Raw genomic sequence first — 69,501 nt, forward strand, 5'->3', positions numbered from 1 at the left:
CTTCTCTGAGCCTCAGTTTCTCCATTTGCGCAGTGAGTTTGCCTTTTGTGAAGTCCGTGTGACTGCGGTTTGGGAGAGGGAGGTCGATGCGCTTGACGAGGGGGTGGGGAGTAGTCACAGAGGGGAGCGGGGTGGAGACTGTCCTACCGTTCTGAGACCTGTCACCGTGGCCACTCTCTGCCCTACCTTGCTGCATTTCTTCACTGACCCCCCTCCTCTCCAGGCCCGCCCTGCTAAGCAGGAGAGGAAACCAGGCAGAGGGCTTATGGAGGAAAGCAGCAGAAGGACCCTAAATCACCCCCCATCTTGCTCTAGCTGCCAGCCAGTGACCTTCTCTCCCTCACCACCGTCAGCTGGAGTGGAGGAAGGAGGCGCGGCCCCGTACTGGGGGCTTCCACTTATTGGGACGCCCAGTCCCTGTCCCTTTGCTGTGGGATCCATAGGCACAACCCCTGCCCTCGGGTCCTTTTGAAATGAGAGGTGTCCCCGATCTCAGACAGCTCTTGCCCAACGTCTACAGATATCAAGACATGAAGGCTGATGTTGCCCCAACATCAGGAGGGACTTGGCACCCGCCCCGGCTCCCGGGGGGGCTCAGAGAGGGTGAGTCAGGGGTCTGAGACCACCCTGCGAGTGAGCCCCTAAGGCTGTGGAGCGTAGGATAAGCCCACTCTCGGGGGGCACCAGGAAAGGGGCAAGAAACCCAACAGGTTGAATTTCCGAAAAACGCACCAGGATCACGCGTATTTTCTCCAGCCATCCTAAGTGTGGTTTTAAATGGAAAACACAGCCCATCAGGGCAGAAGCATGTTTAGATGAAGCGAGCCCTCTCCTTCCCCCACCCGGCTGGAAGCTTTATTTCTGCTGAGGCAAACATGTGATAATATTTATTTCACAGGCCTGGGAGGCCTGACTGTCACCCCTCCCCTCCACCCAGCTGGGGGCATGGAGATTTAGGTTTCCCCGGTCCGTGGTTTCTTCTCCAGGAGCTTGAGGGTGGTAGAAAGTTGCTGGGGGCGGGGGGGGGGGGGGGGGGCGAGGGGTGTAACCAATGGAATATCCTAGAAATGGCAGAGTGTGACTTCATGTAACTTCCTCCTTATTCTCTCCTAGATCACTTAGTTGGGGGGGTGGGGGGCAGGACATTCGCTGCCATGTTGGGAGAACACTCAAGCAGCCCAAAGGAGAGGCCCAGGGGTCGAGCGGCTGAGGCCTCCAGCCAACAGCCGGCGTCAGGTGAGCGAGCCATCTTGGAAGCGGGTCCTTCAGTGCCAGTCACGCCTTGGGATGACTGCCGCTACCAGAGGACATCTGACTGGGACCTTTCAAGAGACCTTGAGCCAGAACTACCCAGCTAAACGTCTCCCAACTTCCTGACCCGCAGAAACGATGCGAAATAATACGTGGCTGGACTTGTTTTAGGCCTCTAAGTTGTGGGGTACTTTGTGACGCAGCAATAGATAACTAACGTAGCCTAACAGTCCCTTTTCCTTCTGGTTTGGGCCGCCCCAGCAGCTGCCTTCCTCATCTGTGAGGCTTGGGTGCCCCTCTCCCAGTCTTGCCACTGGGAGGCGTGGATCTCCCAGCGTTAGAACCGGCCTTCTTTTGGCTTTTGTCCCCTGTTAGTGTTTCCCGAACTTGCGTGAGCTTAACAGTCAGCTGGGACCCTTGTTATTTAAAAAAAAATTTTTTTTAACGTTTATTTATTATTGAGAGACAGAGAGAGACAGAGCGTGAGCAGGGGAGGGCAGAGAGAGAGGGAGACAGAATCCGAAGCAGGCTCCAGGCTCTGAGCCATCAGCACAGAGCCTGACGTGGGGCTCGAACCCGCGAACCGCGAGATCGTGACCCGAGCCGAAGTCGGACCCTAATCGACTGAGCCACCCAGGCGCCTCTGGGACCCTTGTTAAAAACATTTTGTCCCCCTAGCGGATCTGGGTCACCCCCAGAGAGTCCTCAGGACCCAGCAACTCTGGAAAACTCTAAGCTGTGTAGAAGCTTCTTATACAGCCCATAGCAGTGGTTCAATAAGTATCTTCTCAAAAGTTGTTTCTACTGTTCGCATGTTCTCCATCGTGAACACACGTGCCGGGGGGACACGCTACGTGTTAATCTGCTTACTTCTCACTCCTCTGAGGTGGGGGGGGGGGTGGGGGGTGCCAGAGAGCTGGGAACCCGGCTCCTTCCCTCTCTGAAGCCGACCCTAACCACTCTCCTGGGTGAAGCCCAAAGTGTCTGGTGTCCCTCAGGAGCCAGGGACTCCTCACTGGGCTTACTCAGTTCAGACGCAGTCGGTTAATCTGACCCCTAGCAGCAGATGAACTCGGGGTCAATCGCTTGACTTCTCCGAGCTTCCGGTTCCCCTTTCGTATACTGGACATCTTGCCCCCCTGCCCCCCCTGCTTGGGGTGAAGGTTTGATGAGATTGTGACTTTGGAGAGCACCCTGCAGATTATAAAGTGCTGTGTAAACGCGAAGGGATGGTAAGTATGAGCTTTTCCAACACCTCCTCTGCCCACCCCACCCTGCGCATGTTATCACAGCCTTTGCTACCGTCCAGGGGTTACATTGGTCCCCCCCACCCCCACCCCCACCCCCAAATCTGTGCTTGTGTTGCTCTGTTGCCTGGAAGGTTCTGGAAGGCTCTTCCCCCTTTCTCTCTGCCCGGCTTGCTCCTAGTCACCCTTCGCAGCCCAGCTCAAGTGTTTCCGCCTCCATGAAGCCCTCTGCTCCTCTCCCTGGTGGGATTGATGCCTTCCATCCACGGCGTTCGTGGGTGCCTTTACTGTCCTTGTCACCGTGCGTATGTCTGCTTGTATGTCTGCCTCCCCCAGTGGACCATCTCATTCACCTTGGTATATATGCATGCAGCAGGTGCTCAATAAATGCACGTTAGCTTTGCATTCCCTGCTCTCTGTTCCAGTCCTACTTAATAGCAGTTTGCTGCCCTTCCTAGCTCTCCACAGACACTTCCTCTTCCAGATGAGTCTTTAGCATTCACTCCCTGCCTCCCCCGCCCTCCAAAATCTTGATCAATTACCTGCCCTCTGCAAAAAGAACCAAAATGAGGCATGACTGTGGTCTGGCGCTGAGCCTCTCTCCTAGGGCCTGGGACAGACAAGAAAGGCATGGGGAGGGGTGCGGGTGGCTAAGAGGCTCCAGCACCCCACCCCCCACTCATGGGGAATCGGCTTTGGCTCCACTGCTGTGGGGGTGGGGTCAGGGTTTGGTTTTCTGGCATTTCATTTATGCCTTGGAAGTTGGTTTGGGCTGTCAGGGGATCTGGGGAGGGGAGCCAAGCTGGTGGCAGGGGGTGGCTCCATGAGCGGTCTCTGCCATCTCATTGGCTTCTTCCCTGCACTGAAGGCAAGATCAAACATCAAACGCAGCCGGCTGGTGCCTGGGCTAATGGAGGGAGCTGGGCAAGCATCTTCCAGATGTGTGCAGCTGTTTTCTCCCACTCCCCGTCCGGGTCTGGGATTGGAGACCCATGTCAGCTGCTCCGTGGGTCCCAGGGCCCCGGGTTTTGGGCTGAGGGGGCTGGCCTCCTCCTCTCCCACCCACGACCACAGTTTTTCACTGACGGAGTCTCTCTCACCTTCCTCCGCTCCTCTCCTTCTTTCTAAGGAGTCTTTTCATGCCCTACCCACCCGGAAGTCCTTTTTGCTGTATAGCCTACATCTTTCCTGATCTCAGGGACTATCTTCTGGGACTGGACAAAGGTGGCGGGGGGGGGGGGGGGAACTCTCTCAAGCAGAGAGGAAGGAAAGAGAGACGCTCCGGATGATTCGACAGGGGCAAATGTGAAATGTGGGGAGATAATGAAATATGTGAAGCCCAAGTTAATTTGAAAATGGGAGCACTCCACTCCCAGGCACTCAAGCAGTCAGGGAGGATATCAGCCTCTTAGCCGCCCGAGTCCCTCTTCCCAAATGCTATAAGCTTCTAATAAGGATGTAATACAATTGAATCTATTACGAACTGAATTGTTTACAGAAATTTACCCAGCTGCAGACATGGTCAGGGAAGACTGGCCCAGTGGGAAGGCAGGAGGGCTGGAGAAACAGATGAGGAGCAGGGAAAGGAACGACGGACGATGGAGAGATGGGATGGGAAGGGAAGGGGTAGAGAAGAACAGAGGAGAGGGATGCAAGGAGGAGAAGGAAGGAGGGACGGTGTCTGGGGGCGGAGTGAGGCAGTCCTCATCACTCCGGGCGGCCCCGGTGCCATGTTGGTGAGAGAGAGCTGTGTGCAAGATGGGCCAATGAGCCTCAGAGGGACAGGCTGCAGTGACACCTCGCACAGGTCCAGGTAGTGGCCGGGGGGTGGGGGGTGGGGGGGACACCATGGGCGGGGCTTGCGGCAGGGCAGAGTTTCCGGCATTCGTGCAGAGACACGGATGCCTGTGGTTCGACTGTGTGGAATGCTTCTGCAGGAAGGCTCATGGGACTGAGCGGGGCAGTGGGCTGGCTTTTCTGGATCTAGGACTCCCCAGGCCCCTCTGCTCTACAACCTGTTGTACCTTTCCTTGGCTGCCTGCTGCCTCAACGCTCGTAAACACCGGAGAGATAAGCACTCGCTTATTCATTCAAAACGAATGCAAGCAAGAAGCAGGTGTCGGGCGCTGCCCTAGGTACTGGAGATTCACCAGCATGGCGCCCATCGTCAAAGAGCTCACGGTTTAAGAGGCAGAGGTAGGGACAGATGTAGACATAGCCCAGGACATTAGGACGGTAGGAAGAACCACAGAGCCCCGTATGTAATAGGTGGCCACGGAATGTGAGCCTACCTCCAGGAGCAGAGGGGAGGAGGGGACTCACTGTCTGTGGAAGCTGGCCATAGCACAGAGGGGCAGCATTTGGAAGATCTCAGGTGACTCTGAGCCCCTTGAAGGCAGGGGGCTGTGCCTCAGTCCCCCCCCCCCCCTTGGATTCTACCACCCAGCTCCTGGCACAGAGCAGGAGCGCAGTGACAAATTAATGATGCGCTAGTCAGGAGCTCTTGGGTTGTAAATGACAGAAAGTCATCGCAAACTTTTTAAGGGAAACAAAAAAAGGAGAGAGAATATTGTTCAACATCATGGAAATTTCCCGGAGGAGGCAAAGTCCGGCAAAGCCAGGCACAGGTGCTACCTGTTGTCACTGAGCACCTCTTGCCTCTGTCTTCTTCTTGCGTGAGCTTCTCTCGGACCATCTCAGTCAGGCTTTTGTTCTTAGTCAGGGTCTCCCCAAGGGATGGTAAGAAGGCTTATAATAGTCTAGGTCAGCATCCCCAGCGCAAAGAAAGCACTTCTTTGCCCGTAGTCCCAGAGGAAGCCCAGGACTGACTGTCACCGGGTGGATTCGGTGATATGCTCATCCTTGAGCCAATCGCATGACAGGGGCGTTGTATACACTAATTTACCAGGTTTGGGTCATAGGACCCCTCCCAGAGTGGCCAGGGGGGTAAAAGCAGAACAAAAGTAACCCTCTCCCTACAAGAGAGTTGGGGAGAGGAGGTTTCCCATAAGCTAAAAAGAGCAAAGTGGTGCTAGGCAACAGGTGTCCGTGACGAATGAATACATGAATGACTGGATAAATGAATTGGGCCTTGAAGGGTGAATAGGAGTTCACCAAGCAGTGAGAAGAGAGAGGGTCACCTTATATGTGTGTGTATACGCACAGAGCCTGCTTTAACATTCTCTTTTATTTTTGTTCCTGGCTGCCCATCCATGTCTGTTCCCATCTGTGTGTTTGGAACATTCTGGAAGCCCCAGAGGGCAGGCATGATGTCCGCCACACTCCATCTGGGCACTGCCCAGGCCTGTCTGTTGAGACACTTAATCAGGGCTGTTTAGGCTCTGTGGCCACCCTCCCCTGCAAGCAGGGTGCTCTCCTCCTCCTCCAGCAGATATGGGCTAGGCCAGGCCACCACCCAGTCCTGGACGAGCAGGTGGGAACAGTGAGGAGCCAGAGACACAAGACGGGGAATGACGGGGAACCCCCTGCCCACAATCTCTCCTGTTCATCTGGGGGGTCTCTCCCTGTCCCTGACGGCATCGGAAAGTCCTTAAACAGCCATCTGTGAGTTGTAAACACGAGAATCTGACATGAAAGGATTCTTAAAAAAGGAAAAAAACACACAATACAATTGCTCCCTTCTGGCCCTTGGGCGCGTGGCATGTTGGGTCGCGTGAGTCGCAGTTCTGCTTTTTCCCACTTACTCCTCTCCCTGGGCCGCCCCTTGCTTGCCAATCACGGCGTTTGACAGTCGCTTGCAGTTCATAGAGGGGCGTGTCTTTGACCTCCCCGCCCCTCTGCTAGCTGGTGTTTAGGCGGTCAGTACATCTGCTCCTTCATTCATTCCTTTGTGTGTGCATTCGTTCATCGGCGGTGATCGCATACTTGTCACCCAGGCCAGGAGGACACCAGATGGGTAACAGACACAATCACCGCCGTCCCCAAGGGGCTCAGCGCCCAGATGGAGGGAGAAGGCAATCCCCAACCCCCCCTCCGCGGCACATTGTGCTGGTGGCCGGGAGGGAAGCAGGGTGCCTGGGGTCCACGCGGGGGTCACTCAGGCTGGAATAAAAGGGAGGGCTTCCCAGAAGAGGTGATTTCCTGTGCTGACGAGTAGGAGAGAGGGAGATAGTTCCGGAGGGGGACATGGTGGGGTGAGGAGGCTGGAGAAACTGGGTCATCACCAGGGGTGATGAACTGAACGTCATTGGCGTCAGGTTTTGTCTTTGGCTGAGTTCTTTCCCCTCCCCCGCTGCCCCGTGTGGGTTCATTTGTTAGCTTGACCATTCGTGCCGCTTACGTATTCCTGCCTGCCTCCCTCAGTGCCAGGCACAGGGCCTAGGCTGCAGCAACCCCTTCACCCTGCCCGGGACTCTGGGGTGTATCCTGCAAGAGGGGGAGGGAAGGACAGGGGGCCCAAGCAGAAGGAAGGGGTGAGAAGGGAGTTTTTTTTTTTTTTTTTCAACGTTTATTTATTTGTGGGACAGAGAGAGACAGAGCATGAACGGGGGAGGGGCAGAGAGAGAGGGAGACACAGAATCGGAAACAGGCTCCAGGCTCTGAGCCATCAGCCCAGAGCCCGACGACGCGGGGCTCGAACTCACGGACCGCGAGATCGTGACCTGGCTGACGTCGGACGCTTAACCGACTCCGCCCCCCAGGCGCCCCGGGAGTTTTTTTTTTTTTTTTAAGTTTATTTATTTATTTTGAGAGAGACAGAGAATGCACACGAGTGGGGGAGGGGCAGAGAGAGAGAGAGAGGGACGGAGAGTCCCAAGCAGGCTCTGCGAGAGCAGTGTGCAGCTGGCCCCGGGGCTCGAACCCACGAACCGTGAGATCATGGCCTGAGCTGAAACCGAAAGTCAGACGCTCAACCGACTGAGCCATCCAGGCACCCCAGGGTTATTTTTGAAATTGATTTCTTATTATTTTATTTTAATGTTTTTAAGTTTGTTTATTTACTTTGAGAGCGAGCGAGCAGGGGAGGGGCAGAGAGGGAGCGCAAGCGGGCCCTGCCCTGTCAGCGCGGAGCCCCATGTGGGGCTCGAACCCACCTACATGAGAACGTAACCCGAGCCAAAACCAAGAGTGAGACGCTTAACAGACCGAGCCACCCAGGCGCACCCCCCCCCCCCCCCCCCACTCCTCCAGAGTTATTTTTTATTTAGGAAGAAAGGCACATTCTGCTCCTTGAGGGTCCGGAGCTGGGCTGAGATTGAAGGTCACATCGTAACCCCCTCCCCACAGTGCTTCGGTGACTCTGTGCTCCCAATGCCTGTCCACTAGAGGAGAGGTCTCCAGAGAAGACTGGGGTGGTATGGGGCACCTGGGTGGCTCAGTTGGTTGAGCGTCCGACTTCGGCTCAGGTCATGATCTCGCCGTCTGTGAGTTCGAGCCCCGCGTCGGGCTCTGCGCCGACCGCTCAGAGCCTGGAGCCTGCTTCGGATTCTGTGTGTGTGTCTCTCTCTGCCCCTCCCCTGCTCATGCTCGCTCTCTCTCTCTCTCTCTCTGTCATAAATAAACATTAAAAAAAAAAAAAGACTGGGGTGGTAGAGGGACCTCAAAAGGCAGAGGCAGGAGAGAAAAGCCGCCGGGAAATTACACGTTTCCGAAGCCTCCGGGGCTGCAGTAATGAGAACCAGAGAAGGGTCTAATGGAGATCAGATTGCCCGGGGGCTGGCTCCCACCAGCCCCCTCCCCAGCCTGCGGAAAGGAGAGGCCCGGGGACAGGATGTAGGTGGGAAAGGGGCCACTCTCCCCACCTGGTCCCTCCCTTAATCTCAGCTGGAGTGGAGGGGGTCGAAGCTGGAGGAGTAGGACCAGGTGGGGAGAGCAGCCGCATCCGACGGGGGAGGCCACGGCGGTGGGGAAAGAGGCCGGCCAAAGGCAACCCCCCTAGGGCCTGGGGTTCCGTGGTTTCCCCAGGCCACTCGGTCAACCACCTGCCCCACACGTGGAGCCCTCTGGCCGGGAAGGACCAGGGCAGGGCACTTGGAGGGAGAAGAAAGCCCGGGCTGCCCCCCCCCCCCCCCAGAGGCATTCCCAGTCTGAGGGAAGAGACACAGTCCAGCAAAGCCCCTGGCCTCGGGGGCCGGCCACAGCCCTGCTCTCTAGACCCCAGTCTGGTGGCTGGGCCAAAGCTCCACTGGGGGGGGGGGGGGGGGGGGAAGGGGGAGAAGACTATGCGTCCACGGCGGGGGGGAGGGGGCGCTCACAACCAGGGGTGAGGCAAGGAAGGGGACATCAGCCCTACTGCAGGACCCCTCTCTCCTCGTACCATTAGGAGTAATGACATAGCCTAATGAGGGTAGTAACAGCAGCCATCTCGAGGTGAGCACTCCTTTCTCGCCAGGCCCCTGGGTGAGAGTTCCGTGCATATTAAATTTTTTTTAACGTTTATTTATTTATTTTTTCAACGTTTATTTATTTATTTATTTTGGGGGGACAGAGCGAGACAGAGCATGAACGGGGGAGGGGCAGAGAGAGAGAGAGAGAGGGAGACACAGAATCGGAAACAGGCTCCAGGCTCTGAGCCATCAGCCCAGAGCCCGACGCGGGGCTCGAACTCCCGGACCGCGAGATCGTGACCTGGCTGAAGTCGGACGCTTCACCGACTGCGCCACCCAGGCGCCCCTTAACGTTTATTTATTTTTGAGAGAGAGAGGGACAGAGCACGAGCAGGGGAGAGGCGGGGGGGGAGGGGCAGAGAGAGAGGGGGAGACACAGAATCGGAAGCAGGTTCCAGGCTCCTTCCGAGCTATCAGCGCAGAGCCCGACGCGGGGCTTGAACTCACGAACCATGAGATCATGACCTGAGCCGAAGCCCGGCGCCCAACCGACGGAGCCACCCAGGTGCCCTGAGTTTCATGCATATTTACTCTCGTTCAATCTTCACAACCACCTTGCGGGGAGGAAAGGGCTGACCTTAAGGCCATTTTGTGGGGAGGGAAGCCGGAGCTCAAGAGGAGCGAAATCCATTGCTCCCAGCCCTGGCCTCCCAGGCCTCAGCCCCCCTCTGCTTCCACCTCTGGCCCTCTCTCTGTCTGTCTGTCTCTCAGTCCTGCTTTTTACTCCTTCCTCTTGTCTCTTCACTGACTTAGTGCCTCTTTCCCCTTCCCTGAGTCCCTCCTCCTCTGACTCAGTTCTGTCCCCTACCCCCCCCTTCCCGCCCCCCCCCACCCTGTCCAGCGGGGCATTTGGTCCTGGAAGGTCATGCGCAGCCTGCCCCTTCCCCTACAGCAGGGAGCCAGGCTGCTGGGGGCTGCTGGGGGACCTGGGTGGGGCACACAGACCACAAAGGTCACCGACACCCAGGGAGAAGAGGCGCAGAGGATCTTGACAGGAGGCAGCTGGACACGAGGCTGGAGCAGGTCGGTGGGTCTCCGGCGAGGGTCTCTTGCAAAGTGGGGATGAAAATGCCTCTCCCCCCACCCCGCCCCGCCCCCACCTTCTCCTCCCTGACACTTTCCCTAGACTTGCATTTTCTCTCTTTCTCTCTCTCTCTCCCCCCTTCCCCACCCCTCCTCCTCTATCGATCAGTCTCCCCGGCCCTAGCCAACACGGAGGCCTTGGATGGTGCTCACGGTCTTGCTTTAAATTTATTGCCCAGTAAAGGAGGCAGCAGGTTGGAAGCCTCCATCACCCGGCCCCCACCGTCTGCGTCTCCTCATCCCAACAAAAGCCAATCGAGACGCGAACGTCGTCCATCAAATGCACCAATATGGGGTTATTTATAGGCTACCCCCTTCCAAGAAAGCAGAGTGTTTTTCCTCCTCTCTTTTCTCTTTGAGCTTTCGCGTCTCAGGAGCGAGGGGACGGTTGGGTTCGTTATTTGAAAAGGCTGCACAATGAGATTCCCATGCCTCGGATTCTAGGGTAGGGGGGCCTAGAAGTGTCTTGATTGGAAATGAATTAATTAGAAGCGAGGCTCTTCAAGTCTCTGAGTTGGGTTATTTATAGTGTTCGGTTAATTTTGATAATTAACACCGGGGAGGAAAAACGACTTCCGGGCAAAGCGGGGCCCGCCAACAGAGACACACTTCCCTCCCCGTCTGCTCCCCTCCCCACGCTGCTCCATTTGGGCTCTGTCTAAATAGGCTACTCCCCGCCGTGGAGTCCCTGGGTTTTCTAAAAGTAGAAGGAAGGAGACAAAGCCCAAAGCTGGGGGGCTGCTTGGGTGAATAGCTCTCTCTGAGAAGTGGGGGACTCAGGCTGTTGGGGAGCCAGGCGTCCTGTCCACCTGGCATCAGGCCAGCACCGCCCCCCCATCCTCTCCCGGCCACGTGTCCTTCCTGGAGGAGCAGGTGCCAGGCTGAGGGTCTGGGTGGCATTCGGCAGGGTAGCCCGTGGAACTGAGAGGGCGGGGAGGGCTGCGCCCAAGAGCTGGGCAAAGACGCCCATTCTACCAAAACGGGCAGGGAGGGAGAAGCCGGGGGACAAGGGCGAAACAGAGACAGCCATTCTCCAGCCGCCTGGTTTGGAAGGAGAGAAAGGGTGGATTAGGAAGATTTTTGGAGAAGCAGGAGGTTTGGACTATGATCCTGCCAACTGCCCCTGCCCCCCCCGCCAGGAGCAGGATGGGCATTTCAACAAGGAAGGGTGGTCTATCACTAACAATGGAAATGGGACTTCTGAGTGCCCCCCACCGGTGTGGCCAGCTCCATCTGGGCCCATTTGCTCCCCCATCCCTCGCACAACCCCCACGCTGATCACTCCCTGTCACCCCCCTATACCTCCTGTTCAGAATGTCCTCCCCTCCCTGCCCTGGGAAGGTCCTTTCCTTGGGCATGGTTCATCGTGCATGGGACCTCCCCGGGGTACCTTCGTCGAGTTGGTGGTTCTCACTGCGCCTGCTCCCCTGACCTCATCAGGTGCCATCCTCAGTGGTGGCAGGGGGCTGGAGCCAAAAGACGGGGTGGGGGGGGGCGACTCTGAAGCGCCCAGCTGGGACCCTCTCACCAGAGCTGAACAGAGGGTTGGGTTCCGGGCTGCCCCCAGACACCCAGGGGGTTCACCAGGAAGAGAGCGCTTTTCTTCCCCGGGATGAGGACCAAGGGCTGTCCCCTGAGTGGAGGGCAGGTGGGACCACCCAGCACAGGTACCGGAAGCGGTGGGAGGCCTTCCTCCCCGGGCCTGGCGGCTACTTCGGCAGCCTGGCCTCTTTAGCGCAGAGGCGGTCTGGAACACGAGAGGAACTTCAATGCAACCGTCCTCTCGGAGGGGAGCTCTGCTCCAGGGCTTGCCAGGGGCTGGGGCCAGACCGGAAATGGGATCGGTGACCGATTGCTGTGGGCTCCTGTTGTTCCCGAAGCCTGTGCCAGCTCCCCCCCCACCCCCACCCGCCTTCCTCCTCCCCTGCGGATGTTCTCAGGTGTCTCTACCAAATCCCTTCCTCTGCCACTCCTTCCCTTCTCTCCAGCTCCTGATCCCTGATAGGAGGGAGGGAGAGAGAGAGAAGGGTTGAGTTCTTCTGCTGGCTTCTCCCTGCTCTCTATCTCCCCATCTTCTTAACAAAATGCACCATGTCCTGGTCTGGCTCCCCTTCCCGAAGCCTTCCCAGCCTTCCCACCACTGTAGGCTCCCCTCCCACGCGCGTGCACCCCGTTGTTCTTTTCCGTATGCTGGGCCCCTGCTGCGTTTGCCTCTGGGTTGTTGGGAAGCTACTAACCCATCTCTCTCTCTCTTTATTTTTTTATTAAAAAAAAATTTTTTTTTCATGTTTATTTCTTTTTGAGAGAGACAGAGACAGAATGCGAGTGGGGTAGGGGCAGAGAGAGAGGGAGACACAGAAGCAGCAGCAGGCTCCAGGCTCTGAGCAAGCAGTCAGCATGAAGCCTGATGTGGGGCTCGAACCCACGAACTGTGAGATCATGACCTGAGCCGAAGTCGGACGCTCAACTGACTGAGCCACCCAGGTGCCCCTAACCCATTTCTTATTTTCTATCCTGTGTTCTCTGGGTCAGACTCCACCCCTTCTTGAAAGCATGTTCCCACCCCAGACCAGGGCGGGGGCAATCGTGAGGGTTTGTGGGAATGGAGTCCCTTCTGCTTCCCAGCCCATCCCCACCCTAGATATGAGGAGCTCAGCCCCCCTGCTTGTTCACCCACCTGCCTGTGTCCCTGCTCTGTTCCTGGGCCTAGGGGACTCCAGGCCCCCTCTCTCCTCTGCTGGCAGGGCCTGTGGGCGCGTGGTGGCTGTGCAGACCAGGCCCCTGACCCCAGGCCACCGCAGGCCAACCTTCAGACATCTCTTGAGTGTTTTTCCCTCACTTTTTCAGCCCAGGGGCCTTCGGGGAGCTGCTGTTCTGTCTCCAGCTTCCTCTGAACAGAGAGCCCATTTTTAATTAAAGTGGAAAAAGAGCTGAAAATCTGTTCGCATTTAATCATCTTGACGACCTTTTTGCTTAAGAGTTTCCAGCTGAGGGGGGACGTTGGGGGGTGGGCAAAGGCATTCCTGGAGACTGGGCCTGGGTCAGAAAGGAGGCGGGAGAGCCTCTTACACGGATGAATAATGGAACAGGAGCGGAGGTGGCTGAGGCTCTGAGTGCCGACTCAGCACTTTCCTCCGCCTGCTGGCTCCTCCAGGAGATCCCCCTCCTCGTCCCCCCTGCACCTCCCGCACCTGCCTCCCCTCCTCCGGGCACCGTGGGCTGGACAAGGCTGGGGCTGGACAGGAACCTGGCTTCAGACTCCCTAGAGAGGGGGAGCAGGGGTGGTCTGGGAAGGACCACTTTCCTCTCATGGCAGGTGGGGAAACAGGTCTGGAGAGGCCCTGGGAGTGGTCTCAGGTCACGGAAGTAGGGGCAAGCGGAGGGGACAACCCTCACCTCCTGCCTCCTTCAGCTGAAACTGCCGAAACGGGTTCGTAATCCCCTTCTTTGCAACGGACCCACTGAGCGGCTTGGAATACATCGTGCGCTTCTCGGGGCCTCGGTTTCCCCAATTGTAGACGGCCTGGGGGGGGGGGGCGGTGGTGGCTTCCACTCTTGAGATCCGAATCCTGGCCTAGAGTGTGGAACTAAGAGCGCTCTTGTGCTCCTGCTCCAGGTGTGAATCACTGTTTGACTGGGAGCCCCTTAGACTGGGAGATCCCTAAGGCCATGAGCTGCCCCTGCCCGCCGCACCCCTGTCCAGCCCAGCATAGGAGCGGAAAGTGGCGTTGAAGTTCCTCTCCATGTTCCAGACCCACCTCTCCGCCCCCTTGGGCCAGCAGATTGCAGCCTAGAGACCACGTCTCTCTCTCTCTTTAGAGCAGGGGGACTTCCAGGGCGAGGGCTCGGTCTCCTGCCTCAGCAGGAGCTGTCCCCAGGGCAGGGTGGTCTCTTCTCTTTCCTCTGAGGGAGGGGGCGCTCATGGCCAGTGGATATGATAGGACCCAGAGAGGAGGCGGGTGTAGGGAGAGCTGGCTGCCCGGGGCCCTCTGTTCTTACACATTCAGCCTTGTCTCAGGGGCCCCCCCAGCCTTGGAAGGGTGGGACAGGGAAGGGATACTCCTGCTTCAGCTCCTCCCCCTTCCTGGGCCCTCTTGGGGGTCTTCCTTTGACTGAGAGACTTGCCAGACTGTGCATTCCTCCCCTTTACCCTCCCCTGCTAGGAACCAACCCAGACAATTGCACTTGACCCTACTTCCCAGACGCGCCAGGGAGAAGATAAGCTCGAGCCTGGGATAGCTCCTCCCCCCAGTGATTCCCGTGGGAATTGTGCGGAGCCCAAGGCCCTGTCACAGGTCTGGCTCTTATCTGCAGCAGGAAGGCCCCGGAGCCTGGGTCTCCAGTGCTGACATGTCATCTCACCCCTCATCCGGTCCCCGGCCTGCAGGCCAGAAGCCACCAGCAGCAGCAGCAAATAGAACGAGAGTAATTGACATCTCACAAGCCCCCTTGACTTTCGGAGCACCCTCACTCAACACCGCTTTGACTCCTTGCAGCAGCTGTGGGAGACTGGGATCTCACACCCATTTTTACAGATGAGGAAACTGAGGCTGAGGGGAGGGGATGTGGGAGGGGACTGGGCCCAGGGCACCCGCAAATAATGGTAGACTGGTACCTGGGTCTTCTGATGCCCCATCCTCTTACCTTCCCACCTGCTGGCTTTGCCCGGCTCCAGCCATGGTGTAAGCCTGCTTAGTTTTTCATTAAAATGTCTTGACTGTCTTTGGATGCAGGATAAAAAGTGAGACGAACGACTGAGTCCTTCAGAACTGCGGGACAGCGCTGCGATCCTTGAGGGCTGGCAAGGAGGAACTTTCTGGAGGATAGCCACCCACAGGGGAGTGGGTGCTGCAGAGACGATGGCAGAGGCTCGAACAAAAGGCCAGGGAGGCTTGGGCCCTGGAGTTAGCAAAAAAGACCGCCTCCCTGGGGCTTGGGGTACCTGAATCTCTCCCCCGTGCCCTTACCACAAGGCCTGGAACACTCCACCAAGCACTCGGGTAGAGCCTTGCCCTCTCGGGGCACCCCTTCTCCCAGTCCCAAAGTCTGCGGGAAGTAAGTCCCTACTGCGGATGATGTCTGATGAATGGATCGGATCTGTGATTCCTCGATGAGAGATATGGATGCGAAACAGGGCACAGGAGAGAGGGTGGTTTCTGAAGGAAAAGACTCCAGATGGGAAGGTAGAAGCCTTGACCAATTTCGCTGTTATGTCAAAGGAAGAGAGAAGACCATTCTGAAGGAAGCGGAACCCAGGCAAGGGCTTGGGGTGGGGGGTAGGGGGCGGCTGATGAATGTGGGTCAGGCGGCGCCCTTGCGGGGGGGGGGACGAGTGGAGGCCTCTGAGGCTGGGGCAGGAGGTGAGGGAGGGCGCTGTGAACTGGCCCGCTTTGACACTCCGGTTAACCCAACTGGACGCGGAAACTGGCTAATTTCTCCCACCCCCTCGCATTTACTGACGCTGCTCCAGAATCAAACTGCACTGACCCAAACCAGTCCCAGGGCCCCCACCCTCCCCCTTTGTGGGTCAGGGTCCCCCTTGCAGCCCAGAGGGAGTCAGCTCAGAGGTGATCACTGCATCACGCTTCAAAGCCACCACTGAGCCAGCTCCTGATGGGGGGCAGCGGGTTTCACTTACCTTGCCTGGCCGCCTGCCCAGGGCAGATGGGCTGCAGCTGGGGGGTGGGGGGGGAGGCCCCGCACCTCCTCTCCCCTCCCCTCCCCCGCAGAAATTGTTGTCTTCTTGCCCATCTCCCTTCATCCCTGCTCTGGCTGGATTTTGGAACCGGGGGTGGTGATGGTGGGGGCGTGGGTAGGGGAGGCGATTCCCCCAAAGCAGGAAAAGTGAGCGCTCACTGAGAGAGCTTGAAAATCACGCCTTGGAGCAAATGACAAAGATCGTCCCTGGGCTTACCTCCATTCCTCCCACCTGGGCCCCCAAGCCCAGATTCCATGAACGGGTGTCAGGAGGGGGCCCCTGAGTGGTAGCATGGAAGGACAGAGGACAGTCTCTCTGACATGGCAGGTTCTAGCCCCCCAACTCAGGGTGAGGGCTGGAGGGGCAGGGATGGAGGGAAAGAGTGACAGGGAGAAGTGTGGCTGTGGGGGCCTTGTGTATTACACTGGCCACTTACCCACCGCTTCCTGCCTGGGGTGGGGGCAGGGGTGGTTCCTTGGGCCAGTGGCTTACCCTCTTCGAGCCTCAATCTCTTATCTGTAGAATGTCAATCCCAGCACCTCCTTCAGGGGGACCCAGTGAGGATTCGAGGAGGTAATGTGTGGATCTCCCTGCCCACAGGACGTCTCCACAGATGCGAGTTCTCATGGTCTGGCTGGGGCTTCAGGCTGGTTCCCCAGGGACTGCTGGGGATGGGCACAGGGAGCTGTGAGTGGTGTCTTTCAGGGGGCCTGAGGTGAGGGGTCCCCGCGGGACGGGAGGACAGGGGGTGTGTATTAGGTGCTTGCCTCCCGGTGGTGGGGGCCGGGTGACGGAGGGGTGGCCAGGTGCATGCGGGGGGGCCCACACATGTTGACTTCTGAAGATGCCGCTTGACCCCCGATGCTACTCCCAGCTCCACGTAGGAGTGCACTGATATCCTCACCTTCTCGCCTCAAGGTCACTATCAGGTCCGGGAAACCTCGGAGAGTGTGTGGTGGGCGTGGGGGCGCAGAAGCAGGAAGGCGGTTGGCCCAGCAGTCATGGCGATGATGGTGACGGTGGTGGCGACTGTCCCACTGTCACGGTAGTGATGGGGGTGATTGTGGGTGTGGCCGCGGTGGCCGCGATGGCTGTGCTGGTTCTGGTAGTGGGGCTGGTGTCACGGGGATGGTGGTCATAGTACGGGGATGGTTTTGGCACAGGAGGCCGTGATGGTGACAGTTGCGGTGACGGTCATGGTCCCAGCGAAGGGACGTCCTGATCACAGCCACGCTATCTACAGGATGGTCGAGTCAAGGTGCCACCTCATAGACTAGTACTTCACATCAAATACCTAGAACCTGGAAGCCTCCACGAGGGCAGCTGCTATTCACCGCTGCGTCCCCAGGGCCTCCAACAAGCGTGTGGCACGTAGTAGGTGCTCAATAAATATGTGCCGAGTGAGTGAAATGAGATCAAGTCTTTCCTTGTGGTGGACACTGTATTACCTCATTTATTCTTCACCAAGCCCATTTCAGACTTTTTAAAGTGTTTATTCATTTTGAGAGAGAGAGAACCTGAGCAGGGCAGGAGCAGAGAGAGATGGAGAGAGAGCATCCCCAGCGGGCTCTGTGCCTTCAGCTCAGAGCCCCATGCAGGGCTCGATCTCATGAGCCACACACACGATCATGACCTGAGGCGAAATCAAGAGTCAGATGCTTAACTGACTGAGCCACCCCAGCCCCCTCACCCACGGAGCTTTTTATTTTTTTATTTGTATTAAAAAAAAAATTTTTTTTTCAACGTTTATTTATTTTTGGGACAGAGAGAGACAGAGCATGAACGGGGGAGGGGCAGAGAGAAAGGGAGACACAGAATCGGAAACAGGCTCCAGGCTCTGAGCCATCAGCCCAGAGCCTGACGCGGGGCTCGAACTCACGGACCGCAAGATCGTGACCTGGCTGAAGTCAGATGCTTAACCGACTGCGCCACCCAGGCGCCCCCCAAAAAAATTTTTTTTAACGTTTGTTTATTTTTGAGAGAGAGAGAGCGAGTGGGGGAGGGGCAGAGAGAGAGGGAGACACAGAATCCGAAGCGGGCTCCAGGCTCTGAGCTGTCAACACAGAGCCCAAGGCGGGGCTCGAACTCAGGTACCGCGAGATCATGACCTGAGCCCGAGTCCGATGCTCAACCGCTCAACCGACTGAACCACCCAGGCGCCCCCCACGGAGCTTTTAAAAAAATTCCCACTTGAGGGGTGCCTGGGTGGCTCAGTCGGTTAAGCATCCGACTCTTGAGCTCAGCTCAGTTCTTGATCTCAGGGTCCTGAGTTCAAGTCCCGCATTGGGTTCCGCACTGGCATGAAGCCTACTTACAAAAAAAAAAAAAAAAAAAAAAAAAAATCCCACTTGATAGGTGAGGAAACTGAGGCCGAGAGAGATGACATAACCCACCTAAGACACCCGGGAGTGCGTGGTGGGGATGGGGTAGGGTGCGTAGGCGCGTACAGCCAGGCCTACCTGACTCTCAGTTCAGTGCTCTTCCATCTACATACTTTGCGGCCCCTCCCCCCGCGAGTTCTCAGCACTGCATTGTGGTCTTGCGCTCAGGCTTAATCATAGAAATGCCGCTAATAATAGTAACAATTGCCGTGTGTAATTGTTGGAGTAAGGCTTAAATGATCAAGACCATGGAAATTATTAATAACCCAGGGCCCAGCCATGGTAGTGTGGGTCATATTAAATCGTGTTGAGATGGATAACCTTAGCAATAGTAGTAACCGGGATCATAAATTAATAACAGGAGTATTTAAATTAATGCCACATTGTCGATACCCTTGGTAGTAAGCAGCTCGATGCCCCTTCCTGCATCCAGGCCCCTTCCTGCCTTCCGTGAACTTGGAAAGGAGAGGCAGGGCTGTGAAAAGCTGTCAGAGGAGGAGACAGTTTGGAGGTGGTCCCTGTTGGGGAGGAGGGATTCCTCAGGGATCTCTGGAGATGGGCTAACCGCCTGGCCTCTCCTGCCCAGCCATGGAGGTGGTGGCTTATCCACACTCATGCTCAAGGACCTAGGGATGCCCACCTGTTCTTTCTGAGGCTGTCCCCTGGACTTTGTTGGATACACGGGAAAGATGCTCCCAGGGCAGATGCCCCCCCTCAGCCCCCCGATGAAGAAATTAGCTTCAGCTGATCTAGGGAGTCACCTACCAACTGCTTAGATACTCTCTTCCCAAGTGTACTTGATCTTCCCCCCTCTTCCTGTCATGTGGGAGGGCAGTACTATTTTTTTTTTTCCTGAGTCAAAACTGAGGTGGACACATGGCCAAGATCAGGGTGTGGGGATGGGCTTTGTAGATTTGCTCCTTACAGGCTCTCTGTTCGGTGGCCTCCTTGTCTGGGAATCAGGAATGTGTGGGGACAAGCAAGGAGTAGGAATTGAGGTGGGGTGCTTCCCCTCAAAAGACTGGTGGCACCCTCCCTGGGTTGCTGGGGGGGGGGGTGGAGGCTGCGATTGGGACCTGCTATGGTTTGTAGGGCACGGTGAGTGTGGTCCTGGGGTTGCTTACATAGTCCGTGGTATGTAGGTGTGAGCGTATCCAACCCCCTTTCCTCGTAAACCCTTCCTGAACCAGGCATTCAGATAAGAAACCGAAGTCCCCGCCGGCAGGCAGCTCATAAGCTAATGGACACACTCACAGTCTAGTGAGGATACACGTGTGCTTGCGTATGGGTGTGCATGTGTGTTCATGAATGTGTGAGCACCCGGCTGGAAGACTGCACCTGCGAGGGCTGGTGGGGTGACTTGCACGGAAGTGTGAGTGTGCAGGTGAGTATGTGTGTTTGCACGTTATGACCACAAGCGCAATGAGTGTGCACCGCGCACGAGTGTGTAGGTGCACATGCGTGTGTAGAATGCACAGGTTTACACGAGTGCCGGAGGGTGGTATGGACACGTGCGTAAGCACGTGTATACGTGAGCTTGAGGGTGTGTGTATTCCTGTGATCTTGTGTGCACACCTGATACCCCCCCCAACCCATCTTTTGTGAATTCAGAAACATCAGGATGGACTCCACCTTGAATGCCCCTGCTGCACGCTGTTGGGCTCAGACCACCTTGCTACCCCTCCCCTCCCCTTCCCCTACGCCTTTGCCCCGGGAAGGGGCAGAGGTAGGGATCGGGTGTGGACCAGGCGGTGAGGGGCCGGGCGGGCCTTCCTGCTGAGAACGGCTGGGAAGGGAGCAGAGCCCCGGGGAAAGAAGCCGAAGCTGGAGGCAGAGGAAGACGGGTTAGAGAGTGAACCCGGCGGGGTCTGCAGCCCAGAGGAATGGGAGCCGCGGTGGGGACGCCCCGGTCCCTGAGCCCACAGCATCCGGGAGCGACACGCTGTAGCGCGGACCGGGCACTGGGTACCGGGGCGGAGTCGGGAGAGGTTCTGAGGGCCCGGGCGCGGAAAAGCGGCCGCGGGGCGCGCGGGCGCGCAGCTCCCCGCAAGCCCTCCCTTCCCCTCCTCTCCCCTCCCGGAGGCGGCGGGGCGGGCGGGCGCGGTTCCGGGGGTGGGCGGGCTGGGCGGGGAGGAGGCGGGGCCGCCGCACTGGCTTCTCCCGGCCCCTCCCGCCCGCAGCCAGAGCGAGCGGAGCCGCGGCCAGCTCTGGGGGGCGGGCGCTGGAGCGCAGCGCCGCGCAGCCCTATCCGTCCGCGGAGCGGACTCAACTGGAAGCCGAGCGCTGCCGCGGGAGGCGGGCGATGGGGGCAGGTGCCGCGGGCTGCGCCATGGACGGGCCGCGCCCGCTGCTGCTGCTGTTGCCGCTGCTCCTGGGGGTGAGTGCTAGCCGGAGGGGAGCCCGCGCCCTCTCCCCGGACGGGAACCCCAATGGGCTCAGGTTCCGCCAAGGGAAAACAGAACAGAGCGAGGGGGTCCCAGATGCTGGGGGTGGATGGCGGGCGGGGAGTTCCGATGCCAGGATCCACGGAGGAGCGTCTAGGGTTCTCAGAGCGCAGAGGCGACCCTGAGACCGGGGATAGAGATGCGCGAGACAGGGGCGCGGGGATGCGGGTCCTCGGGTACCGCGGAGGGTGTGTACGGCAGAGCCGAGAGGGGTTCTCTCGGATGCCTGGGTTCTTCTGAAGAGGACGCTTGGATGCTGGGATCTCGAGGCGACTTTCCCCCTGAGCATCTTGATCTCTGGAGGGTCGTGGGACGGAAAGAAGAGGAATGGGACGGGGATTGGAGATATGAGGGACAAGCGGGGCTGGGGCGGGGAACCGGAGACGAGGAGGTAGAACAATGGGGGAGGAGGTTGGAGGGACTGGAGGCAGAGGGGACCGGGCATCGGACAATGAGGGCCAGGCAGACAATGGGGGGGAGGGGCGTGGGAGGGAGAGCTTCGGGGAGAGGGGGTCGGTTGCAGAGAGAGAAGTGGGTTAGAGAGGGCAGAAAAAGGACGACGGCGAGAGAGATAGATGCAAGCAAATTGAAAGAGGACGGAGAAGGGAGAGCGGACCCTGAAGTGGTCGGGGCCCCGCCTTCTCGCCGAGGGACAGTGGGACCAGCAGACAGCGGAGGGACGGACGTTTCCCGCGCCTGTCGCGTGCTCTTTCTCGCGGCCTCGCCCAGTCTGGGAAATGAGGCTGGGGATCCGAGGCTGGGAAGGGAGCGCCCACTTGGCCGGGGCGAACCCGTTCCCTGGTTCCCCCGCGACCCGCGGGCTCCTCCGACGCGCTAATGTTCGCGGTTTGAAGCAGCGCCTAGGACCGACAGGGATGGAGCAGACACCGCGCGACCCGGTCTGGCCACAGCCAAGTCTCAGGGCGCAGAGCGCTGGGACTCGCAAAGCGGGGAAGGTCCCGGCGGCGCGCAGCCCCGGGTCGCGCTGGCCGGCAGGGGGCGCTGAGATGCGACGGCTGTGCCACCCGTAGCTTCGGGCGCGCCTAGGGCTGCGCGCCGCGCCCGCATTCCGACCCCGTCAAGTTAAGCAACCCGAGCGCCGCGCCCGCGGTTCGCTGGGCTCCAGCGCCCAAGCGGGTCTGGATACCGCCCGCGCCCCGCCCAGCTTTCGGTGGAAGACGCTGGGCACCGAACCAGACGGAGGCGCTCAGGTGCCTCGGATCCTGCCTCCGCCTAGGACTGCGGGTCCTCTTGAGCATCTAAGTCCGTCCGGTAGTCCCAAGATACTCAGGAGATGTGACCTGTGCGGGCCCCTGAACGGCACCGAAGAGGTGTCATCACTCTCCCTGCCATTTTCATCTCTCATCTGAGCATTGCATCCCCAACCCCCATCTTACAGGAAGGGAGACTGAGAGGCTCTGGGAGTGTAAACGACTTGGCCAAGATCTCACAAGCAAGTTAACTCCCCAGTGCTTGCTAGGCCGTCCCTCACCTGATTCCCAGCTCGGTACTCCCCATACCTCGGAAGGAGGCAGCGCGGCGTCCCAGCTCGTTTCTCCGCGGGGGCGGGCTTGAGGCCATGCCCAGAGTGGGCGGGCGGTGGAATGTGGGGGCCAGGGTGGGCAGAGACCCTCTCCGGGCACTGGCCCCATCCCCGAAGCTCAGCCCCTTGGAGATGTCAGCACCTGTGGCTTCGCCGGAGATCTGGGCATGGTTGCTGACTAACGCGGCGGGTTAGAGAGGCATCTTGACTCGGGGGGTGGGACTGGGGTGGCCAGGAGTGCAGAGCTCGGAGGGGCGAGGGCGTGGGCTCCAGACCAAGGCTGGAGAGAGTCCTCCCCCCCCCACCACCCCAGTAGAGAAGGGGCGAGGAAGGTGGGGAGCTGGGCGCGGAGCGCCTGGGAGCTCGGGAAGGTGGACCCCGCGCAGAACGCGGCCCCCAAGCGCCTGCGGCTCTGGCCTCCGCCTCGCCGCGGGGCTGCTGTCTATGCGCTCGCTCTGCGCGCCGCGGCGGTCCGAGGTTCTTCCTGGGCCGCGGCGAGAGAGTGCTGAAACCAGAGCGCGTCCCGGCGGCTCGGCTGGCCGGCCGCGCCGGTAATGGAGGCACTTTGTCATTCAGACGTCTGTAACCGGAGCCGCCGGGCTGGCTAATGCGCCTAATAGGGATGCAACGAGCGCAGCAAATGAGAGGACAGGGCGGCGGGGGAGGCGGCTCGGGGATGGAAGGGGTCCCCGCTCCCCTGTACCCGCCGGGGTCCATTCACACGCCTAGATTCCGCCCTGGGGGTGGGGGGTGGGGGGTGGGGTGGGGAGGTGGGAATAATAAAATCGGGCGAGTGCCTACTGTGTGCCACGCACTGCCCTGGGTAATTTCTACTGTGTCATTTAATCCTTATAAAATCCCCGCAGAGTAAATGTAGTTATTCACCTCATCCCGTTGAGGGAGTTGAACCTCCCAGACTTTCAGGCATGAAACCAGGCTCCCCCAGTTCGGAAGGGGTGGCGCCCCTGTTGGAACCCGGGATGCTTGGCTTCCAGTTTATTCTGTCCTCCGTGTGCCATCACCACTCCCCGCCCCCGCCCCCCGCCCCCGCCAGCCTTCTAGATCACGGAGGGACACGAGGTCCTTGACCATCACTAGCCCTCAATGTTAGATCTATGTCCTATGTCCTTGGCGCCACAAATTTGGAACTGAGCCCCTGCCCCCCACCCATGGTCTCCCCCCCCCCGCCCCCTCCCATAGCCTCCATGCAGCATCATCCTCAGTAATTAGCTCTTGTCTCCTACCCTAAATTCAACCTCTCTCTAAAGGAGTGGCGCGCATGTGGCAGTGTCTCTCCTGGGTTTGCATCGACCTCAAAAGACCCTCCACGTATTTGAAAACTCTCCAGCCCCCTGGCGGTGGTTAATGGCTCCATTCACCTAAGGACCCCTTTGCGGAGACTGTTGTGAATGGTTAGGGCTCATCCCACTGAAGCAGTCATACAGTTTCAAATTCTTTCACCTATTTAGTGTGTTTTCTAGTTTGTCCAATTAAAAAAAAACAACGTTTTAAAAAGCCCGTTCATCTGAGGATGGGTCCACTTTAGTTTTTTGAAAGCCTTGAGATGGTGACAAGATTGCAAAACATTCTCAAAAAATGGGATGAAATCACTCCATTAAGTTGGAAGTGAATGAGTGTAATAGATGTACATTTCAGGCCGATGTACATTTCAGGCCGATGTGGCTATCATTTTGGTAAATTGATCATTTTGGAGCAAGAAGCCTGAATCCTGGTCATCCCTCCTTGCTTCCCGATATTGCCCCACTGTGGACCGAGCAAAGGTGTGACACAGGCCATGAGTCAAGCCGCTTGGCAGAACGGCCTCTGTGAGCCTCAGTTTCCCCATCTGTCAGAGAGGAGATGAAGGCAGTCCCTCAAGTCTTTCCCCTCCAGCATCTTGGCTTCTGATGTCACTGTTTGGAGTGGTATTTTCTCTCCCTCGAGGGACTGTGACTTCCCCCAGGGGTCAGTGACCATGTCGCATTGGAAACTCTTAGTTCAGCGCTCAGTAAATAGTTGTTAACTAGCGAATAGTTGTTAATTAATCAGTTATCTGTAAGGAGAACAACTCCCATCCTCCTTTGGTCCCTGTGCCCTCTTCAGACTCTTCCTGGTGGGTAAGCCTATCTTCGTGCCGATCCCGCCCCCTCCTCTTAGATAGTTTCCTCTCTCTGGGGCTGACTACAGCTCTCCCCTCCCACTTGGGCTCAGCAGCTCAGCCTCAGACAAGACACTTCTCTGACGCCCAACATCTATTGAACGCCTACTACACACCGGACGGACTCGCATAAATTATTTCCTGTAATTTTCATGGCGACCCTGAGCCGTAAATATTACGAAGCCAGACTTTTAGGTGGGAAAATGGAGGGCTCAGAGAGACTGCGGCTTGTTCCCAGAGTAGCATACTGTTAAGTAGCAGATCTGGGGTGTTTTGAAATAGGACACATAAAACAAGCACAGGAAACGCCTGGGTACTAATTATGTGGCCTGGTGTCCAAATGCAAGACTTGGGAGAAGAGAGAGGATCGCAGGGAGGGCAGGCCTCGAGGAAGAGGGGGCTTGTACGGGATGCCCAACTGCCATCGACAGACCCCCTCAGCGGGCCCAGCTCTCTGCTGACCTCAACCAACTGGAACCCAGCCAAAAGCCACAAAAGCAGCAGGAAAGACCTTGGGGGGGGTGGGGAAGAGGGATCTTGAAGTGTATAAACACCTTCTTCGCTTAATGCCTACAGCAATGTTATGAGACAGGTATTGTCACCATCACCTAAAGATGAAGAAACTGAGGCCCAGAGACACTTCAGCCTGGCCCAGGTCACCCAGCTCTAAGTGATGAGCCAGGATTCAGAGCAATGGACACCTCTGAGGAGGAAGGCAGTGTAGCTTGCCCCTTTTCCCCGGAGAATGGCCCCCTCCTGGTTCAGATCCTACCTACACTCACGTTTTATCCCTCCCGACCCAGGCTAGTTACATGCTTTCTACAGATTCAATTAGGTCTCATAAGTTAGGGCGGTGGGGGAGGGGCTGCTCAGGTCACACTCTGGTAGCAGCGAAATTGACAACTGATATCTTGACAGGAAGGAGGGAGGCAGAAACACTTTAAAAAAAAAAAAAAGGGCTGACAGAAGAACTCAGACACAAGAGTGTGATAGTTTGGGGTAAAGACACAAGGGCTTCACTGCACAACAGCCCAGAATAATCACTGGGGTTCAGCACTGAGTCCCTGAGTCCTGGGGAAACTGGGCAGGCACGTTCTGGAGTCAGAAGGGCGCAACCATGATGCTTTACAACGAAAAGCATTAGAGCGGCAAATCCTCTAGTTCATATTGTATTTTCATGTTCTTAAATTCCATAAACATAAATGTTTTGAGTCCCTACTATGTACCAGGTGCAGGGGCAACCACAGCGCTGCCCCCGGGTAGCTGACGCTCCAGTAGGGGACTCTGAGGACAAGAGCAGTGACCAGGGAGAACTGTAACAGGGCACCTCCACCTGATCTGAGAGGGGTGGGGGCCACAGGACCACTTCCTTGAAGAAGTGACATTTAAGCGGAGCCCTCGAGGATGAAAAGAAATCCAAACAGACCTTTCTGGAATCTCACTCTCCTCCTGGGGGAGAGCCTGCATCTGGGACACCACCCACTCCCACCCCTCATGGCTTCCGGTCTGCAGAGATGTTCCCAGGTCGGTGTTCCCACCACCTGGGAGGGGATGGTGGCAATACCCAAGGCCCCCCTCCTGTGCTGCCTGCACCCTCCGTGCTGGTCACTTGAGGACCACGAGCCCCCTCCTAGGCTGATCCCACCTGTCCATCCCCCTCCATCCACCAAACCCTAGGGAGACCTCAGAGTATTTTATTTATTTATGTTTGAGAGAGTGCGAGTGGGGTGGGGCCGAGAGAAGGGGAGACAGAGAATTCAGGCACTGTCAGCACCGAGCCCGATGAAGGACTCGAACTCACGCACCGGGAGATCATGACCTGAGCGGAAATCAAGAGTTGGCCGCTCAGCCGCCCGAGCCACCCAGGCACCCCTAGACCTCAGAATATTTTAAAGGGCTGGAGGGAAAGGGAGTATTCTTGGCTCTGATCTGGCCAGTGTGGAAGCAGAGGGATATCCAAAATGACCTTTAACACTCCCCTCTGGTCCCATGACCCCAGAGCCCATACTTCCTCTTGGCATCAAAGGAGGGCTGCATGGTCTGAAGCCAGGGAAACAGGCTTTGGGGTTTTATTAGACATGAAGAATTTTTTTTTTTTTTTTTTTTTTGGTAAGGAATAGAAACATAAAGCAAGCGGCCAGCACTCCCCCCTCCCCCCACCCCAGGGAATCTGGTGCTAAATCGTTCCATCCATGAGCAAAGAGCAAAGATGCCTCCGTGGCAGGAATCTGACTCCCCTTTCCCCCGGTTCCAGCACCGTTCCCACTGGCTGCATGGGGGGCAGGGAGAGGGGAGGGCTGGTGGCTGGAAATCAAACCCTGGTGGAGTAGGGTGGCCGGATGGTGAGAGCAGCCCCGTTTTCATCATTGATAACAGGCGTCCCTTTCTCCCTTCTTGGCTCCAGACTCTTGCTAATTGGCCCGTTCTCTGCTCTGGCCCTGAGCGGTCTCTGTTGCCATGCACGAGGAGAGGCAGACTCAGAGAGGGAAGACAGAGATGGTCAGAACTCCAGTGCAGAGTCAGGATTCGAACCCAAGACCCTACCCCCTCTGCCTTCTGTTCTTGGGTACAGACACCTCCCATCTAATATTCAGGATGTGGAAAGGTAGAATTAAGGCCCTGGAGCAGGGCCCTGCTAGCCTTTGTTAGAAAAGGGCTCCCCTCTGGGTAGATGGGGTGCAGGTGCACAGCTTTAGCAAGTGGCATGTGGGCTAGATTTTAGCTTCCAGTTGCCCCGTTGGCTGGGAGCCCTGTGCCAGCTGCAACCTGTACCTGCCCAAAGGCCCGCTGCTGGGTCTCAGGCCGCCTTCCCCAGGTGGCGCATCCTTGGGATTCCAGAAGCTGCCCTAACCCCAAGATGAACTCTGCACAAAGTCAGCCTCCAGGGCTCTGACCTCACACCCCCAGCAGCCGGCAGGGGCGCACTGTCCCCCCACCGCCTTGCTTCCCCGTCAGCTTTGATGTGCCTGATGCCTCCGTGGTGAGCTCATCCCCAGCCCAGGTGGTTCCAATAGAAGGCTCTAGGAGGGGGGTGTTGGATCCCCCGGAAGACCCCCTCTCTCCCTTCTCTTGCCAGTCTGACCTTCTGATCTCCCCCCACCCAGGTGTCCCTTGGAGGTGCCAAGGAGGCATGTCCCACGGGCCTGTTCACCCACAGCGGCGAGTGCTGTAAAGCCTGCAACCTGGGAGAGGGTGTAGCCCAGCCTTGCGGAGCCAACCAGACCGTGTGTGAGCCCTGCCTGGACAGTGAGTACAGGGTGGGGGTGGGGGGAGGGGTGGAAGGGCACATCGGCCGGGAGGAACGGAGGAACATGCCCGCTAGAAGCCTTATGCGCGTTCTGCCTCCAGGCAGGGTCTCCGGCCCACCTCCGTGTGGACACCGGCATGGGTCTGACCCCATAGAGGAAGCCAGGGGGGGAGCGGAGAAGGGATGAGGGGAAGTATGTGGAGGACCTGATGAGGGATCCCCAGGGGGTGCCCCTTCCCAGCCCCCAGGCAGAGAGGCCTGGTAGAAGAATGTGGCCAGGTGGGAGGAGTAGCTGATGCTAAGACCAGCTAAAAATATCATCCGCACTGCAAAATCAATGGCTGCCACTTACCCTCACCGGGTTTGGGGGGGAGTGGGGGAGGATCACATCCTGGCTGCCCTGGAAACTGACCTTGGGGGATCCTGGGAAGGTGTGGCTACCCTTCCCCCCCCCCCCCCCCCCCCCCAGGCCAACTGTTCTCCAGCTCTGACCAAGGAAGCAGAGCTTTCCAGAGGGGGCGGGAATGGGGGCTGAATCAATGTCAGGATGTCCTCCTCGCTGTGGGCTGGTGTCAGAGGGGAGAGGGCTGCTGTGGCCTGTCCTACCTGGGACTTCCTTGGGGAGAGGGGAGAACCCCATTTTCCAGGGCTGCTGCATAGGGGATGCAGAAGGATGGCAGGTCTGGGGTCTGAATTCTGGGTGCCTTTGACCCAGGAGTCTCTGTCCCTGCGGGATGCCCCCGGCCTCAGTGGCTGCCTTCAGGCCATGGGCTCAGTGCTCTCTCCCTGCCCAGAAACCTTTCCTCTCTGCCTAGATTCACATCCTGCCTTCTACCTGGCACTCACTGCCCGCCTGGAGGGCCGGTGGGAACCATCCTAGATTAGGCTTTTAAAAAAAAGTGTATTTATTTTGAGAGAGAGAGCGAGCGAGCGAGCAGAGGAAGGCAGAGAGAGGGAGAGAGAGTCCCAACAGGCTCTGCACTGTCAGCGCGGAGTCCAACAACGGGGCTCGATCTCACGAACTGTGAGACCATGACCTGAGCCGAAATCCAGAGTTGGCTTAACCAACTGAGCCACCGAGGTGCCCTCAGGTTATTCTTTAATCATGATGGAAACAAGAGTACAGGAACCGGGAACCCTGAACCCACCCGCCTAGTCTGACCTCTGGATGCCTCTCCACCACCACCATGCAGGTGCGCACACACACACACACACACACACACACACACACACGCAGGTGCACACACACACACGCACACGCGCGCACGCACGCACACAGCCGATCGGCAACACCAACTCCTTGGTGTCCCCAAATACAGTTTTCCTCTCTCTGTGCCTGTGGATGCTGTAATTCTATCCTGCAGCAGAGAGATGCCTGGACCTCAGGTGGAGAGGCTACACACGCTGTAATGCCTTTTGCCACCTTGCCTTCTGGCCACTGGCCCTGGCCTAACGGGGTTTCCATCCCAGGGTGGGGGTGGGGGCTGGCCAACCATTGGTTACCTGGAACCTCCCGAGTTTGCCTCTCTCGTTTCCTAGACCCCTGCCTAGTGCCTCTCCTCCCTGGACCCTAAGTCTCCCAGGATGGGACCCTACCCCCTTCTGTCAGAGCAGGAGGTAGGGGAGAGGAGCCTGGGAGAGAGGGAGGCTCTGGCATCTGCAGGGAAGGGGAGACAGGAGCAGAGCCCAGCCAGGAGGTGGTGGCAGGAGGAGTCCCTCCCTCACGTCTGCTTCCTCTGTTCCCCTCCCCCCCTCCCCCACCGCTCCAGCTGTGTTAACAGGCCGCCTTTATAAGCTCACTTTATGGGATGGAGACCCCAGCGGACTTTCCCTCTGTCCTCAAAACGTTTCCACAAGGAAACCCATTAAGCTCCCGCCTTCATTCTCTGCCAAAAAAGGCCACATTTTCCCCACCCCTTAAAACCCCCTCCCAGGAGTTTTCTACTACTCGGTTTCTGTATTTTCCCATGGGCAGGGCCCCCCTTCCCCTCCCCCCTCCAGTGTGATTGAAACCCACGCCCCCTGCCACATGCCAACCAGACAGGATCCTCCTGTTTGCATAAACTGGACATCCTGCTTGACTGTGTATGTTTGGAAGTCCCTTCTGCTGACTATATCCTTGCTACTGAAGTTCACGGGGCTTACCACTGCCCACCCCCGGGGGCCCAACCTTTGTAGGGTCCCTGCTGTGTGGCTAGTGCTTTATGGTAGAATTTCATGTATTCCTCACCACAACCCTGTGAGCGGAGATATTATTCTCCATTTGACAGAGAAAGAAAAAAGCTCAGAGAGGTTAAGTAAAACACCCGGAGTCACACAGCTAATAAGTGACAGACGCACGTTTTGGGTCCAGGTCTGCCTGATCCCGGGGAAGGGAAACACAGGAGTTCCTCTGCCAGAACAGACTTGACACTGGTCTCCTTTCAGGCTTGTCTTGTCTTCTGTGTTGTCTTCCCCCCTCAGTTTCTCTCCCTTTCATTCGGCTCCGCTTTTCTTTCTTTGCTTCTGCCAAAGATCGTGACCCTGTGCTCCATCTGGACTCTGGATTCCTTTAGACAAGGTTAAGCTCAGAATTGCAGGCCTCGATTCCCCCCCCCCCCCCCCCCCAGTGGGGAAACCCTAGTCTACTTCCGCCTCCACATTCTGAACACCCCCTCCTTCTCTGGTTCGCGGTTCCTAAATTCTGCTCTTTCTGCCCTTGAAGCCAGGATGAATCCTCTTGGATTCGGACTGGCACAGAGTTCTGCACCTGGGCGAGCAGGGGTGAAGGATCTGTGCCTTTCCCCGCCCCTTGCACACGGAGGAGAGGACCCTGGCATCCCCTGGCGTCCCTCCCCTTATTAGATCAGAGCTCGCACCCATTGCGAGAGGACTCTACGGGCAAGTCCTTCTTGCTGTCTAGCGTCAATCCTTCCTATTGTTGCCTTGTCAGGGAGACCATCCCCACCCTCAAGAGCCCAGCCCTTAAGCAGCGTGGGGTAGCGCCACGGGTGGACATTCTGCGGTCTCACCCTAGTCAGGCCACTCCTGGGCCCCCACCTGCGCGCAGAGAAATGGAAGGGCAGCGGGGGCGGGAGGCTCCCTAAGCGAAGGCCCGCCCGTGCCTGGGTTGGGTTCGCAGTCCAGCTCTGGCCCGCGGGGAGGGCTGGATGGGAACCACGCTCAGATTATTCCTTAATCATGCTGGGAACAAGGGTACTGGGCCGGGAACTCTCTAAGAGAATTTAACAAGAAATTTACCGGCTCCAGGCGGTTACCCCGCCTAGCCTCGGGGGTCCGTGCTTCCGGCCCTGGGGCACTGGGCTGGGGGGGTGGGGAGGGGCCCTTCCCAGGAGGCCTGGGACCCCCGAGGAGGAGGGTGGGGCTCAGGGAGGGGCCCCTGCGGGAGGATACGGGAGGGAGGGAGCGCCTCCAGCCCCCACGTCCCGGATGCCCGGAGGGCAGGTGCCGAACTTCCGTGCCCACCCCCAACCCGCCCCCACCCTGCCCTTCCATCTGCCCTCAGGCGTGACCTTCTCGGACGTGGTGAGCGCCACGGAGCCGTGCAAGCCGTGCACCGAGTGCGTGGGCCTGCAGAGCATGTCGGCGCCGTGCGTGGAGGCCGACGACGCCGTGTGTCGCTGCGCCTACGGCTACTACCAGGACGAGACGACGGGCCGCTGCGAGGCGTGCCGCGTGTGCGAGGCGGGCTCCGGCCTGGTGTTCTCGTGCCAGGACCGGCAGAACACCGTGTGCGAGGAGTGTCCCGACGGCACGTACTCGGACGAGGCCAACCACGTGGACCCGTGCCTGCCCTGCACGGTGTGCGAGGACACCGAGCGCCAGCTGCGCGAGTGCACGCGCTGGGCCGACGCCGAGTGCGAGGGTGAGCGCGCCGCGGGCAAGGGCGCCCCCTGGGGGTCGAGACGGGCCGGGCCTGCTCGGTGACCTTGAGCCCGCCGCCACCCTCCCTGAAACCCCCAGGCCCAAAGGACCCCCTCCCACTATTTCCTTCCTTGGGCTGAGTGCTTAGAAAGCCCTCGTCTGGCCCCCAGGCCGCAGCTACTACCCTGGAACTCAGTTCCCGCGGCTTATTCATCTGTGGGACCGGATGGGCAACAGACAAGCAACTCAAAGGTGGCCTGTGGGTCAGAGCCCAGTGCGGGACATGTTTGGTCCTTGAGCAGCCTCTCTGGCCTGGACGAGGGGCTTGAGGACCCTCAGGAGTTGGGGCCCTTTGGCTCTGAGGCCTGGTCTCAGTCCAGAGTGGTTTATAGCCTTGGGGGATGGAATCTTCGCTGTCGCTCTTGGAGTGACGGTAGGGAGGTCACCCTTGTCTCTGGACCTCAGTTTCCTCATTGGTCATACAGCTTCCAGGGATGCTGTGGGTTAGGGAAGGTGGCTGGCCCGCTTTAACTTGCGGTGTCTGGGGGAGGGGTCAACAGTCATTGTTACCGTTAGCCGAGGAGGACATTGGACTCAGGGGACACTAAGGAGGTGGTGGGGGCAGAGGAAGCAGCTCTGGGGCTCAGGAGCCCAGGGACAAGACAGAGCGCTCCTGGAGGGCTGTGGGTCTCCAGGGTGGCTGGGAACTGGGTGCACCCACCTTAGTCAGGCATGGCGCCCCGTGGAGATGAGACAGTTCCCGGGATGGGAGGAGGAAGCGCTGTGGCAGCCAGGACAGACCCATTTTGGTTTCTGGTTGGTGACATCCATCTCCTGGGAGAGGTTGTCAGTGCCTTTCCTTTCCGTCCATTGCCCTGTGGCTGGGTACCTCGTTAGCTACTTGCCTTTGGCTGCTCTCCCCTGAACAGCCTCCTTTGGGGAACCCCAGGTCTCACGGGGGAGAGACAGCCTTTGCCCCATTCCGATGGGACAGATAGGGTCCCAGGATTTAGTTCCCAGGAAGCCCCCCCCCATTCTGGGGGAGGCAGCACAGCCCCTGCCTTCAGTCAGCCCCCAGTCATTGGGGGGGGGGATAGATTCCCCTGCTCGTGGGGAGCACGCCTGCCTTCCACATCCTGTCCTCCCTGGCTCGGGGAGCACACGGTGGGGAGGGTGGTTAAACATGGGCTGAGGTCAGGTATGTGTGTGAAGCTTCACGCACTGGGGTTGGGAGGGGGTGTTGGGGGGGGGAGGAGTGGGGCACAGAACAGAGCGATTCCGGTGGCGATTGCCCTCGGCCAGGAGACAGGCAAGTGGCGTCAGGCACAGGGCAGAGCAGGGAGGGGGTTCCAGCAGCGGGCAGCAGGCAGGCAGGCAGCACGATTCAGGGGCAAGTCTGGACCAGCCGGTGGGGGGACTTAGTCAGGGGTGCGGTGACAGCAAAGAGAGGTGGTGGCTGTGGGAGGGGTAGGCTCTCCCTTCCCAGGCGTTCACGCATTCCTCCCAGATACCACCCTACTTTCCCAGCCAGCCTGAAGGAAGAGGGTGCCCCTGAGGGCTGTGTTTATCCCTGCCCCTCTTCCCTTCTCTGAGTTTCTGAAGGGTTAAGTGTCAGCTTGGAACAGAAGGAACATTTCAGGAAATGGAATCGGATTGTGGTTTGGTCACCCCCCCCTCCCCCCCAGTGCATTGTACTTTCTTGCATATACATTTCAGGTGTCAACATGGTGACTCACTCAGCCTTGGGGCAGAAGGACACCCCCCCCTTCACCCCCTTGTTCCAGTGAAATTTGGATTTAGGAGTAACCTGCTCCCTCTTTCCACCCCCAAGTCTGACAGCTCCCATTCCGGAAATGGCTGTCAGGGCTTGCCAGGGGCTTAGCGGGTTGGAATGCTGGTGGACATGGCCACATCTGGATTTCATCCTGCTGTCCTCCCCCCACCCCCGCTAGAGGGGATCAGAGAGATGAGGAGAAAGTGCCCTGGACAGCCCCGTCTTAGCCCGGTCTGTCCCCTTCATGCCACTATCAACCGGTCCCATTTGAGATTTCTCGAATCTCTGTGATGGCCTGATTCACCAACACCCCCCACCCCCCACACACACCCCCCGCCAAAACCTTCAGCCTCTGGAGTGGGGTGGGTCCTAGCCAAGTTGTATCTCAGCCTCAGGGCTCAGGCTGCCCCGCCAGTTTGCCCAGTCTCCTCGAAGGGCAAGAGAAGACCCTCCCCAGTCCCAACACCCTGTCTGGGGCTGCCGAAGGACAGGGCCGTGTCTCTTCCACTTCCCGCCCTCCCCCCTCCCCGGACCGAGCTAGGGGAGGGGGACGATGGGGCAACAGATGGCAACCCCCTCCCTAATGCCAGCCAGATGGATTCCAGATTCACATCTGGGGGCCTTACCCCTCAGAAGGTGCTGAAAATGGGGGCCTTTGAACCGTCCACATCTTGAGCCAAGGAGGCCCAAGGGACCAGTGGGCAGCCTCAGCTCCGACTTGGGTGGGCAAACTGGGGGCTGGGGGGGGGGGCAGAGCCAGGGAGCGAAGTGCCTCTCCTTCACCCCGCTGGCATGTTCTGTCTGGTTTCCCTCCGTGCCCCAGGCGTAGGAAGCGAGGACGGATAGGGTAGGCAACTCTGCCCAGACAGGTACCCCCCGGGCGGTCTGGAGCCCACAGCCCCCGGTCCTGGCCCTGGCTGGGTGGCAGAATGGAAAATCCCACCCACTAGTGCCCGGAGGTGCCAAGTCCCCTGTCAGGGAGGCTGGCAGTGCCCTGCTGGCATGTTCGGGCCAGGTGGGGGGCAAGGCGCCCCCCGCCCCCCGGCAGCGGGCAGTATCTTCTTTGTAGGTTTTTTCTCCACCAACAGTCTGCTTCTGCCCAGGGAAGGGGTGGGCTACCCAACACCATCTTCTCTGGGTGGCGAGATCAGAAGGTTTGGTTTGGGGGCCGCACAGGGCAGGAAACGGAGGCTAGCCACTGGGCGGTTTAAGGACTGGCCGGAGGGGAACAAACCAGCTGGGCACCCCCTCCCCTGCCCAAGCTGAAAGCTAGGACATCAGAGACCGGGAGGGAGGCTGAGTGCCAGCTCCTGGGGAGGTGGTTTGCAGGGAGGTATCTCTCTATCCAGGCCTGGGTATCTTCATCCTTCCCAAGGACCGGGATGACTGGGGCACTGGGACCAACTGGGACCGGAGACGTTCCAACATTTCCCCAGCGGGCTTCCCGCTAGAAGCTTCCTGGCGCTCACTCTCTCTTCTTTGTGTGTTTACCTCCCTGCCAGGCTTTTGGGTACCCAGGGCAGGCAAAATAGATTCCTAGGACCGCGGCTACAGCTCAGATGGACGGGCGCCTAGAGATTATCTCTCTTAATATCCCCCTTCTAGAGATGGGGGAATTGAGGTCCTGAGCGGTGTGTGCAGAGTCCCATAGTAAGTCAGTGACAGAGCTGAAGGGGACCCCGGTCTGTCTTCTCCACCGTCATGACTCATACGCACGATGTCAGCTCTCACCCCTGTGTGCAGCTGGGCACCCTAGCACTTGGAGCCCGGCCAGGGCTGGGGAAGAAGTGGAGGGGAGGGGTGTGGGTGGGGGGACGGGCCCTCACTCCTGTAGTTCCTTCTCCCAGAGATCCCTGGCCGTTGGATTACTCGGTCTACACCTTCGGAGGGCTCGGACAGCACCGTCCCCAGCACGGAGGAGCCAGAGGTACCTCCAGAGCAAGACCTCATAGCCAGCACGGTGGCAGATGTGGTGACCACAGTGATGGGCAGCTCTCAGCCCGTAGTGACCCGAGGCACCGCCGACAACCTCATCCCTGTCTATTGTTCCATCCTGGCCGCTGTGGTTGTGGGCCTGGTGGCCTACATTGCCTTCAAGAGGTGAGAGAGGGGATGGGGGAAAAGAGCCGGGTCTTTGCTCTCAAGTAGGGCTTAACTGTGACCTTGACCTCAAAATTCATCCCCTTTTTTTTTTTAATTTTTAAAAAAATTTTTTTTAATGTCTATTTATTTTTGAGAGAGACAGACAGAATGCGAATGGGTTGGGACAGAGAGAGAGGGAGACGAATCTGAAACAGGCTCCAGGCTCTGAGCTGTCAGCACAGAGCCCGACGTGGGGCTCGAACTCACGAGCTGCGAGATCATGACCTGAGCTGAAGTCGGACGCTCAACCGACTAAGCTACCCAGGCGCCCCTTCATCCCCTTTTTATTTTTTTTTTATTTTATTGTATTTTTTTTTAATGTTTTATTTATTTTTGAGACAGAGCGAGACAGAGCATGAAGGGGGGAGGGTCAGAGAGAGGGAGACACAGAATCGGAAACAGGCTCCAGGCTCCGAGCCATCAGCCCAGAGCCCGACGCGGGGCTCGAACTCACGGACTGTGAGATCGTGACCTGAGCTGAAGTCGGACGCTCAACCGACTGAGCCACCCAGGCGCCCCCATCCCCTTTTTAAACTCAACCCCAAACCATGGTCATCGTCACCAGCAGCTGCCCCATGCCAGGGTGTGGCAGGTCAGCAGGACGCAGGCAGGGGACGGTCTCTGACCTGTTCTGCCACCGGCCCCACCCCCCCTCCCATGCCGCTCCCCTCCCTGACTCCCCAGGCCCCCGCTGCACACAGAGTTTTCTTCACCAGCCACCTGTGCCTCATCCCTCAAACCCCATTTACCCACAGTCACCTGTGTGTGCCTGTGTCTCTTCCTTCCCGTGGCACACCTGGGAAGTTGTGGCACCCACACCCAGAAATTCAGGATGTGCAAGCACTTCTGGAAAGTGCTTGAAAGGTTTAAGTGCATTTTCCATTCGTGGAAAAAAAAAAAATCATCCAAGGAATACATGCTTGTTTGGGTAAATGCAATACAAGGCCAAGGTCTTGTAAAGGAAAAAAGTAAAAGCTTTCTTTTATCTCCTCAAGTCCCACCTCTCTCCTCATTGGAATCTGTTTGGAATGGATCCTTTCCAACCGTTTTGTGTGCCTTTGTAAACACACGTATGGGAAACTTTTTATAGTTATGTGTAAACACGCAGAGGGTTTTTTGGGGTTTTTTTTTTTGTTTTTTTTAGGGATCAGCGGGATCACACTATACATGCACCACAACTTACGTTTTCACTTAATCTCCCTTGGGAGAGCTTTTCGCGGGACATAGGGATTATCTGATTGCTGGTAACCACTCATTCGGCGTATGCGTGGATCATAATTTAGTGGAACAGTCTTCTATTGATCCACCATCCATTCCATGAACGTTCTTTAAATTTTTTTTAACGTTTATTTATTTTTGAGAGAGAGAGAGAGAGAGACAGACAGAGCGCAAGTGGGGGAGGGGCAGAGAGAGAGGGAGACACAGAATCCGAAGCAGGCTCCAGGCTCCGAGCTGCCAGCCCAGAGCCTGAGGCAGGGCTCGAAGCCATGAACTGCGAGCCCATGACCTGAGCTGAAGTCGGACGCTCGACCGACTGAGCCGCCCAGGTGCCCCTCCATGAACGTGCGTTGGACGTTGGCGCTTTCAGTGCGAGGCCGGTGGGGGCAGGGAGGTGGGGGGGGGTGAACATGGAGAGAAAGGAGAACCTTAGGTACCATGGTGGGGGGGTTGTAGCTGGGTACCTACCGTGGCCCCGGCCCCACGCATCAGAGCACAGATCCCTTAGCCGCCCGGCCAGTGTGGCCCCTCACCCGCTGACACTGGGCCCGTCCTCTGGCTCCAGGTGGAACAGCTGCAAACAGGACAAGCAAGGCGCCAACAGCCGGCCCGTGAACCAGACGCCCCCGCCCGAGGGAGAAAAGCTCCACAGTGACAGTGGCATCTCTGTGGACAGCCAGAGCCTGCATGACCAGCAGTCCCACACGCAGACGGCCGCCGGCCAGGGTGAGCGGTGAGGCTGGGCGGGGTGAGGCCGGGAGGAAGGTTAGACCGCAGGAAGGACCGCCCGAGGGGCTGGTTCCCAGGGAGCAGGGCCTCTGCGGAGGACAGGACACGCGGGTAAGAGAGGTCTTTCCAGTGGAGAGATGTGGGAGATGGGAGCTTTGACAGACTGGAGCATCCAGACTCATCAAGCTAATTGTCCCTCCTAGGGCTAATTACTCCCCAAAGTGGCTGCAATTAGCCTCCTGCTCCAGACTTCTGGGGAACACGTAGTTAATTATGGACCCTAATTAGTGGCCCAGAGCCCAGCTCCAAGATATTTGCTGCAGTTGAGTCTGGGGCTAAGCCCTGTCCCGGCTCATCGTCGAGGGGCAGGGACGGGGTTACACGGTGGGGTTGGTGCCGAAGCTGTGGGGCGACAGGGGAGGTGAGTCCGCACCCCTGGGCCCCTCCGCAGCCCTGCCCCACCCCCCTCCATCCAGGACCTCATCTTGGACTCCTCTGCCTCTAGGCCCTTGGGGCTTCCCTACATTGGGAGGAGAAATGCCTCAGCCCTTCTTGGGTCTTACTCCAGGTCCCCCATGCCCACTGGGGAAAAGGGGGTCTGGAGGGTAGCCCCTGACTCCCCCCCTACCCCCACCCCCACCCCGGGTTCTTGGCAGCCCTCAAGGGGGACGGAGGTCTCTACAGCAGCCTGCCATCAGCCAAGCGGGAGGAGGTAGAGAAACTGCTCAACGGCTCTGCGGGGGACACGTGGAGGCACCTGGCGGGCGAGCTGGGTTACCAGCCTGAGCACATAGACTCCTTCACCCGCGAGGCCTGCCCAGCCCGGGCCCTGCTCGCCAGCTGGGCCGCCCAGGACAGCGCGACGCTCGACGCCCTCCTGGCCGCCCTGCGCCGCATCCAGCGGGCCGACATCGTCGAGAGCCTGTGCAGCGAGTCCACGGCCACGTCCCCGGTGTGAGCCGACCCGGAGCCCCCCCGCCCTGCCCCCACATTCCGACGACTGATGCTCCAGCCAACCCCTACGGGCCAGCGTCAGAGCTGAGCTCCTCTGGGCAGGGCCTCGGAGCCCGGACCCCTCCGCCACAGCCCTGTCCTTGCTCCCGTGGGGCCCCCCTCGCTTCTGCTCACTCTCTCCAGTGCCAGAAGTGCCCCTGCCGCCTCTCCCGCCCTGCCCCTGCTCGTCACCTCTCAAACCTTCTGCTCCCTTCTTCTCCTGGCACTTCTATAGGTGGGCCAGTCCCCCCCCCCCCCCGCTGCCCCGCCGCCCCCGACCTCGACCTCAGCAGGTGTCGGGCCTGGGGGGCTGACACCAAGGACGGTGTTGGGGGTGATGACAAAGCCCCAGAGACTCAAAGGGAGAGACTGAGGAACCAGAGCCATGGGCTCTACACTGTGAACTTGGGGAATGAGGGACCATCATTGTGGCCTACATCCTCCCTCAGCCCCCTCACTCCCCTCTCTGGCCCAAGACGAAGATGGTCAGAGGCTTGTTAGAGCTGGAAGGGGGGTTTTGAAATCTGGTCCGCCCCCACCCCTTGTTTTTTATACAGGACAGTCGGGCCCAGAGAGGGAGTGGCTTGTCCAAAGCGCCCCAGCAATGGAGAGGCCAAATGTGGGCTGCCCCCCCCCTCTCTGAATTAGGGGGTGTGGCCCTCAGGTTTACGTGAGCCTGAGAGCCGGGGGCAGGCGACCCTCTGGGAAATGTCTCAAAGCCAAATGCAGCCTGCCCTCCACCATCTCCAGGCCCGTCCAACCCCCGTGGAGATGGGATGCTGTGCCCAAGGCCTGGCCCGTTGATCCGTCTCGATCAGTGATGGATTTGACCGAGCGTGCTTTGGGGTTTGTGCTTCCCTTTGCTGATCCCCCGCTCAGGCACGTCCGTGTGGCACCCGTGGTGCGGCCCAGCCTGCCGGGTGCCCTCCATGCGGGCACAGACCAAAGCCAACGGAGGCAGTGTCTTCTAGAGCCGGCCCCGGGGGCCAGGGACTAAGGACCCCCCCACCTGCAACAAACAGATACAGAGACACAGAGAGGATGAGAAATCCCGCTTTTCTCCACAAGTTCTTTCCCTTGGGCCGGGGCCGGCTCCTGCCCAGGGCAGCTGCCAGAGAAGCACGGGGAGGGGGGAATTGGGAGTCAGCTTGCTCTGTTCCCTCGCCCCTGGTCTGGCGGGCCAAAGACAGCTGAGGCCCGAGCTGGAGCTGGCGTCTGCCTTCCGAGGGCCTGCACGCGGAGGAATGCACCCCCATCCTCCCCTTTCCTGCAAGTGTGGGTTTGGCTGGGCTCCGAAGGTTGCAGTGGAGAAGAGTGGACCCGGGTGGGAATGCAGCAAGAAGGAACAGAGGCCGCCTGCGGCCCCGCACAGGGCCTCTCCCGAGTTCAAAGGACCCCGCAAAGGACTGTTCCCTAGCTTGGTGCCAGAAAGGGGCCACGAGGTCTCTTGAGGTCCCTCCTGGCCTGTTCCGTTTTGCTTGATGTTGGAATAAGTGTGGCGCCCCCTCTATTTAGCATGAACGAGCCCCCACCACCCATCCCCGAGCCCCAGGCAGGCTGTGCGCTGACAGGCACCCCTGTGCCGCCCAGGGTTCTCCCGACTCCGTGTAAGGGACTGGGGGCATTGTAAGTAGATGGCATTTCTCCGACCTCAACCTGATGGGAGGAGGAAACTCACCTGCTGGCCCCTCACCTGTGCACCTGGAGAGCGGGACAGAATCTGAGTGTATTTATTTTCCTCCCCAGCAGCTGGGGAGGGGGTTGGGGTACCGCAAGTATGTTTTAGCATGTGTTTGGTTCTGGGGCCCCTCCTGCCTTGCCTCCCTTTGGGCTGAGATGAAACCCTTTCGCCCTTCTCCGCGCCCCCCCCTCCCCCCCCCCCCGCCAACCTCCGCCACCAGCTGGGGGCTGTGAGCTCCAGACTCCCTGTCCTGTCCCCCTTGCATCCTGTGTAATCATTTCTTGGGCCTTCCTAAACCTACACATAAAACATAAATGATGAGCATTAAATAGCAAAGAAAGAAAAACCGCGCCAAGAGATTTTTCTGGAAACGCACGTGATCTGAGCCAGTGGGGGCTGCATGTGCGGCGGGGACCTGGGTATCCTTTCTCATCGCGTGAGCTCCTGTCCTATGGTTCCCGCCACCCCCTCCCCCGAAACGGGGACTTTTCGCAGAAATCAGGCAAATTCACATGGGTAGCCACGGAGTAAATTTAAGTGGGACAGGGAAGGAGTGGGGGCCCTTTGCCCCCAGATTTGGGAGAGGAAAAGTGAAAACAGCCACGCAGGAAGCTCGACCGCTGTGAACTTGACCAGATGTCAGAAGTGAAAGTGACCACAAGGGAGCCAGAGGCTTGCGGGGGGGGGGGAGCGGGCGAGGTCACCACCCCGCAGCTCCCAGCCACCCACGTGGCCTGGGAGACACACACTCACACCCACACACATGCACATACACAGGGTCTGGCTCCAGATGGCCTGGCAGGAGCCGGGGCTGTTTGGCCTGCAGTTAGGCAGACCCCTCCCTTGGCGGCTCTCCGGGGCAGGTCCTAACCTCGGCTCCTGGCAGCCTGGCTCCGAGCTGTGCCTGGCCCAGGAGCTGCAGGGCCTGCGCTCCTTGCCGAGGCTGGCCCGGGAGCAGGTCAGAGCTGCTTGGCCTCTGCTGGTCACTTGGCCAGGTCTTCCGGCGGGGCTGGCTTGTGGTTGCTGGGGAGGGCCACGGGAGGCTTGCTGTTCCCAGAAAGGACAGCAAACAAGCCTTCCTGGTCTCGAGATCCTGGCTGGGGCAGCCGAGTAGAGGGGTGGAGGTGGGGGGAGGCCGTCTTCCATTCCCACCCCCAGCCTGTGAGGGCCGTGGGGAGGGCATGTGGAAAGGGGTGGCTCTGAGTAGGTAAGAGGATTGGTCCCGGTGCTTGGATAACCCCCAGGGTGATGGGGGAGACCGTCTCTGTCTCAAGGGAGCCTCTTCTCGTCTGCTGGAGAGAACACAATCCAAGACTTTGGGTGCCTCTAATCTGATGAGGGAGGCACAATTCCTGTCCTAACAGAGCCCCATTCTGACGGCGGCGGGGCGGGGGGGGGGGGGGGAGGGTGGGAAATGCCTCTAATTTGGTGGGGGGAGAGCCAGATGCTGCCCACGGGAACAAGGGAGAAGGCAGAGAGGCCTTGCGTGATGTGCAGAGCCGTGAGTGGGGGCGCCCCAGCCCAGACCCACCCCTACCAGGGGTTAGGGAAGACTTGCCAGAAAAGGGACATTGAAGCGACCTTGCGTGGAGTCAACAAGCTGGGGGCGGAGAGTATTCCTGGCAGAGGGACGCAGCTCAGCCAAGGCCCAGAGCACATAGGATTGGGGAGTGGGGAGGAAGCTGGCCTAGGCTCCCCGGGTATAGGAGCAGGGAGCCTTACAGACATCATACCAGACATTTGCACCCTCTCCCTCAGCAATTGTGGAGAAACCCTCTCTGCCCTCCACCTAACCTCCATCCCTCCTTCTCTAATCCCCCCCCAGGCCGCAAGGGTAAAAACGCTTCATCAGCTTCCCATCTTTAATGTCGCCCTCAGAGGGCTGTGTGAGGCCTCTGCCGACTCCCCCAGATTCACTGCCTTCTGTGTTCTCCCAAACCAGCCTTTTTACAATTCTTCAAGCTTCAATGTTCCCTTTAGCCACAGGGCCTTTGCACATGCTGTCCTTTCTGTCTGGAACCCTTTCTCCTTTCCTAAGTTACTTCGCAGTCCAGCGCTTCCCCGGGGAAGCTCTCACGTACTCTGGACACAAATCAGGTTTCTTGATTCCACGTCCAGAGGACATCGTCTTCCATTCCTTTTCTTCAGAACTCTTTGCGATCGGGCACCATCTGAGTGATTTTTTGATTATTGTAAATGCCAGGAATCCAGAGACAGGGTCTGGTTTTGCTCACCTTCTAATCTTCAGCACCTCGCCTGGCATATAGCTGGCACCCAATAAAAATGTGTTGGATAAATGAATGAATGAAATGTGCTCTAAAACAGCCCTGTCCAATAGAAATATTGGGACATACGGGATTTTTAAAAATTTTCTAGTAGCCACATTACAAGAGTGAAAAGCACCGGGTGAAATGAACTTTAGCCCAATATAACCAAAGCATTATTTCACCATATAATCAATATTTTTAAATTATTAATGAAACAGGATACTTTTTTTTTCCCCCTTACTTGGTTTTCAAAATTCGGTGTGTATTTTCTTCTTACAGCATACCTCAGTTTGGACTAGCCCCGTTACAAGTGCTCGTAGCTGTATGTGGCTAGTGGTTATTACGCTGGGCAGCTCAGCTTTAGAGAGCCATACCCCCCAGAGTAGGGATGCGTTTGGAACCCCCAGTGGGCTCAGGGGACAGATAGATGCTTCTTCTTGTGTCATCAGTATCCTCAGGCCTGAAGCCTAGGGCTCCCCCCTCCCACCCCCGCTGCCCATCCCCATGGCCTCTCTGTTCTCTGCTCAGGCTGGGAAACCTCCCTTTATCTCTTTCATTCTCTGGGCTGGAGGATGAGACCCCTCATCTTTGCCCACCCATCGGGGCCCCTTGTCTTCCCCCAGTGCCTCCTTCCTCTCTTTTCCACGAAGCTGAGATCAGATTAGAACCATGTGAAAGGCCTCTTCATCCAGTGGGGAGGGGTGTGGTGGGGCCACAGAGCCCATAGCCCAGTGCTCCAGGGGGCTGGGCCAGAGCTGGGGTCAGGAGAAGACATTTCCCATGATGCTCCAGGCTGGCGGCGGGGGGGGGGGGGGGGGTTCTGCTGACCATATGCCTGGGGGAGGCGGCTCCTCTGATAATGCAAAGCAGATTCCCCTCCAGCTTGGTGGCAGCTGGTGGGCAGAAGGCCAGGGGACAAGACTGAGCCCCCCGGGCTTCTGGGGCATAGAAGAACAGAGGCAAGAGGGGGACCTGCCCCCTCTTTTCTGACTTCCCCCAACACCCCTGCCCTCCTGCCGACCCTCCCAGCTACACCAGGCTCCCTGCAGCAATCTGCCTGCCCGGCCCTGCCCCAGCCTCCAGAGCCCTCTCCAGCCCCAGCAAAGCCCCCTAGTTGTCAGCACATGCCCAGGCCAGTCTCTGGGGCAGCACCTTCATCATATAGGCACCCGGTTGTCCCCCTGGGGGAGACGCTGAGAAGCTCTCTGCGTCCCTGCGGGCAGGGGGAGTCCTCCCAGGCCCCACTGAAAGTTAGGGCTTTGCACAGGACTCCCCATTTCCACACCCCATTTCTATCTGCTCCAGTCCCCCAACCGTGTTAGAGGATGCCAGGAACGTTCTCCTAGGGCTCTTTCATGGAAGAATACTCAGGACCAGTCCAACCCTCACCCCCCCCAGCCCTCCCAGGGCACTGCGTGCGTCCAGCCCTCTTTCCACAGCATCCGGGCACATCCCAATCCCTGTGCTTCCTTCCCGGCAATCCCTGCTCCCGGCTGCTTCCAGCAACATTCCCAAAGGGCTCCTGGGAAAGGTAGAATCGGGTCTCCTCCCTGCTCTGGTGCTCTCTTTGGAAAAGTCTGGGAATACTCCCACCCCCCCTCCCATATTCTAGTGACTCATAGAAGCCGGTCGTCCTTCTGCCTGACGCCCCCCTGAGAAGTCCGCAACGTTCTCTGGCCTGGGCTTGGGGCTCAGTGTCCACATTCCAGGGGCCCAGCCCTACCCCGAGGCCTAAGGCTTCCATCAACAGTCCAGATGGTTCTCATTCCACTCCTACGGACCTTGGGATGGCAGCAGTCCTCACCGGATGTGCGGGCCAGGGGCACGGAGCAGCCACGCTTCCATTGGTCAACCTCGGAGCCGAGGGAGGTCACACGATGACCTCCTGGAAGGTGGTGCTGACGGCCGGGAAGCCAGCCACCTGGGATCTCCCCTCTCCTCACCCCGGGTACCAGTTCAGATTCTCTGTGTTGCAAGAGGGCGAAAACCCCGCCCCGGGTGGTTTAAGGGAATGCACGGTCCATCCGAAGTCAAAGGTCCTGGGGTAGGGCCGGCTCTAGGCACAGCTTGACTCAGAGGCTCCAATGGCATCCCAGGGCCTAGCTTCTCTGTCTCTATCTCTTGCCTTCACTTCCTTCCCCAGACGATTCCCTGGTGGTGAGGCGATGGCTGCACAGCTTCAGGTCCGTGGCAATGAGAACATGCCTCCGTTCTAGAAGCTCTGTGAAAGTCTCCAGGCATCCTTGGTTCTAACTGGCCTATCCCTGTGGCCGTGGAATGGCCACCACTGACGGGCTACGGTGGAGGTCACACGCCCCACCCCCGAGGCAAGAGGGTCGCCCCACTTGAAGCATGGGGACCGAGAGTGAGGGACATTGAGGTACAGTTACCCAAAGGGGGCCCGAAAGGACAAACGTAGCCCCCATCCTAGACCAACATTTGAGTTCCTTCCTCCTCACCAGGCAACCCGAGCGAGACCGCACCCCCAGACCCAAGTGGTTCTTTCTAGTAAGAATCGCCGTGAAACACCACGGGCGTCAAGATTCGAGGGCCACCAAGAGGCACTGGGGTTCTGAAGATGGAGGGAGTCCTCGTGGCTGCAGGAACCCGAGGAGGATCCCCTGCAGAGACCCGAGCCTTGAACCATGGTCCGGATTCGGATCGTGGGGGATGGGGGAGAAAAGGTGAGAAGAATGTTCCAGGCAGAGGAACCGGGTGGAACAAAGACAAAAGAATGAAGGACAGGGAGGAGTCCCCTTTGACCGGCATGAATAACAGTGGCAATAAGGTGAAAATCGGCCCGGGTCTAGAGGGGACCCCAATGCCGGGCTGGGGAATTTGGACTGACCGGGGAGCTACCGGAGTTATCTAAGCAGGAGAGTGTTCTGGAAGGACAGGCAGGAAGCCCAGCTGGGAGGCTGGTGCTTCAGGCAAGAAAACCAGCAGTGGGGAGGAAGAGAGGGAAGCAACTCAGGAAATATTAAGGAGGGGGGAATGAGCCGGCTCTGGCACCGGATCAGATGGGAAACGGCACAGTGGAGAGGAGTCTACACGACTCCCGGTCTCCGGCTGTGACCGCCAAGGGCATGATGGTGCTGTTCGTAGAGTCGGGAGCCCTGGAGGAGGAGCGGGCTTTCACTCACTGTTAAGTGTGCAGGAGGAACAGGTGATCCCCGATGCCAGAACTGCGGGGACGCCTGGGAGGGAGGGGGCTGGGATGAGCCTCTGGGCTGGAGGAGGGGGTGCAGGAGACAGATGGCAGTGGCCCAAGGAAAAGGTGGCAGGTGAGACAAGGGAGCTCGCGTATAAGTCTCCTAGAAGCTTTGCTGGGAGATGGGGTTTGCCTGGAGGAAGGAGGGGATCTCCATGGTCAAGGAGGGCTGACCTTGAGCCATCCCTCTCCTCTTGGACTCCCTCTTGGGCCCGGCTCCATCAGCCCAGCCCCTCTGTGTGATATTCCACACCCTCGACAGTCCAGGCCAGCGAAGGGGACTGCGCTGTGGTCCTCGGGGCCCTCCCCGTCTCGTCCCCCACCCGCGCCAGGATCACGTCAGATTCATGCAGAAGCCACCTGGACAGCTCTGGGCACCAAGTCCCGCCTCTTCCTGGGGCCACACACGGGCTGAGCACGTGCCCACAGAGTGCCACACGCCTATCAGGCTGAGACCTGCCTCACGCCTCTCCAAGGAGGCTGCCAGAAACCCCGGGGCAAGACAACCCCCCGAACAGTGACTCAGGCGAGGGGGGGGCCTGGGGCGGGAAGGCTGCCTCCAGGCCAGATTGTGGCACCCCCACCCCCACCCTGCCCACAATACCAGGTGCAGGCTGCTCAAGGGACGAGGGGGGCAGGGAGGGTGCCAGGGGTGGGGGCTTAGCTCCCAATCTGGGAGCATGCTTCCCTTAACAGCAGGCAAGCCGGCACGGCAGACTGGCATGGAAGCCGTTTCAGACAGACCCGCACTTGGAGCAGGTGCCCCGATGCCCGGCAACCCTCCGTCAGCAGAGTCTCCGTCGAGGAAGGGCTGGGGCAAGGGGCAGGGCTGGGGAGGCAGGGAGCCGGGAGCGGGGACTGGAATTCAGACAAAAGGATGGAGGGTGAAAATAAGACGACCCCATTCAAATACTGCCGAAGTCTCGTTCCCCTTCTAGAATCCCCTGCCCCCCTCCCGCAGAGTGGCAGGGACAGCTGGAACCCACCAGGGGAAGAAGAAAGGGGATCCCAGTTCAGAGCCCGGTGTCTTAACCTCGATGCCGCCACCGCCACCCCCTCCCCTCTGCTCCCAGCCCCCCACCCAGGCGGCAGGAGGCTGGCGCCACGGGGAGCCTGGCACAGAGCCACATAGGCCAGGCCTGGTGGAGGGGGCAAGAAGACCACCGTGGCCAGCCTGCAACCCTGTGCCCGGACCCCTCTGCGCGTCCTCAGCTGCCCACCACTCTGCCCGTCCGGGACCTCAATCTGGGGTTCAGCTGAGTCTGCCGTTTCAAGACATCCCGGTCCTCCGTCTTCCCTGGGCTCTTGCTGGATCCCCCTGGGCAGCCCCACAGGGACCGTCCCTGGACCCCTAAAATGAAGGCTCCACGGCCCTGCCAGAACACTCCTCCCACCCTTCCTGCTGGGTGTTTCGCCTCCATCCCCCAAGGGACGCAAGTAGAAAGAGCGTAAGGTTTAGAGTCACGCCGTGCTCGGTTCAAACCCCAGCCTTGCTGCTTCCTAGCTCTGGGGTCTCAGGCCAGGTGACGCGTGTCCTGGCGAGCCTTTGTTTCTCAGCTGTAAAGTGGGAAGTGACAAAGCTCCCCGGAAGGTGTGCTGTGAAACGTAAAGTTAACATATGGGAGGCTAGAGCTGGCACACCCCGGGGTCACGGTGGATATCTGAGTCGTCGTCACTGATCCCATAGGAACCCCGCCCTGCCTTTCCAGCCTCTCCCCCTGCAGCCAGACGATGTGGCTTGCGTTTCCTGAGGACAGGCCAGACTCCCCATTTGAGGTCTTTCCGGCTGCACCTGCAGCCTGTGGGGCCCCGTCTGTAGCCTCGTCCCTTTTCCAGCTCCTCCAGGAAGCCCTCCCAGATCGGCCTCTCACGTGGCATAGAAAGGGCTCTACTCCGCTTGGCGGGGGGGGGGGGGGGGGGGGTCCTCACTTCACATCTTTTATTAGATTTTTATCTTGATAGCTTTGAAGAACTCTTCTATGAGATTATAAGCTGATTCCTCTCTGCAACCCTTTCCCATCCTTACCATGTTCCCCTTTCTCCAGCACCTGGGCGACCACTAGGTTCTCAAAAGCCCGTGGGAGGCTGATCGCCTCCCTTTTCCCTGGAAGGAGCCCAGCCCATCTCCCTCCGGTCTGCTCGTACCCACTTCCACATGGAGACTTCACACCACCCAGCGAGGACACTGCCACTCCAGGGAAAATCCGAATGGCACTTGGGGTGGGGGGGGGGAGGGGAGAGGAACGGATTAACGCAGGCCAGCCCTGTGATTTAATCCAGCTTGACACGGTTTGGCAAAAGCCATTCACCGTCGTCCCTCTGGCTCCAGCCAGGCCGGCAGCTCTCGCCTTCCCCCGTTCTTGGCTGACGATGTGGAGAAGGAGAAGCCACCCACAGACACCAGCCTGCAAGACAGACATAGCCTGGCCCTCCGGACGGGAGCTGGAAGGAAGGCTGTGGGTGGGGGGTGGGGGGTGGGGGAAGGAAAGTCAGGGGGACGATGGCTGAGTTTGGCCGCAGCTGACACGGGACCGGAGACTAATGCATCAGACACCTGTCTGCTTTCTGGGCTGCTGTCCTCCATCTAACCCCCCACACAACCCCTCTTAGACTTCTGGTAAAGTCCCTTCTGCCTTTCACGCGAACCGTAAGCTCAGGAACAAGGGTCTGGCTCTTACTGATTAGTCCCCCACACCTAGCGTGTGCCTGATGGACAACCATTAGCACAACCGCCCCACTGTACAGATGAGGAAACTGAGGCTCCAGGAGGTCGAGCGACTGTCGCAAGGTCACACCATGGAGATACAGCAGAGGTGGGAACCCGTTTCGAGACCTCGTGACTCTTGTCACAATCCCCTTGGGGCAGGGATCTCCAGGGCAAGATGTTTCTACCCACAGATCCCCGAAGCTCAACGCGTTCTGGAGGATTCTGGGGGCAGAAGCCGGCTCCTTCTGCATGCGCCTGCCCTCGCCAGCATGCACCCCAGGGCTCAACTGACCTCCTAGCTTAGAAGGCCCCGAGCGAGGTCACTCACCACCGACCGGGGGAGCCTGTCTCTTGGTTTCACAGCAAACCTCAACCTCTCCCCATTCGCTTGCTGCCCTGGTTCTGTGGAGAGGACCCAGATGCCCGGGGAAGGCTGCCCAGGGGTCTGGGCCCGAGGTTCCAGTCTGTCCCACACTCTGAGCCATCCCAGTGCAAACAGCACAGCAAAGCTCTGCACGCTCCCTCCTGCCTTAGACCCAACCTCAGCGTCTTCTGTCCTTTAGAGAAGATTTTCCAGCCGTGTAGAGCAACCGCTAAGAAGCCCCCAGACTGATGGGAAAGGCATGATTCTGGTCTCTGGTCACCTCCCCTTCTGATGGCAGAAGCAGGCCCCACATGGAGGACAGCACGGAGACAAAGAGCGCTGGGCATCCTCCCAGGGGTGGCGGGGGAGGCGGGGGGAGGCCGAGGGGAGGCCACGCGGATGGACCGGTCAGCGGCAAAGAAGGGCTGCGTTGGGGGGGAGCGTTTTTGGCCAGGGGAGAGCCCTGGGGGAGAAGGGGAAGCTTGCGTGGGTGGGGGACGGAGGCTGCCTGCCAGGACCAGCAGAGGGAGCTGAGGTGGGGGGGGGGGGGGCGGACCCTGGCCCTGGGGGCCCCAGATCCTGGACTGGGCCCCCGCTGAGAAACCTAAGCCTGGGGGCCCTCCCCCTTCCCCAGGCTCCGGTGCTAAAAAGCCCACGACATTTACGACTTCAGGAGGGTAAAGAGCCTGAGAAAAGAATCGCAGACCATATGGATTTGTTTCCTGGGTTTAAAAAAAAAAATCCCTCTAATTAGGCCGGGAAAAGCCATTGGCCTCTGTCTGGAGGCCCCTGGATTCAATTACGGCCGGCTTCCCCCACTCGCGCCACGACCCTCCCCACGTCCTCCACGCGCGGGGGTCAGGGCTGGGCGTGTTGAGCAGGGCGGCCACAAGGACGTCGGGGAGGACACAAGGTTTGGAGTCATTTCTGATGATTCTGTATTAAATCCCAGCCTGGCACCCCCCGGTCCCCTGCTCCCCCCCACCCCGCAGCCCCCCTGTGTCCCCCCAATTCCCTCCCCCGTTCCAGCCTTCTCCTCCCCCCATCCAGCCCCCGCATCCACTAGGCTCTGGGAAGGCCAAGGTCTTGGGACAGGACCTCCTTGGATTCCCTTCCCTTCTGCCAGGAAAAACTTCTTCGCATTAGAAGAAAAGGAATCATTGAGCGAGTCGAGGGGTGTGATTATGGGAGTTTTCCCAAAAAAATGTTTTAAGAGTTGGTGTAATACCTTTTCCACAATAAATCGAAATAAGCCATGAAAGTCTCTTACTCCTCCACCTGTGCTCTGGATTCTCTCAGAGTCTGTCCCCTTAGTCTATAAACACGCTCCCACTTCCCTCACCCTATAAACACCTTCTCTGAGCCCTGCCGCCCTCCCAGGCCTCTGCCTTCTCACCCTCGCCGGCAAGTTCCAGATTCGGGGAGAAAGCCGTTCACTCCCTTCTCCCACCCCCACCCACTCCCACCCCGGTTGGCCCCCTCCTTGTGGGACCCAGGGGGGCCCCCTGAGACTCACCCTCCGGTCATCTGAGGGCCTCAGCTTGCCTGAGCCACTGTCTCCCCTGTATTGCCCGAACATGGCTACCTGGGCCACCGCCCCAAGGCCAGAGCTTCCGGGTCCCCTTCTGGGCCTGTTCCTCCCTCCCTGTCTTCCCGGCTCATGTGACTTACTGCCACGGTGGCCCCCACGGCTCTCTCACCCCCTCTCTCCTATGCCCGATTTTCTGGTTACCTAAAAATGCCAACATCTCAGACTCGACGCGCTCAAAATGCAACAAGGACTCATTCTTCATCTGCGCTATCCCTCCGTAACCCAAACGGCGAGGACAAAAGTTCTTCCCTTAGTGCTCTCTTCTCTTCTTGTCAATTAAATAAGCTTTGTTTTTTTTTAGAGCAGTTTTAGGTCCGCAGCAAAATTAAGGGGGAAATAGTGGATAAAACTACACGGACCCCTAAAGTCCCCTACATCGTATCCTACATCGTGTCCCCTAAAGTCCGTTATCTACCCTAGAGTTCACCTTCAGTGGGTTTGGACGAATGTGTAATGACACGAAGCCTCCTCTGTAAGTATCAAGAAACTGCCAAATTATCTTCCAGAGTGGCTGTACCGTTTGTGCATCCCACCAGCAGTGACTGAGAGTCCCCGCCACTGCACGTCCCCGCCAGCATTTGGTGCTGGCAGTGCTTTGGGTTGGGGCCGTTCCAATAGGTGGGTAGCGGTATGTCACTATTGTTTTGATTCGCGATTTCCTGATGACATAGGCTGTTGAACATCTTTTCGTATGCTTCCTTGCCATCTGGATAGCTTCTCTGAAGAGGTGTCTGTTCAGGTCTTTTGCCCATTTTTGGATCAGGTTGTTCATTTTCTTATTGTTGACTTTTTAAAAAAAATTTTTTTAACATTTATTTATTTTTGAGACAGAGAGAGAGAGCATGAACAGGGGAGGGGCAGAGAGAGAGGGAGACACGGGATCTGAAACAGGCTCCAGGCTCTGAGCTGTCAGCACAGAGCCCGACGCGGGGCTTGAACCCACGGACCGCGAGATCATGACCTGAGCCGAAGTCGGACACTCCACCGACTGAGCCACCCAGGCGCCCCTTCTTATTGTTGACTTTTAAGAGTTCTTGGTATATTCTGGGCCACAGTTCTTTGTCACATGTGTCCTTTGCAAGTATTTTCTCCCAGTCTGTGGCTGGTCTCCTTGTTCTCCTGACATCGCCTTTCACAGAGCAGAAGTTTTAAATTTATTTAGTTATTTTTTATTTAAAAATTTTTCTTTTAATGTTTTTATTTATTTTGAGAGAGAGAGAGAGACAGAGTGCAAGCAGGGGCAGAGAGAGAGAGAGACACAGAATCTGAAGCAGGCTCCAGGCTTTGAACTGTCAGCACAGAGCCCAACGTGGGACTCAAACCCACAAACCGTGAGATCATGACGTGAGCCGAAGTGGGACACTTCATGGACTGAGGCACCCAGGTCCCCCGGAAGTTTTAAATTTTAATCAAATCCAGCTCATCAATGCTTTCTTTCTTGGGTTGTGCTTTTGGTGTTGTATCTAAAAAGTCATCATTTCATGAAGATGGTGCTGAAGGCAAAGAAGGAAGCCCCTGCCCCTCCCAAACCCGAAGCCAAAGGAAAGGCTTTGAAGGCCAAGGAAGCGGTGCTGAAAGGCGTCCACGGTCATAGAAAAAAGATCTGCACGTCACCTACAGTCTGATGGCCCAAGACACCGCATCTCCAAAGGCAGCCCAAATATCCTGGAAAGACCACCCACAAGAGAAACAAGCTTGGCCACTATGCCATCATCAAGTTCCCCATGACGACCAAGTCACCCATGAAGAAAATGGAAGACAGCAACACACTTGTGTTCATTGCAGATGTCAAGGCCAATAAGCACCAGATGGAACAGGCTGTGAAGAAGCTCTATGACATTGATGTGGCCAAGGTCAACACTCTGATGAGGCCCGATGGAGAAAAGAAGGCCTATATCCGACTGGCTCCTGACTATGATGCCTTGGATGTGGCCGACAAAATTGGGATCACTAAGCTGAGTCCAGTTGGCTAAACCTACATACGCATTTTTTCACTATAAAAAAAAAAAAAGGATAATAAAAAATAAAAAGTCATCAGCGGGGTGCCTGTCTGGCTCAGTTGGTGGAGCATGCAACTCCTGATCTTGGGGTTGTAGGTTCGAGCCCTATGCTGGGTGGAGACATTACTCAAATCTTAGAAAAAGCTAGAAATAAATAAAAAGTCATCACCATACTCAAGGTCAACTAGATTTTCTCCTGTGTTATCTTCTAGGAGTTTTACAGTTTTGCGCTTTACATTTAGATCTTTGATCCACTTTGGGTCAATTTTTGCGAAGCACCTAATAGATTCTGTCTGGATGCAGGTTTTTGCAGGTGGATGTCTACGTTGTTCCAGTACCGTTTGTTGAAAAGGCTCTCTTTCCGCCATTGTGTTGCGTTTGCTCCTTTGTCAAAGATCAATCGACTGTATTCATTTGGCTCCGTTTCTGGGCTCTCTATTCTTTTCCTTCATTTATTTGTCTATTCCTTTGCCAATACCACAGTTGCTTTGATTACTGTGGCTTTATGGTAAGTCTTGAAGACAAGTAGCATGAGCCGTCTGACTTTGTCTTTCTCCTTCAGTACCAAGTTGGCTACTCGGGGGCTTTTGCTTCCCATATTCCATTTTAGAATCATTTTGTCGATAGCCACAAAATAACTTGCTGGTATTTTGATTTAGGGTGACGCTGGATCTGTAGATCAAGTTGGGAAGAATGGAGATCTTGACAAAACTGAGCTCTGTAATCCGTGAGCATGGAATGTCTCTCCATCTATTTAGTGCTGCTTTGATATCTTTCATCAGAGTTCTGTAGCTTTCCTCACAGAGATCTTACACATATGTTGTTAGATTTATATCTAAGCATTTCCTTTGGGGGGATGCTAATATAGATGACAATGTGTTTTTAATTTCATTCATTGCCGGTATATAGGAAAGTGATTGCCTTTTGTATATTAACCTTGTATTCTGCGATTACTTATTAGCTCCGGGACTTTTTATTGTCAACTCTTGCAGATTTTCTTTTTTTTTTTTTTTTCAACGTTTTATTTTATTTTTGGGACAGAGAGAGACAGAGCATGAACGGGGGAGGGGCAGAGAGAGAGAGAGAGGGAGACACAGAATCGGAAACAGGCTCCAGGCTCTGAGCCATCAGCCCAGAGCCTGACGCGGGGCTCGAACTCACGGACCTCGAGATCGTGACCTGGCTGAAGTCGGACGCTTAACCGACTGCGCCACCCAGGCGCCCCCAGATTTTCTGTATAGACGATCATGTCATCTGTGAACAAAGACAGTTTGATTTCTTCCTTTTTTATTTAATTTCTTCCTTCTCAATGCCTTTCCTTTCCTTCTCTTGTCTGACTGCAGTAGCTAGGACTTTCAGGGCAATGTTGAAACACAGTGGCGAGAGAAGCATCCTTGCCTTATTTCTTTTCTTTTTTCTTTTTAAAAAATGCTTATTTGGGGGCGCCTGGGTGGCTCAGTCGGTTAAGCGTCCGACTTCAGCTCAGGTCATGATCTCACGGACCGTGAGTCCGAGCCCCACGTCGGGCTCTGTGCTGACGGCTCAGAGCCTGGAACCTGCTTCTGATTCTGTGTCTCCCTCCCTCTCTGCCCCTCCCCCGTTCATGCTCTGTCTCTGTCTCAAAAATAAATAAACGTTAAAAAAATTTTTTTTAATTAAAAAAAATAATTTTGAGAGAGAGAGAGAGTATGAGAGAGAGCAGGGGAGGGGCAGAGAGAGAAGGAGAGAGAGGATCCCAAGCAAGGTCCATACTGTCAGGGTGGAGCCCGATGCGGGGAATGATCTCATGAGCCATGACATGTGTCTTGACCTGAGCCAAAATCAAGAGTCAGACCCTTAACTGACTGAGCCACCCAGGCGCCCCATCCTTGCTTTATTTCTGATCTTAATGGGAAAGCTTCCAGTTTCTCACCATTAAGTATGATGTTAGCTAGACGTTTTGGTAGATGTTCTTTATCCAGTGGAGGAAGTTCCCCTCTATTCCTAATTTACGGAGAGTTTTTAGCATGAATGGGTGTTGAATTCTGTCAAATGTTTTCTCTGTAACTATTGATATGATCACGTCACTTTTCTTTAGCCTGTTGATGTGATAGATTACACTAATTGATTTTCAAATACTAAACCAGCCTTGCATATCTGAGAGAAATCCTGCTTAGTCACTGTGTATAATTCTCTTTGTACATTGCTGGATTTGATTTGCTAATATTTTTGGAGGATTTTCACACATATGTTCATGAGAGATATTGATCTGTGGTTTTCTTTTCTTGTCATGTCTTTGTCTGATTTACATATTCGGGTAGCGTTGGTCTCATAGAGTGAGTTAGAAAATATTCCCTCATCTTCTATCTTTTGAAAGAGATTGTAGAGCATCGGTATAACGTCTTCCTTCGAAGTTAAAATTCTCCAGTGAGCTCATCTGGGCCCCTGAACCTCTCTGATCTCGGTTTCCTCATCCACAAAATGATGAGAACTGGTTGTCACAGTCATGTTGGATCACAGCCCACCACGTGGCTCTGCAGTGAGTGATATTGACATGGTCAGATGCTATTTTTTGGTTGTCGTTGGTTTTTTTCAAACAAGGATCAACTTTTAGACAAATGACAGGAGACTTGTCTATGGTTACAGCCTAAGAGGGAAATGTTAACGACTTGACGTCAAAAATATAGCTCATAGTGGCTGGAAGGTAGAAAGAGAGGAGAGGGGGTAGGGACCAATGTGGAGAATCAAGAGATCCCATCTTTGGTGGTCTGGACAAAAGATGGCCTCTGTAGTGAGCTGATGTGTGATGACTGATGGTGCGTAGATGAGGAGTGAAGGGCTTGAGAACAGTAGATCATGACCACATTTAGGAGGGAAGGAGAGATTGGGAGGTTGAGAGCCGAATTCTTATCAATCCTAAAAGGCAACCAGTTGATAATGGCTAAAGTTGACAAGTCAAGGAAGAGAAGTAAAATATTTTTAAATAACAGTATACTGGAGTTATCAAGAACTCGTGGTCTCAGTTCAGGTCCTGACCTCTTGGTTTGTGAGTTCGAGCCCTGGATAGTGCAGAGCCTGCTTGGGATTCTCTCTCTCTTTGCTCATGCTCCCCTGCTTGTGCTCTCTCTCTCTCTCTCTCTCTCTCAAAATAAATAAATAGGGGTGGTTGGGTGGCTCAGTCAGTTAAGCATCTGACTTTGGCTCAGGTCATGATCTCGCAGTTTGTGAGTTTGAGCCCCGTGTCGGGCTCTGTGCTGACCGCTCAGAGCCTGGAACCTGCTTCCGATTCTGTGTCTCCCTCGCTCTCTGCCCCTCCCCCCATTCGCACTCTGTCTCTCTCTCTTTCTCTCTCAAAAACAAATAAACATTGGGGCACCTGGGTGGCGCAGTCTGTTAAGCGTCCGACTTCAGCCAGGTCACGATCTCGCGGTCCGGGAGTTCGAGCCCCGCGTCAGGCTCTGGGCTGATGGCTCGGAGCCTGGAGCCTGTTTCCGATTCTGTGTCTCCCTCTCTCTCTGCCCCTCCCCCGTTCATGCTCTGTCTCTCTCTGTCCCAAAAATAAATAAAAAAACGTTGAAAAAAAATTAAAAAAAAACCAAATAAACATTAAATACATAAATAAACAAACTTAAAAAAATTAGAGATAAGAAGGCAATCACCAGAGTATCTAAATAAAAATGGTTCACAAGTTTCCCTGGGGATCGGGACTCCAGATAGGACAAGGAGAAGTTGTTTTTCACTTGAATCCCTTCTGTGCTCTTTAATTTTTCAACTATGTGTATATTACCTGGTGAAAAATGTTTACATAAGTCGTCTCAATTAAAAATTTCAACTGAAGGGTATTTTTAGTTTTCCTTTAAGATCTTTCGTTGATTTATTGACGTGTAACTGACATACAAGAAGCCGCACAGACTCGAGGTGTGCAATTTGGTCGTTCTGACATATGTATACAACCGTACGACCCTCACACTAATATTAATTAAGGCCCACTTTATTCAGATCTCCTTAGTTTTTACCCGATGTTCTTTTTTTTTATTCCAAATTCCCATACAGGTCACCCTATGTAGGAGCCACATCTCCTTAGGCTGTAGCATTTTCTCAGACTTTCCTTGCATCGATGACCTTGACTTTTTTGAGGAGTGCTGGTCAAGTATTTTGTAGAACGTCCCTCCATTGGGATTTCCCTGATTTTTTTTTTTTTTTTTTTTTTTTTTATGATTAGACTAGGGTTATGGATTTGGAGGAAGAAGGGTCAGTTTTAGCGTATCATATCAAGGGTACATGCCGATGACATAACTTTTCACTGTTTATGTGAGCCTCGATCACTCAGCTGAGATCATATTGGTCAGATATTTCCACTGTAGAAATGCCTCTTTCTCTTCACCCCAACTTTCCATATCGGACTCTTTGGAAAGAGCCCACACTTAGAGAATGAGAAACAATTCTCCATCTTGAGGGGGACGTGTATATAAAGTATCTGGATTTCTTCTGCATGGGATATTTGTCCCTTTTCCCCCATTTATTTACTTACTCGGTGATTTATTTCTCTCTGCGTGGACTCACGGACTCTTTCAGTTAGGTGCTGATTTTCCTTTGACATACCGTGATCGTGAGGGTTTTTTTTTTGTGTGTGTGTGTCTCTGTTTCTGTCCGTCTTGTTTGAGCACTTTCTTACCTGTGGCGGCACAAGATTCTCTAGGCCCATCTTGTGTCTTTCTTGCCCGGGTGCGAAACTCAGCCATTGCCCCTGCCCCGGGAACCGCTGGTCCCTTTTGTGGGGAGAATGGGGTTAGAAAGTAACCTCTGGGCACCAAGCGTGCTCATTTCTAAGTTGGTGTGGTTACATCCAGGGGGCTCCCCGTGGACAGAGCAGGCAAGTATATGCACACTAACCCCTGTGGATAGATAGGTCTATAAATAGTTCTAGATGTGACCATTCTGTACCTCTGTGAACCTAAACGGAGAGTAATGTCTCCAACTCTAATGCGTAAATCATCCTATCATTCTCACTTCCTCTCCTTGCTTACTGACACCACTACACAGGGGGGACCCTGGATCTTGCAATCTGCCACCCATTGACCTTGTCCAGTTCCAACACCCCGGCATCAGAATCGTTAACCTGTACCTCTGCGAGAAAGAAGCGTCCGCTAGAGTGCGGTGCTCACGTACGGTTTCTGTTGACTTTAGTCTCGCAGACGCTACTCATTTCCAGAGCCACTCAGAACAGCACCTTTCCTTCCCGTCTCCTTTTGGGGCGTTGCCTCCCACGTTTGTAACAGATTGTTTTGTTACAGGCTGCGCTCTTTCCTGAGATCTCCCAGCCGCCTAAATGATTTTTTTTTTTTGAACGTTTATTTATTTTTGGGACAGAGAGAGACAGAGCATGAACGGGGGAGGGGCAGAGAGAGAGGGAGACACAGAATCGGAAACAGGCTCCAGGCTCCGAGCCATCAGCCCAGAGCCCGACGCGGGGCTCGAACTCACGGACCGCGAGATTGTGACCTGAGCTGAAGTCGGACGCTTAACTGACTGCGCCACCCAGGCGACATGTAGCCTTTTTAGACTGGTCTGTTTGACTTAGAAATATACATTTAAGACTCATCCATATCTTTTCTTTTCTCGCTGAATAATATTCCTCCAGACAGATATATCCCGCTCGTTTACCCATTCACCCTTTGAAACATCTTGATCGTTTCCAGTTCGGGGCAGTTATAAAGCTGCTAAAACATGGATGTGGACATAAAGTTTTCAAGTCAGTTGGGTGAATGCTTCGGAGTGCGACTGCTGGAGCACATACATTTAGCTCTGTAGAAAACTGCCAAATTGTCTTCCGAGGTGGCTGTACCATTTTCATTCCCACCAGCCACGAGCGAGAGTTCCTGTTGCTCCCCGTCCTCCCCAGCAATTGCTGGCGTCGGTTTTCTAAACTGGAGCCATTCTACTAGGCTGCCTTGTTTTTGCTTCAATTTGCAATTCCCTGGTAACATATGAGGTCGAGTATCTTTTCGTATGTTTATTTGCCATCGGTGTATTTTCTTTGAGGGGGGGGAGGCGTCTGTCCAGATTTTTCTGCCCCTTTTTTAATTGGTTTGTTTGTTTTCTTATTGTTGAGCCTTAAGACTTCGTTTGTATACTTTGGATACAAGTCGTTTTTCAGAAACGTGTTTTGCAAATATTTTCTCCCAGTCTGTGGCCTGTCTTTTCATTCTCTTAACAGTGTCTTCAAAAAGAAGATTTTTATTTTGATGAAGCCCAATTTAGCCACTTGCTTTTCCGTGGATCCTGGGTTTGGGGTCATAGCTGAGAAATCTTTGCCTAACCTGAGGTTATGAAATAAATAAGATTCCAGGGCTCCTGGGTGGCTCAGTCAGTTAAGCGTCTGACTTCAGCTCGGGTCGTGATCTTGCAGTTTGTGAGTTTGAGTCCCGCATCGGGCTCTCTGCTGTCAGAACAGAGCCCGCTTCGGATCCTCTGTCTCCCTCTCTCGCTGTCCCTCCCCTACTCGCGCACACTCCCGCTCTCAAAAATAAACAAACATTACAAAAATAACATAAATGCATATGCTATTGATATTAACCCTTCACATTTTGTTAATAAAATTAAAACCACTTTCTCTTCTGTTTTCTCCTAGAAGTGGTGTCATTTTAAGTTTTACCTTAGGCCCATGACAAATTTGACTTTATTTTTGCATATGAGGTGATACATGGGTCAAAGCTTTTTGATTTTTCCTTTTTGTTTGTGTTTGTCTTTGTTTTTGTTTTACATACGATGTTCGCTTGTTCTGGGACCATTTGTTGAAAAGAATGTCCTTTCCCCACTCAGTCGCCTGGGTACATTTGTCAAGAATCAGTGGCCAATGCGTGTGTGGGTTATTTCTGGACTCTATTCTTTTTTTTTTTACTATTAAAAAAATTTTTTTTTAATGTTTTATTTATTTTTGAGACAGAGAGAGACAGAGCATGAACAGGGGAGGGTCAGAGAGAGAGGGAGACACAGAATCTGAAGCAGGCTCCAGGCTCTGAGCTGTCAGCACAGAGCCCGACGCGGGGCTCGAACTCACAGACTGTGAGATCATGACCTGAGCCGAAGTCGGACGCTCAACCGACTGAGCCACCCAGGCGCCCCTCTGGACTCTATTCTGTTCCATTGGTCTATTTGTCTGTCTTTACACCAATACCATATTGCTTGGATTATGGTTTCCTCGCCCATGCGCACTGATCGGTACTCAGCGTAACACTCAAGGGGTCCCCTCTGCAGGTCTGGGGGTGCCCTCTGTGTAGACCTCTCCTCCTGTCAACTCTAGACGCCATGGACCTTCATTTCTGCCCCCAACTCTCACCTTTACCCCTCCTCTCTGGGAGAACCCCCCCCCCACACACATATACACAATGCTGGGGTCCTGCCTCAGTCTCTCTTCCTGGGCCACAGTCCAGAAACCCTCTCTGAGCAGGAAGCTGGGGGTCTTAGGGCCTGGCTCCTTGTTGCCTATCCCTCGAGGATCACTGTCCTTCCTTGCCTGACCTTGTTTCACACATTCTGTCTGGTCGTTTTGGTTGTTTTGAGAGGAAGGGCTAACACAGTCCCTGCGACTCCATCCCGGGCAAAAGCCAAGGGATTTTAAAGTCTCTTCCAGCTTTAAATCTTGCAGTTAATTAAGACTCCCGGCTGATCTCCCTGTGCCACATAGGTCTCCTTGCTAAGTCTAAGGCGACCCTACCAGGGCGCAGGAGGGCAAAGTGGCTCGGACAGGGTGTTTGCGGGGACAGCAAATAGGAAGTAGGAGAGGAGAGAACTCAGGGGAGAGAAAGTCATGTGCCTGGAGAAAGAAAAGAACAGACGATTGGGAGGTGGGACCCAGGGAGGGGCTGAGGCATGAGACCCGGGGTGGGGGGCGTCAGGGAGTCAGCTGGAGCCACAAGCAGGTGCAGGGTGAGGTCACGGCCGAACCTGCTTCTGTCTGACCCAGGAATTCAAACTCTGAACTGCTCGCAACCCTGCCTGCTCTGAGAGCCTGCGAGAAAGATAGAGAAGGAAGAGAGGGTCTTTTATGGTGCCCAGGCCAAGTGACCCGGCCTGAGGCTCGCAGCCCTCCCGGAAGGAGCAGAAAGGGAGGGTGGAACCAGATTTTCCTGAGCCCAGAGATGCTGCTTCCTTCCAGGAGGCTGAGGGGAGCCCCCCCCCCGTTGTCTGAGATCTCACAGGAGTCCAGAGCGCCCACCCAGTGCCCCACGTGGTGCCGAGGGCTGGGGGACAGGGGGTGGCCCATGGTAGATACTTCTTTGTGCCCCTGAAGATTCTGAGGGTGGCCCCATAGCGTCAGCCTGGCAACTGGCCGACTGTGCACCCCACGGAGATTCGGATTCAGTGGGGCCGGGCCTCTGAGCCCCAGGTGATTCCATTGCAGCCGGTGGTCAGGGGTTCCATCTGGGGAAGCGCTGTTCCATGCAGCGGGTATCTTCCACCCAAAAAAGTTGCGGAGAAGGTGGCAGTCCTCATAATCTCAGTCCTCTGGGAGTCCCCCAGGCAGGGGCCCAACAGGGAGTTGAGGTCTGGGGAGAGCACTGGCAGATGTGGAGGGAAGGAGCCCAGGCAGGCAGAGGTAAGCCTGCCCGCATCCCTTTCAAGTCCCTTGAACCCTGGACTCCCTCCCATCCCAGATGTTATCTCTGGGTGCCTGTCCCTGGGTAGAGCTTTCTCTGGGGCACCTCGGGATCCCCCGGGGCAGGAGAAGAAGGCAGATCAAAGGGCAGGCGCCCTGACAAGGGAATCTGAGAGGCTTTCTTTGTCTGTATCCTGGAGAGGCCCGGCCAGAGACAGGATGAGTGGGAGCCCCGGGCCAGGGGCTGGGGAGGGGGCTGTGAGCGGAGAAACCAAATCCTGGTGTATTCACTGTGGACAAAAGGAAGGGCTTGGAGAGGGGGTCAGGCTCCTCTCACCAGCTGCTCTGGCTGGAGGCTTCCGGCAACGTCTTGGGACATGTGGGTCGGGTTCTCCTCAGGGGCAGAAAAGACCCAAAGTGGGTGGCATTTGCATCCCTACTGGTTGGGGACCCAGGTTACTCATGGCCCGGAGGAGGCATGGGAGCAGAGCTGGGGAGGGGGGCCGTGAAGTAGGGAAGAGACCCCTCCCAAACTCTTCAATCCCAGACGCCTCCCGACACCCCTGTCCCTCCTGGGAGAGCAGAACAGCCACTTGGGTGTAACCCTATCCCCGGGCTCTGGTCTCCCCCACATCTGGATCCCCAGCTGCCGACCCACCATGGAGGCTGTGAACTCTTCCCCCCCACCCCCCCGAAGCCTGCCTGGTCCCAACGACGGCAGAATTGCCGAGGGGCGCAGCAGCTGTCTGGGCTGGGCTGTCTGGGCCACCGGCGGGCGCCGAGGCTCTGTGGGGGGGGAGGGGGGTGCTGGGGGGGCACGATCCGTGTTTCACCTGCCTCTATGGGAATCCGGGGCCTTCAGTTGGTGTTAGGGTGGGGGGCTGTGTTTGGGAACAGTCAACCTTACCCCAACTTTGAATTTATTCAAGGAAACCCAGAGACGAGGACCCCTAAACCACGTACCATCCGCCCCCCCAAATCCTCCACTGAGAACCATTGGACTCCACGCAGGCTCACTGGGCCACGTCCAGATAGTGCCAGGCTAGGTCCGGAGGTGGAAATGGGTGGGGGCGGGGTCATGGGTTCCCTCATACCCCATGAGCCCCCACCCTCACCCTGCCCCCCCCGCCGCGGGCATCGCTCCCTGAGGTCGGTTATTCTCAAGGCCCTGGATTAGCTGCTGAGTGACACGGGACCACGAAATTAGCAGCCTATAAAACAACACACATTTTTCATCTCCTGGTTTCCACGGGTCACGGGTCCAGCTTCACTGGGCGCTCTGCTCAGGGTCTCCCAGTCAGGGTGATGGCCGGGCTGCATTGCTTCCTGAGTTCAGGATCCTCTTTCGAGATCCTTCTTTTCTTGGAAGAACTCAGTCCTGGGGCTCTGGGATTGGCTGCCTTCCGGAGGCTGCCCTCAGCTCCCTGCCACCGGGCCCTCTCTCCCAGGCCCTCTCACTACAGGGCAGGTTGCTTCCTTAAGGCCAACGAGAGGATCTCTCCCACCAACCCCCACTTTTAAGAGCTTTCACCTGCTTAAGCCAGACCCACCCCGAACCAGCTCCCTTCTGATAAGGCAGAAGTCATTTAGAACCTTAATTACATCTGCAAACCCCCTTCACCTTTGTCGTATTGCATCGGCTCGGGGCAAGTCACAGGTCTGTCCACACTCAAGGGAGGGGATTATATGGAGGCAGGATTCATTGGGCATCACCTTAGCCTTGCCTCTGCCACACCATCCACTGAGCGCCTTTTCTCTTTTCCTGTAGAAGTAGGCCTCACGTCCAGCGCAGAGCCCGTCTTGGGGCTTGAACTCACGCCCCTGAGATCAAGACCTGATGAGATCACCAGTCGGACGCTTAACCAACTGAGCCACTCAGGTACCTCTCCATCTCCCTCTCCTTCTGCAGACCCCTCTGCCATTTCTGGGCCATGGGACGGGGACCGCGCCGGTAGCCTGGGCAGGTGGCCAGGTGTGGACCCTTTCTCTTTTTTTACTTCCATTCAGCAAAGGGCAGTTGAACGTGCACAAGGCGTGCGGCTTGGTGAGGCCATGACCCTGACCGCTGAGACCCCCATCCTTCAGGGGGAGGCCAACCCCACATAAAGAAGTCGCCTTATACCTTTAGGGAAGTCCAGGAGAGCTCCCGAAAGGACAGATACCCTGGGCTGGCTCCGGTGGGATTTTGGAGGCGACCGAGGTTGGGAGCGAGCGAGGGAAGGGCTGTTCTGGCTCAGCGTCGGCTTGACAGAAGGCAATTTGGGGGGTAATGTGGCTGCTGGCCACAGGGCTTCAGATTGAAAGATCAGACTAGAAAGCCGAGAGGGAGGGCTGAGAACGGGCCAGCTGGGGAGGCAGCGGGGAGCCGTGACCGTGAACTTCTGTGAGCAGGGGAAGGACATAATGATATCTTGTCATGCACACCCTCCCGCAGCGGCTGTGCCGCCCCTCCCGCACGGGCACAGAGACCACCCCCGGGCCAGTGGGGAGCACAGCTGTGTGTCCCCAGCTTCTGGGAGCCCCTCTGTGCCGCCACAGCAGCCCCAGGGGCCCTGCCTCACAGCCTCACAGCTCTGCACACCCAGCCCCAGATGTTCTCACGCCCCGTCGTCCCAGACACGGGCCCCAGACAGTTGCACAGCTGGCCGGCCGGCCTGGGGGACAGCGGGCCTGCCAATCGCCCCGGGGAAGGAGGGAAAAGAGGGGACACCTCAGACAAACAGAGCCGACTCCCTGAGCCAAAGCACACACCGGTCAAGGCCTGAGCGAGCAGGCTGGGGAGGGGGGCTGGGGAGGGTTGGGGGGCAGTTAACCCCATCTCTCCCAGCACGGCCCCCAAGGAGTCCCCACAAACTCATCTCCGCCATTCCCCTGTCCCCACTCCTTAACCATCCCAGCCAGCTCGTCTGACTTCTCCAGCAAACAAGTTCATTCATTCCCTCCTTTTTACAGAAGCAAGACACAGGTCTTGGCCCCAAGGAGGCCAGGGTCTGGAAGTTCCTTCCGTTGTCTGACCTTGCTCCCACGCTCTGACTTGGTCACAGCTGTCCCAGACTGCCTCCCCTCTGCCTCCAAGTGGAGAATCAGGAACTGGGTCTAGGAACAGAAGGAGCCCGGGAGCCGGCAGTGTGGCGAGGGCCGGAGGAGGCCTCCGGGGCCTCCGCAACCCGAGGGCGTTGCCTTGCTCTGGAGGCAGCTCAGGACGGGACAGCGAGGCCTGGGCCCCCGTGACAGTCCTCCTGACCCGCTAGCAGCACGTCCCCAGACGGGTTGCTGAGGTCTCTGCTAAGGTGCCTCTCAGGTGGCATCCCCGCAGAGCCCCTAGACCCACGTCGCGCACGGTAACTGCTCAGGCAGCGTCACCGGCTGCCATTCCGACCACAGCAGGGCCCGCGGAGACAAAGTCGGAACCGTCTCGAATTCACGCTCTAGCGGCGGAGGCAGACGCTGACCATGGAAGCAATCAGGCAGCGAGATCATCCCAGACTGTGACAGGTGAAAGGAAGGCATGAAGAGGACGGTGAGGGGCGCCTGGGTGGCGCAGTTAAGCATCCGACTTCAGCCAGGTCACGATCTCGCGGTCCGGGAGTTCGAGCCCCGCGTCGGGCTCTGGGCTGATGGCTCGGAGCCTGGAGCCTGTTTCCGATTCTGTGTCTCCCTCTCTCTCTGCCCCTCCCCCGTTCATGCTCTGTCTCTCTCTGTCCCCCCAAAAATAAATAAACGTTGAAAAAAAAAATTAAAAAAAAAAAAAGAGGACGGTGAGCAGAGCCCTGGATGGCCGGGGGGGGGGGGGCGCGGGAGGAGGGCTGGGCGTTTCCAGGGAGGCCGTTCCCCTATCTCTCCGACTGTGTGTCGTGATGTGTGGACAGAGAGTCACAGGGGACCAGGCACCGGGCCCTGTGCCCAAGACTTCCGGGTCCTGAAGCGTGCACTGCTCAACGAGCACCTGCAGGGGGGCCAGGTGCTGTGCTGTGCCAGAGACAGCCGTGAACGTGAATGAGCCGAGGGGGGATCTCTCAGAGAGCCCAGCCGGCGGGGGGGGAGACAGACGTTAAACAAACCGCACTGGGAAGGATGACGGAATAATTATTAAAGGAAAGTGGGGCGGGCCTTCTGCTCTCGACCTGGGCTCCCTGAGGGCAGGGGCTGTGTCTCTCCCTCACACTAGAGATGCCTGAGGTCAGGACAGTGATTTCCCCGTGAGACCCACCTACCTCAGGCACACCTCAGGGGTGTGGCCGGTCCTGGGGCCAGTCAGCTCCCCACAGTCCCCACTGGGGCTCAGCCCTGTGGCTCCCTGCCCTCCCGCCGCTGTAAGGTCCCCCGGCTGCTCACGGCAGGGGCGAGTGCCAAACAGGGCACTGGGCTGACGCCATGGGTCCACAGTCACCTTTAGGAGGGGCCTGAGGGCAGGACCGGGCCTGGAAGAAGACCCAGGAGAAGTTGCTAGAACAAGGAGGGCCTAGGAACAACCTCTGGGAGACACGGCCTCCAGCCCCTGCCCTGAGTTCCTGTGGACCCTGGGCAAGCCCTTTCTGTCCTGCTGGCCTGTTTTCCCGTGAGGTGATGGGCCTAGGATGGTCCTTGCGGGCCCTTCCGGTCTTCGGTTCTCCCCCTTTTTATGACAAAATGGACAATACATCTTGGGAAACTGGGAGGGCCGGGGACTTCACGTGAGCCCTCCATGAGGGGACACGCTACGGCATGAGAGGCTTGAGGCTGAGACTAAAAAGAACTTCCTGGAAGTGAGTCCCTGGATAGGTCCTGTGTCACCGCTTTCTTGGGCCCCACCTGGCTGACTAGCAGGAGGGACCTTGGCCAAGGCAGCATCGGGGCGATACCTCCTGCCCTTCGCAGCCAGGATGGCAGGGTTTTGTCCTGGTCAGGCTGGGTCGCCCTTCCCGGCACTCTGAGGTTTGACCTTTGGCCTTTGGCTGAGTCACACAGCAAGGCTGTTTGTCCCCTCACCCTCCCCGTTAGGACCGTGTAGAGCCCAGTGCTGTCTCTGGGAGAGGCAGACAAACACCAAAGCCCCCCGCTCTGGAGGTAGCTGGACCCCCCAACTGTGTGGGAGTCTAAAACTGGATCCGGGAAGCCAAGACGGCAGCGTGCCCAGCAGTGAGTGCTGGGGGGCTGGTGGGGGCCAGGCAACCGTGCGCCCCTCTGCCCCCCGCCCGTCTGCAGACATGTGCATGGGCGGAAGGGAAGAGGGTGGGCAGGTGAAGGCCCTGCCTAGAGGCCGTGTGCACGTCTGTGGGCAGCTGTCCTGGGCTCAGGCCTGGGGGCTGGGTGTGCCCAGGCGAAGGGTTCCAGATGCTGGCCAGGACGCCGCACACAGCGCCAGGCGGAGGGTCTGGGGTGCAGGTGCATGGGTCAGGATGTGAGCCCCGGTGACGTGGGGAGCCCGGGCCAGTCTGGGTCCCGTGAAGTCATGCTGGGTGTTCTGCACGCCCTCTCCGGGCCTGGGGCCCCCTGCACACAGAGAGGGGGTCAGAGGGCTGTGTGAGGCTTCCCCAGCTCCAACTATCTGTGCTTAAGCTGCAGAGAAAGCCCCAGGGGCCCTGCACGCCTCCCTCTAGGCCCTCTGTCTGCCCTTGATCCCTGTCCTGGCGCCCAGCAACTGCGCCTGACCATCGAATGCAGGCCGGGCCAGCTGTCACTGTGACATCCATTCTCCTCGGAGGTCCCCGGGAGCGCCCACCCAGCTCCCAACCCCCCTCCCTCCCACCTTTCTCCCTTCCCCCTGCGCTCCCACAGCTGGGAATTAGGCTGCTGGTACCTGGAGGCCTCCCTTGGCCACGAAGGCTCTTGGGGTTCTGAGCCTTAATCCACGAGTTGGGAGGGACCCAGGTGACAAAGAGCTCTGCTCCCAGCACCCCCAGAGCCCCCCCTTTCCACTGCCCCTGCCCCCGAGGACTCCTGGGGCCTCAGCCCAGCCCGGGAAGAAGTCCGCTCATTTGCATATCACATACATCTGATTTACATGTGCCTCCGGGTTAGTCATTTCCAAGCGACTCCGGAATTCTGATCTCACAGGATGGTGAGCCTTCTCTAGAGCCTTGCTTCGCTCCACTCCCTCCCCCCAACCAGATGCCTCCTAAGACACGCGCGCGCACGCGCACACATACACACACACACACACACACACACACACACAGTATACACCTGCCCCTATACACATGCATCAGAATATACCAGCCCCCACTCACATGCAAATAAGCAGAGTCCTGGGTCCCATACCTGTGCACTCTTATCCACGCCCGGCGGGATTAGTGCTTGAACATTTAAGGCCCGAATTCTCATTTCATCAAACAGTGCAGACTAATTTGGCTCCAAGGATTTCTGCTTACCCCTCCGTCTCCCCTAGAAGTTCCTTCGGAGCAAGGGCTATGTCTCTGGCTTCAAAACTGGGGATTATCGGGGCGCCTGGGTGGCTCACTCGGTTAAGCGGCCGACTTCGGCTCAGGCCATGATCTCACGGTTTGTGAGTTCGAGCCCCGCGTCGGGCTCTGGGCTGCCGGCTCGGAGCCTGGAGCCTGCTTCGGATTCTGTGCCTTCCCCTCTCTCTGCCCCTCCCAGACTCATGCTCTGTGTCTCTCTCAAAAATAAACATTAAAGAAAATGGGGATAATAATAGGACCAACCTCAGGTGTTTATAGCAAGGATTAAGTGAGTTAATTTGTGTAATGAGTATAGAAGAGCTCCCGTTACGACTCAGAGTCTGCTAGGATGGTTATTATTACACACTCTACCATTTACTTCTTACAGCAACCTGGTGTTGCTGAAATATTGTTAATCCTACTATCCCTACCTTACAGGTGGGGAAAGCGAGGCTAAGTATTTAGGGCTGTCCTTGCCCAGATTTGAACCTGGATCTGGCAAAGTCTTAACCACCGTGCCCTCCCGCCGCCCCATCGTGGCTCAGGACGTGACAGTTCCGGGCAAGCTGATCCAATGGCCAGCCCAGGACTCCCTGGTCCAGCTTATCTGCACACGTCCACATCCTTCACCGTGTCTCTCCAGCACGTGGGCGTGCACTCCATCTGGACTCGGGGACCGACGACAGCATAGGGGTAGGACGATCCTGAAAAAGAGCTGCCCATTGGCCTGATCCCCGCAGCTAACTGAGGTTCATGAGTAGCATCCTGAGAAAAGAGTCCACGTGGAGAAGGGGACACAGGGGATGGGCTTGGGGTGTGGGGTCTTGGTCCACACCCTGGTCCAGGGTGCTGATCATTCAGTTTCTCCCCACACATTCATTCCACATCCCAGCCCCGAACTCCTGGAGAGACACTGTCCACCACCCGTGTCATATGGTGAAGCTTGCCCTGGAATCTGTTTTCCTGCAGCCCCATCGGCCAGGCCTCACTCACATCGCCGGCCCGCCACAGACCCTGGACTGTCGGTTAACAGGGGCCTTCAGTCCTGCTGGGGAGCGATCCTGGGGGCCACAGACGGCTGGGGAGGCAAGGGCACAGGGGTTTCCCTCCCTTCTGGTGGCTGGGCAACAGCCAAGCCAGAGAGCGACCCCTCTACCTCACACAGCAAGTCTGGGCCTGCCAGCCCCCCCTTTTCTCTGGCTCTGCTGGGGACCTGGTCCACCTGTGTGTCCAGTCAGCTCCAGGGACAGTAGCCCGGATGGCCAGAATCCCAGGAGGGACAAATGAGGCATCTGAGCGGCTGCGGCACGTCTTCTGATCCTGCCACAACGCCCGCCCCAAAGCCTGCCAGGCCAGGGACGGCAGAGCCCATGAGGCATGAAATAGGGAAGGAGGAACTTTCTTGGGATGAGATGAATCGAGACACAGGAGGGCGAGCCTGCAGCCCGGGGCTGATCCTGCCCACAGATGTCAGCGCTGGGGTCCAGCCAGCTCTGGATTTGGGGCTGGCTGCAAGGAGGGAGGGGGAGGCAGGGGTATGGAAGGAATGACTTCTTGAGCCCCTTCAGGCTCCAGATCCAGCCTGCCCTCTTCGGCCCAGGCCCAGAGAACCGGACACCCGAGCCCTGTGGACATTGGGGTGACCGGGGCAGCAGAGAGAAGGATCCGTGGACCGGGAGGCAGCGGACGCAGGGGCGCACCGAGGACCTCAGCCGGCAGCTATCGGCTCCGGGACCCGCGGAGCCGGGCAGGTGCGGTGGCGCCGCAGCGCCCTCTGCTGGCCGGAGGCGGAGGCGGCCCGTTGAGAGCTCTGTTGGCGGGGGTGGGGGCGGCCAGGGCCGCTGCCGGCTCTGGCCCAGCGACGCCAAGTTCCCTGGGTCCCAGGAGTCAGCGCCCACCGAGGCGGCCATCCAAGCTGGGAGAACCTTGGTGACTCCTATGTCAATCCCTATGCCATCATTGGAAAAACTGAAGCCAAGAGAGGGGAGATGACTAGTCCCCAAAAGGGGCTTGGGTCAGGGGCCGGATCTGGGACAGGCAACGTCCCAGGGCAGCACCAAGGGACGGCCACCCCACCAACCATCCCAAATCCGCCCACATCCGAATGACTCTAGACAGGCCTCCCAGCCCCCAGCCCCCTCCTCGGCCTACCACCACTCTACCCAGACCCTTTCTATAGCAATTCTAGAATCTCCCTGTCTCCCCACTAACCCCTCCTGCCACCCCACCTTCTATCCTCTTCAGCTCACCCCCACCCCCAGCCTCAGGAGACTACCTGTGCTCCCCGAGGCACCAGACCATCTCCCACACGAAGCCTGCTTTTTTCTCGCTTTGTCCCCCAGGAAATGAAAGTTTTAATTTATTTCCTTTCTTTTTTGTTTTTATCAACTTTATTGGATTTTCTTTTAAATTATGAGCCATAGTACTACACGTTCTTTGTAACACCTTACACAAACCAGAGGGATCGAGACAAAACTTTTGAGAATCTCCTCTCTCCTTTCGCAGCCCCGCGCCTCTCAGGTCACCGACAGGGTTGAAGAAGTGTCGTCTTTCTTTGCTTCTCCAGGGCCATTTGCCCAACAAGTTGGAAGCAGTAAGACCCA

The 69,501-nt window shown here is 57.1% G+C and overlaps 1 protein-coding gene and 1 pseudogene across 1 annotated transcript; both read left to right on the forward strand.

Annotated features, from left to right (window-relative positions):
* The first annotated feature begins 20,206 nt into the window (after nucleotides 1–20,206).
* On the forward strand, nucleotides 20,207–40,146 carry NGFR (nerve growth factor receptor). Its single transcript, XM_047846072.1, has 6 exons — nucleotides 20,207–20,384; nucleotides 27,257–27,398; nucleotides 30,905–31,264; nucleotides 34,885–35,137; nucleotides 36,963–37,123; nucleotides 37,783–40,146. Exons 1-6 carry the CDS (start codon nucleotides 20,310–20,312, stop codon nucleotides 38,082–38,084), a joined length of 1,293 nt encoding a protein of 430 aa, XP_047702028.1. The 5' UTR covers nucleotides 20,207–20,309; the 3' UTR covers nucleotides 38,085–40,146.
* Nucleotides 40,147–51,421: 11,275 nt separating this feature from the next.
* Nucleotides 51,422–51,913, forward strand: LOC125158701 (60S ribosomal protein L23a-like; annotated as a pseudogene).
* The last annotated feature ends 17,588 nt before the right edge of the window (nucleotides 51,914–69,501 follow it).

The sequence above is a fragment of the Prionailurus viverrinus genome, unplaced genomic scaffold, assembly GCF_022837055.1.
Source record: "Prionailurus viverrinus isolate Anna unplaced genomic scaffold, UM_Priviv_1.0 scaffold_35, whole genome shotgun sequence".
Lineage (NCBI taxonomy): Eukaryota > Metazoa > Chordata > Mammalia > Carnivora > Felidae > Prionailurus > Prionailurus viverrinus.

Excerpts from the sequence above, each read along its gene's own strand:
- NGFR (XM_047846072.1), top strand. The coding sequence starts at position 20,310 with ATGGGGGCAGGTGCCGCGGGCTGCGCCATGGACGGGCCGCGCCCGCTG. Across the intron at positions 20,385-27,256 it reads TGTTGCCGCTGCTCCTGGGG|GTGTCCCTTGGAGGTGCCAA; the intron begins GTGAGTGCTAGC and ends CCCCCCACCCAG. Across the intron at positions 31,265-34,884 it reads GGCCGACGCCGAGTGCGAGG|AGATCCCTGGCCGTTGGATT; the intron begins GTGAGCGCGCCG and ends TCCTTCTCCCAG.